A 72089-nucleotide genomic window follows, 5' to 3' on the forward strand; every position below is an offset into this window, starting at 1 on the left:
CAGATAAATTACTTCACAAATCTGGAAGAAGGAGATGGATTTTTACATTTAATGTCAGAACAAGGGCTATTATAGACGTATCTAGTCCACATTTTATTTATTTATGTTTTGGCTTGAATATTTTGGGAAAATTTGATTTTAAACCTAGTATCCCATCTAAATTTTAATCCTATGTATATTCAAAACAGAATGTGTTCTATAACACAATTATGTGTGATCTGTTTGCTGAACAATATTGGGCCTTTCAGAATGAAAACATCCATTTATTATTTACCTACGTTAAATCATAAGAAATTGGATAGAATTCCTGTTTTTGACCCCCAAGTGGATTTCCTTGCCAAAAAAGTAGTAATAAATACAAAAAGACAGGAAGAAAATTTAGTTTCTTAGTACTGAGTGCTGTACTAGTCACCAGTATTCAATAAGGCTCATTGATTTGATTTAAATCAAAAAGAGAAATGAATAATTGACATTTCTTATATTGGCGACTGCTGTGAACACCAAAATGAAATTTCTGATGAAGTTGAATAAAGGTCAACCTTTAGAAGACAATTGAATATATTTTGAAGTAATGAGACCAGCAATGTTCCACATAAGACACAGGAAGGACACATATATAATACAGACACCCAATCTCTTTAATAATAACAAACACTTAAACAGGCACTAGAATAAAATGAGATTCCAGGTGGAGCTTAGGTATTTCTTTTCTTAGAAAGCTAAGTCAACCTAACTAATATGCCTGTGCTTCTAAAAATGATGGTTTCTACTTGTGAATAATGGACTAGTTCGAAGAATAACTTTGAAATCCACACCTTTAAACACTGATGTTCTTTAAAAATAAATTATAATTAAGCCTTGGCCAGCATGGTTAAGTGGTTAGAGCACTGGCCCATGCACCAAAAGGTCACAGGTTTGATTCTTGGTCAAGGGCACAGACCTAGGTTGGGGCTTGTGTGGGAGGCAACCAATCAATGTGTCTCACATTGATGTTTCTCTCTCTCCCACCCCTTCCTTCCACTCTCTCTAAACAAACAGACAAACAAAATCAATAGAAAAAATATCCTCAGGTAAGGCTTAACCACAACAAAAAATTAAGAATCTTTCTTTAAACACACACACCACACACACACACACACACACACACACACACACACACCACACAACTTTACTCCAATTCCTGATGCCTGGGATCCATGAGCTCAGTCACCTTTTGCTCACATGGTAAATGACAGAAATGTGCAGCATGTGTTCAGAGGCGGCCTTAGTATCGGATAATGTTTGTTCAAAAGAGGGTGGCAAGCAACAGTCTTGATCTTTTCTCTCAAATTTCTTCCTCCCTCCCTACCTCCCCGCTTCTTTTCTTCCATTTCTGGACAAAGGAAGCCATGCTAGGATTTGTCTACCGAGGAAAGGGTACAGGGGGCTCCTGGGGTTTCTGTACACCTTCCCACTCCCTTCTTCTCTGATCTTCCCGAAGTTCTCACACCTCTTACAAAGCCTTGACTTTGCTCATTCTCATACCATCTCTCTTCTCGGAGCACATTGCCGCACTCTCTTCTGGCTCAGTCCCACTTGAACTTCAAAGCGCAGTTCAAGCAACTGGTAATCAGGTACCCCAGGCTGAGTGAGGTGCCCCCTGCCTTGGCTTTCTCATTGCCCCCTGGAAAGATATTTGTGGTAACATGTTGGTAATTATTATTCTACCAATGCATCTCCCCACCTAATCTGTGTTTGTTTGAAGGGCAGGGAATTTATCTTTTATCTCGTTATCCCTGGCTTCCAGCAGAGTCTAGAACAGGGTGAGGCTCAATTAGATATTCCAGTCAGTGTAATAAATTATCTTCAAATGTTTCTATTTTTTTTGAGGGGGGGGGGCGCGGTGGTTTCTGGAGGTAGGCACACCAATATACTGTGTGTGTGTGTGTGTGGGGGGTGGCGGGGGGGGGGTGGCGATTGGCTGTGATGTTTTCCCAACAGGATGGTGTTTTATTTCATTGCTTTGGTTTATTTTCCACAATGATATTTAATTTATTTTGAATACCAAATAACATATTTGGAGGGAATACACCTTTTTTTTTGTTAAAGGGAGGAGGCCCATATTTTAAAAAAATATATCTTTATCATTGAAAATATTACTGATATCCCCTTTTATTTCCATTGACTCCTCTCCTCCCTCCCCCACCCCCTGCCTTCACCACACTATTGTTTATGTCCATGGGTTATGCATATGTGCATATAAATCCTTTCTTAATCTCTCCCCACTCCCACCCCACCCCTGCCTTCCCTCTGAGATTTGTCAGTCTGTTCCATGCTTTTATGTGTCTGGATCTATTTTATTCACCAGTTTATTTTGTTCATTAGATTCCACATATGAGTGAGATCATGTGATACTTACCTTTTTCTGACTAGCTTATTCACTTAGCATAATACCCTCCATGCTGTCTCAAAGGGTAAGAGAGCCTTCTTTTTACAGCTGCATGATATTCCATGGTATAAATGCACCACAGCTCTTTTATCCACTCATCTCCTGATGGGCACTTGGGCTGTTTCCAGATCTTAGCTATTATAAACTGTGCTGCTGTGACATAGGGGAGTATATATTCTTTCTGATTGGTGTTTCGGGTTTCTTAGGATATATTCCCAGAAGTGGGATCACTGGGTAAACTTTCTAACCTTACAACTTAAAGAATGAGAAAGAGAACAACAAGAAAAGCCCAGAGGAAGTAGAAAGGAGGAAATAATAAAGACCAGAGCAGAAATAAATGACATAGAGACTAAAAAAAAAAAAAATACAAAAGATCAATGAAACCAAGAGCTGGTTCTTTGAAAAGATAAATAAGATTGATGAACTCATCAAGAAACAAAGAGAGAGAGGACACAAATAAATAAAATAAAAAGTGAAAGAGGTGACATAACAACTGACCCCACAGAAAACAAAGAATTGTAAGCAAATGCTATGAACAACTATATGCCAGCAAGCTGGACAATCTGGATGAAATGGACAAATTCTTAGAAAAATATAATATTTCAAAAATGAATCAGAAAACCTGAATAGGCCTATAACAATGGATAAAATTGAAGCAGTAGTAAAAAAAGAACAACAAAAAATCTCCAAACAAACGAAAGCCCTGGTCTGGACAGCTTCACAGGTGCTTTACCAAACATTCAAAAATGAACTGACACCTATCCTCCTCAAACTTTTCCAAAAAATCTAAGAGGAAAGAACACTTTCAAACTCTTTTATGGGGTCAGCATTATCCTAATTCCAAAACCAGATAAAGACACTACAAAGAGAATTACAGGCCAATATCCCTGATGAACATAGTTGCTAAAATCCTTAATAAAATATTAGCCCATCAGATCTAGCAATATATTAAAAAGATCATACACCTTGCCCAAGTGGGGTTTATCTCAGGGATGCAAGGTTGGTTAAATATTTACAAATCAATAATTGTGATACATCATAAACAAATTGAAAGATAAAAATCACATGATCATATCAATAGATGCAGAAAAAGCATTCAACAAAATCCAACACCCATTTTTGATAAAAACTCTCATCAAAGTGGGAATAGAGAGATCATACCTCAACATAAGAAAGACCATATATGACCAACCTATAGCCAACATCATACTCAATGGGCAAAAACTAAAACCATTTTCCCTAAGAGCAAGAACAACACAGGGATGTCTGCTTTCACCACTCTTATTCAACATAGTACTGGAAGTGCTAGCCATAGCGATCAGGCAAGAAGAAGAAATAAAAGGCATCCAAATTTGAAAGGAGGATGTGAAACTCCTATTATTTGCACAGGACATCATTTGTACATAGAAAACCCCGAAGACTCCACCAAAGACTACTAGGGGTCCCATATCCTATATAATAAAAGCCTAATATGCTAAGTGTCTGGTCGTCTGTTCAACCAATCAAACTGTAATATGCTAATGATATGCTAAGGCCACTCAACCACTCACTATGACATGCACTGACCACCAGGGGTTAGCTTGCTGCTGGGGTCCAGCCAATAGGGACTGAGTGAGATGAGCCAGACACACCGTGGAGCCCTCCCGAGGTACCTCCCCAGCTGCGCAACCTCCTGCGTCCCTCCCCAGCCCCGATCATGCACTGGTGGGGGTCCCTTGACCTGGCCTGCACCCTCTCACAATTTGGGACCCCTCGGGGGATGTCGAAGAGCCAGTTTCAGCCCGATCCTGCAGCCAGGCTGAGGGACCCCACAGGTACATGAATTCATGAACCAGGCCTCTAGTTTTAAATATAAAAAAATATCTGGAAGTATCCCTCTTAATCATAACAGCTAGCAGTTGTTGAATACTAACTTATGACACAGACAGCCGTGCGAGAATAGATTCCTGCTACTGAGTGCCTAAAGTTCACTCTTTAAATCTGGCTTGGGTGCATTTGATTGGCTGGAGATGGGTCAAGTGCCTGCACCCTAACTGCAAGGGAGGCGTAAAGTGTGAAAATATGGGTTTTAGCCTTTTTACTTGCAGGTGATCACTAGTTTTCATCAAGATGCATTAGTAGGAGTTCATTCAAATGTATGAAAGAAAGTTCATATTTGGGTCAGGCAAAGAAGCATGGCAAATGGCCACTAAGTCTGAGAAGCTGTAGCAGGTGCTCTCAGCGTCCCAGCCCCGCCCCTGTGCACTCACCATTTTACTGCAATTTGGCCCAAATCCCAACAGTCAGGGCTGCATTTCTTTGCTGAAGGTCTTTCTCTTGCGGGCGGACCTGCTTTATACTGAGTGCCAGAGTTGCTGAGAAGGATCCTCTCCACGTACCCCACCATGGTAACTGCATTGATAACGCACTCTGTATAGGCTGCCTCCCCTTTTCTGTCTCAGGTCCCCACTCACCTACTGGGGTTTCCTGGGATCACATATGAAAAATCAAAAACTACCACATACTCATCCTTGAACCACTCAAGGCCAGGGGAATGGAACACTCTGATTGGGCCAGCCAGGATCTTGCCCCGCCTCTGTAACCTGGACCTGGGGCAAACTCCACCCAAAACACATGGAACACAGTTGGTGGAAATTTTCCAAAAGATATCTTGGGGGAAATTACCAAAATAAGAATAGATTCTGAACAGAACAAAAGATGAATAATCTATGCAACATATGTTGGTCAGCAGAATGGATGACTCCATTGGGAGGAGAAAAAGGGTTGCCAGAAAGGACTAGAGTCACATGTCACTGAGAAAACCAGAAGGGAACTAGCAAGGTCAGTGATGAGGGGTGGGCAGTCAGGTAGGATACTGGCTCAAGGAAGTGGCCCAAGGTCTGAATTGAATGCAATTGCACTTTCCCAATCCAGCCCTTATGCGATTATCACACTCTGATAACCTAGACCTAAATGTAAGCTTTTGACAGTCACTGTTCTCTAAAACAGGAATTGCTAAGTAAAAAATACCTCTTACACTAAGAGCTGTGAAGTTACAGGAAGTGATGGAAACGTGCTTAACTCTTGATTCCCACAACCAAGAATTTTAAAAATGCTTAAACTGTTTTATCATACTTTTGACTTCTCCTCAACAAAGTATTTTGAGATAATTTCTATGGAAGATGCCATATGAAAATAAATTGGTTTGAAATGGCAGAGGTTTTATTATGTATTACTTTTTAAAAAATATATTTTTATTGATTTCAGAGAGGAAGGGAGAGGGAGAGATAGGAACATCAATGATATGAGAGAATCATTGATCAGCTGCCCCTGCACACCTCACTCTGGGGATCCAGCCGACAACCCAGGTATGTGCCCTGACTGGGAATCGAACTGTGACCTCCTGGTTCATACGTTGATATTCAACCACTGAGCCATGCCAGCTGGGCTGGCAGAGGCTTTAAAAGAATATAATAGATTGATAAAGTGGGTCATCTTCTTACATGTTTGGCATGACTCCCAGAGAAAAAAGTAAGAAAGAGACAAAAGTGGAGATAGGGCAGAAAAGCATTTTAGCTGAGAAAGACGACCACACTAAAATGCAGTGAAAATAGTGACCCTTCAACTTTCAAAGAGTGACTTTTGTCCTCATGCTCAAAATATATTCTGGTTGGAAACATTCCCAAATCAGGTAAGAATAGCATGTGGGAGAGCATGTGTGAGTGTGTGTGTGTGTGTGTGTGTGTGTGTGTGTGTGTGTGTGTGTGTGTGTTTATGTTGATGTCGAAATAAAAAGCACATTATAAGCATACTAGAGGCTCAGTGCACGAATTCGTGCACAGATGGGGTCTGGAGGAGGGTGGGGGAAGGCTGGGATGGATCAGCCTGCTGGGCGGGTGGTGGGACACCCTTCCAGCTCAGGATCTGGATCCATCCTGTTGACATTTGCACCGGTTGTCGGGAGCCACCTGGTGGCTGCTTTTATATTATTTCTTTCTTGCAGAGCATCTAAGGAGGGGAAGCAGCTGTGGTGCCCAAGGCTGACTTCCAGGAGGCTGGCAGTGCTGTTGGATCGTGCAGGTGGCACTGGTCCATCAGTGCCTGGCCCCTTCTCCGGAGATTGGACCTGCAGGACTACTGAGGGAGTGAGTGGCTGCTGCTGGGCTGGTAGCCCGTAGGGACAGGTCAGTCAGTTGAGTGGCACTCCTGCTGTGGGAGCTCACTGACCACCAGGGGGCAGCTCTTGTGTTGAGAATATGCCCCCTGGTGGTCAATGCACATCATAACGACCGGTCTTTCCACTCATTCTGGTCGGTTGGTTGCTTAGGCTTTTATATATATATACACTAGAGGCCCGGTGCACAAAAATTTGTGCACTCAGCGGGGAGGGGGGACCCTCAGCCTGGCCTGTGCCCTCTCGCAGTCTGGGACCCCTCGGGAGATAACGACCTGCTGGCTTAGGCCTGCTCCTGGGTGGCAGAGGGCAGGCCCAATCCCTAAGTGCAGCCCCTGGTCGGGCTCAGAGCAGGGCCGATTGGGGAGTTGGGGCGCCGCCCCCTGTCATACACAGAGCAGAGTGATCGGGAGGTTGTGATTCCACCCTCAGCCACGCTCAGGGTAGGGCTGATTGGGGGGTTGGGGCACCATCCCCTGTCACACTCAAGGCAGGGTTGATGGGCAGGTTGTGGCACCACCCCCTGTCATGCACAGAGCAGGGCCAATCAGGGGGTTGGGGCACCACCCTCTATCACCCACAGAGCAGGGCCAATCAGGGGGTTGGGGTGCCGCTACTCTCACACTCAGGGCAGGGCCGATGGGGAGGTTATGGCTCTACCCCGTCACACACAGAGCAGTCACACACAGAGCAGGGCCCGTGTGGGGGGGGGGGTGGTTGGGGCACCGCACCCTGTCACACACAGAGCCGCAGGGCGATCAGGGGGTTTGGGTGCTGGCCCCTGTCACGCTGATCCCGGTGCCAGGAGGCATATTACCCTTTTACTATATAGGCTAGAGGCCTGGTGCATGGGTGGGTGCCGGCTGGTTTGCCCTGAAGGGTGTTCTGGATCAGGGTGGGGGTCCCCACTGGGGTGCCTGGCCAGCCTGGGTGAGGGGATGATGGCTGTTTGCAGCTGGTCACACATCCTTCAGGGTGGGGGTCCCCACTGGGGTGCCTGGCCAGCCTGGTTGAGGGGATGATGGCTGTTTGCAGCTGGTCACACACCCTTCAGGGTGGGGGTCCCCACTGGGGTGCCTGGCCAGTCTGGGTGAGGAGCTGAGGGCTGTTTTCAGGCTGGGGGTGACTGAAGCTCCCAACCACTCCTTTTTTTCTTTTTCTTTTTTTCATTCTGGGCCAGCTTTAGCTTTGAGGCTTGGCTCCAGCTCTTAGGCCTCCGCTGCTGAAAGTAGGTTTCTGGCCTTTGCTTACAATGTTGCGATCCTGCTGGCTGAAGCCCGGCAGGTTTCTGGGGTTTTGTTTAGCTTCTATGTTTGTTACATAGTTGCTTGCAGCTCAGAGGCCTGCAGCAGCAGGCGGGGAATGTTGGAGTCCTCCGTCACTGAAGCAAGCAAGCCTCATGTTAGTTTCAAGCTGCCTGGCTGCTGGTCGCCATCTTGGCTGACAGTTAATTTGCATATTGCCCTGATTAGCCAATGGGAAGGGTAGCGGTCGTATGCCAATTACCATGTTTCTCTTTTATTAGATAGGACTAGAGGCCCAGTGCACAAAAATTTGTGCACTGGTGGGGGGGGGGCGTGTCCCTCAGCCCCACTTGTGCCCTCTTGCAGTCTGGGACCCCTCAGGAGATAACGACCTGCTGGCTTAGGCCCGTTCCCGGGTGGCAGAGGGCAGGCCCAATCCCTAAGTGCAGCCCCTGGTCGGGCTCAGAGCAGGGCCGATTGGGGAGTTGGGGCGCCGCCCCCTGTTATGCACAGAGCAGGGCGGATCGGGAGGTTGCGATGCCACCCTCAGTCACGCTCAGGGTAGGGCCGATTGGGGGGTTGGGGCACCGCCCCCTGTCACACTCAAGGCAGGGTCGATGGGGAGGTTGTGGCACCACCCCCTGTCACGCACAGAGCAGGGCCCATCAGGGGGTTTGGGCGCCACCCCCTGTCACCCACAGAGCAGGGCCGATCAGGGGGTTGGGGAGCTCCCCCTGTCACACTCAGGGCAGGGCCGATGGGGAGGTTGCGGCTCCACTCCGACACACAGAGCAGGGCCCATGGGGGGGTTGGGGCACTGTACCCTGTCACATACAGAGCAGGGCCGATCAGGAGGTGAGGGAGCTCCCCGCTATCAGGCACAGAGCAGGGCCGATCAGGGGGTGGGGGAGCTCCCCGCTATCAGGCACAGAGCAGGGCCGATCAGGGGGTGGGGGAGCTCCCCGCTATCAGGCACAGAGCAGGGCCGATCAGGGGGTTGAGGCGCCGCAACCTGTCACACACAGAGCTGCAGGGTGATCAGAGGTTGGGGAGCTCCCCCGTATCAGGCACAGAGCAGGGCCGATCAGGGGGTTGGGGTGCCTTCCCCTGTCACAAACAGAGCAGGGTGGATAGGGAGGTTGTGGCCCCACCCCCTGTCACACACAGAGCCGCAGGGCGATCAGGGGGTTTGGGCGCTGCCCCCTGTCACGCTGCTCCAGCCACCAGGAGGCCTCGCGGCTCCACTGGTGCCAGTGCTGGGCGGCCTCGTGGCTCTGCTTGACACAGGGGCAGTGAGGCCTCACTGCTCTGCTGATCCCGGTTCTAGGAGGCCTCGCTGCTCCGCTGATCCTGGTGCTGGGAGGCCTTGCTGCTCTGCTGATCCCGGTGCTGGGAGGCTCCACTGATCCTGGTGCCAGGAGGCCTCGCGGGTCTGCTGATCCCAGTGCCAGGAGGCCTCGCGGCTCCGCTGATACCAGTGCTGGGAGGCCTCGGGGCTCCGCTGATCCCGGTACTGGGAGGCATATTACCCTTTTACTATATAGGATAGAGGCCTGGTGCATGGGTGGGGGCCAGCTGGTTTGCCATGAAGGGTGTCTTGGATCAGGGTCAGGGTCTCCACTGGGTGCCTGGCCAGTCTGGGTGAGGGGCTGAGGGTTGTTTTCAGGCTGGCGGGTGACTGAAGCTCCCAACCTCTCCTTTTTTTCTTTTTTTTTAATTCTGGGATTTATTTACCTTCTATGGCTGTCACTGGAACTGAGAGCCGGCTTTAGCTCTGAGGCTCGGCTCCAGCTCTGAGGCCTTGGCTGCTGAAAGCAGGAATCTGGGTTTGTTTGGGTTCTATAATTGAAACACTGTTGCAACTCCAGCTCATCCGGCTGGCTGAAAGCATGAGGTTTGTTTAGCTTCTATAATTGCAACACTGTTTCTTAGACTGCAGCTCAGAGGCTGGCAGTGGCAGGCAGGGAACCTTGGCTTCCTCCTTCACTGGAGCAAGCAAGCCTCCTGTTCGCTTCAGCTGCCTGGCTGCCGGCCGCCATCTTGGTTGGCAGTTAATTTGCATATTGCCCTGATTAGCCAATGGGAAGCGTGTTGGAGGTATGGTTAATTACCATGTTTGTCTATTATTAGATAGGATAGATGATCGTCTCCACTTAATATTCTAGGACAGATCGGGAAGGGAGTAAAATGAAGGACCTTTGCTGGGCAGTTGGTACTGGTTTAAGAAACTCTGCTGGTTGTCACTGTATTGATGCTTCCCTTTGCACACAGGAAATCTTTGGATGCCAATGAATGTGCTTCATCTCAGCATAAACTCTTCTAAAAAACACTGACTTACACAAACAGGTACAATATTAACTTGGGCTCGGTGCAGAGATTTGGACAATCAGGAGCAGAACATGGCACAATTCACTTCTGATCCCTGAGAATGGAAGCCTGGGTTTCAGAAGCCCTGGTGACAGCCACTTGAGCTGTTTCCTGAAAATGCAGTCTTTGGTCTTGCTTTAGACCAACTGTGTCAGGGCCTCGGAATCTGTATTTTTCTTCTTCAAATGGCTACATTCATTTACACAATTTAAATGGTATTTATTTTTGCATAGATGATATATGTTCATAATTGTAAACTCAAAAGATTTAAAAGGACATATAGGGAAATGTAAGAGTTGGTCCCATACCTTATTTTTAGGATCCTTGTTCCCCTGTTACCAGACCCTTCTACAGACAGTTAATACTTGTACAAGCATATAGGACACATAAGACACACACACACACACACACACACACACACACACAAATACATATATAACACATACATATGTCAATATATGACTATACATACACACATATTTACCTATTTAAAACAAAGAATAACAAATGACATGCATGACTCTGATTTTTAAAAACTTAATCCTCCAATAATTTCGTATACATACAGTCAGAGCTAGCCTGTCAGCTTTTAGCCGTTGACTTGCTGTTCCATCACTGACCAGTCTCCTACTGATGGATATTTAGGTTGTCTCCAATATTTTCCCTGAAAGACAATGTCATAATGAACACCCCTGTTATTTTATATAAAGGGTGTCCCAAAATTCACGCAAGATTTGAATTTTGTGTGAGCATTAACAACAGCAACAACAAAAAATAAAAGCCTAATTTTACTTGGTTTATTGAATCAGATGCTAATATCCGTTGCCCTTTGATTTCAGTCCCTTCAATTTGATAAGGATTACCAAGTACCAATTATGGCCCAGGAGCAGGGACAATGAAGGCCCATGAAGACCACGTCTTTGCATATGTGCCAGCAAAGCTGTGGAGGCCATTTACCTGATGTGCTATTCCATACATAACCCTATACTATATACTTTATGAATCAATAAAAAATTTGCAATTTTTAATTATAAACCTGTGTTTTCTATCAAAATTACTTCTTGCGTGAATTTTGGGACACCCTTTATAAGCAGAACAGAGCCCATATCGGTTGGTCTTTTCAGTGTGGAGCCATAGAAAATGAACTCTAGCTTTATTGAAAAGGAATTTATTGGAGTGTCTGCAGATGGCCAGGGGACCAGAGAAACCAGGAAAAGGGCCAAAATTGGGGTGTGGAGGACCTTGTGTCCTGAAGATGCTGCTGCCAGCACTCCTGGGCCCAGACGTGGCTGCTGCCTCACCCAAAACGGGAGTTTCAGCTGGAATCGCTACAGCTGGAATCGCAGCCACGGTCACTTCTGGGGCCGGATGTAGCCCTGCTGCTGCTGCCAGAATAGACTATGCTCGTCTGTGTCATAACCTCGAAAAGACTCACCGATTGCTATGCATCCGAACTGCAAAGGAGTTCAGGAAGGTGAGAACGAATCTCCACTCTGGGAATTTGCTTCTGACCTCCACCGAGTTTCATCAGAGGGTCAAGTCCTTAAACAAAACGGGGTGCATTGACAGGGTTCCTCCCTGAAGCAGACCCTTTTCCAAAGGCCTGGATGCAAGGAGTGTATTGGGAAGATGATCCTGGGAAGCACCAGGGAGGAAGTTGGGAAATGAGACAGGCAAGGGAGGAGAGTCAATGAAAGATGCATTGGAAGGTAGCGAACCCTGTGGGCTTCCGGGCCGCAGTCCGTTGGGGACCCTCTAGGAACTTCAGAATTGCCCCCCAAGGGGTGGGAAAGCTGGAATACAATTCCTCCAACCCCCGTTTTTCATTGGTTGAGGGTTATCCTTAAATCCCTAGATGAGTATGCTATGGGGTGCCAGTGTGGACTCCCAGAGAGAGGGAGAGCCATGGGTGTTGGAGGTGGGACGTTGTCGGTGTGGACAGAGTTTGTTCACTTTGGCTCCGGGTAGACATGGAGGTGGGCCATGGGTGTTGGTGGCCTCCGGCAGCGTCTTCTTCAGTGGATTCGTGTGCTGGCTGACCAAAAGTGAGAGGCTGAGAAGATCTCAAAAGAAGAACAAAAATAACGTTATCAACAGAAGAGGAAATAGCAGTATGGTTTATTCATTGACTGCGGAGCAATCGCCCACTTGATATATCCGACCTCTGGTGAAGAATGCAAAACAATACCAGCAGTGGGGTCAATGTTGCTAGAAACTTCTAACAACGAATAGTAATTCGTTGTTAATAGTAATTCGTTTACTATTGATAGACATCAGCTAACGGGAGGACATTAGACACAATGTTTACTTTCTAATGATCAGTTTGTGGGACTATATTTCTATATGCCAATTTTTCTCCCTCCTGAGCAGTACTGATGAGTACACACGGAATTCTGACTGCACCATTAGGTTTGATGAATCCATATAATTGCTGCACAAATATTTTGAATTTAATTGCATGTAATGTAGTTAACACTCTGTTATCAGTGCCCATAAGGGGAGCGGTGGCGTGGATAATTCAAAACGGTCGAAAACCCAAAGTCATTCATGTGAGACTTGGAAGGTCCGTATTGGACTTGAGGCGGCAGACTCACCCTTCGCACTGCATTTTGTTTAGGCCAGCAGGAACATTTATTTTCATTTGATAAAACATGGACCAATGGGAAGGGAAGGTTGTGGAAAAGTATTCTGAGTGTCGGCGAAGTTGGCTGGCATTAGAAGTTTTCAAAAGATAGCCGTATTTTAGTGATTGAGAGTTCACTGGCTCAAGTCTCATTAAAGTGAGTCAGAGTATTCCTCTTCATTGCTTATGCATATTAAGTACCGGGCATCGTATTAAGTCCTTTGTAGAGATGATCTCATTCCTATAATTGGGGACGTTGAGTGGCACAGAAGAATGAAACTTCTAGAATCAACCCGTCACGGGAGTGGTTCACATCTTAGTTTCTGCCAAGCTACTAGTTGTGTAGAATTGGTTCAAGTTACTAAATTCAGATGAATTTTCTCATCTGTCAATAATAACAGCGTTTAACCCAAAGTGTTGTCGATGGCCTATGGTGACTGGTTTATAACTATTATGACCAGTTTATTTTACAGACAGTTAAGTTTCTTTCTTTCTTTTTTTTTAAATCTTCACCTAAGGACATGCTTGGATGGAGAGGGGGGAAGGGAGAGAGAGAGAGAGAAACATTGATCTGTTTCTTTCTGTATGCGCCCTGACCAGAGATAGAACCTGTAACCCGGATATGTGCGCTGACTGGGAATCGAACTGGCAACCTTTTGGTGCAAACAACCAATTGAGTCACTCCAGTCAGGCAAGACAGTTTTAGAGTCAGCAGTCAGGGCTTCTTCTGCTCATTCCCTAGTCAGAGCTCTCGAACCCTCTAGAACAGTGCTCCTCAAACTTGTCAGTCTGTGAAATACCTGGGGACCTTGTTGAAATGCAGATTCTTAGTAGGTCTGGGGTAGGGCCTGAGATGTTTGCATTTCTAAGAAGCTCCTGGTTGACACGTAGGCTGCTGAGTGATGGGCCACGCATTGCGTAGCAAGGTACTAGCCAGTTGGGGTGGAACATTTTAATTTCAGCTGAATGTTCTCTTTCGCATCCATAGCAGGTTCAGAGAGGAAACGGTGCTTTCTGTCTTCTCGGCTACGTGTGTGGTCCCGCCTAGGCCCCGGACTTCCGTGAGGCCGTCCTAGTCCCTCTGGTCCCTTGGGCATGTCCCTTTTCCATGCCATGGACTGAGATGGGAGGGCAGGTTTGGGAAGGGGTTGGGGGTCAGGAGTTCCATTCTGGATGTTCTGTGTTTCAGATTCCGTTAGGCTCATCCGATTCCTGGAACTGCTGGGGACAAAGACAGAAGCAGGCGGGAAGCACGTGAGCATACATGTGGGCCTTCAGACCCAGCCATCCTGCTTTAAGAAAACTGTAGGTCTCCCTGCAGGGAAGAGGGAGTGGGTGGGGAATTCTCAAGGGTCTGTCTGGCTTGCAGGGTCTCTGTAGGTCTGCAAACCTTGGCTGTGAAGGGCTAGGAAATATTTTAGGTTTTGTGAGCTGCATTAGCTAGAGCTGCTATACATTACAAAATACCACTGACTGGGTGACTTAACAGAAATTAACGTTCGGAGTTTGGAGGCTGGAAGTCTGAGATCAGGGTGCCAGGGTGGCCGGGTTCTGATGAGCACTCGTCCTGTCTAGCAGATGGCCACCGTGCTACTGTGTCCTCACGTGGTGGTGTGTGTGGGAGAGAGAGAGAGAGAGAGAGAGAGAGAGAGAGAGAGAGAGAGAGAGAATCATACCTTCCTCTTCTTATAGGGCCACAGCCCCACCCTGCTGGCCTCACTCAACCTTAGTTACCAGCTAAAGACCCTCTCTCCAGATGCAGTCACAGTGAGGGTTAGGACTTCAACATAAGAATCTGGTGGGGGGAGGGAGCACAATTCAGTCCATAGTACGGGCTGTACAGACTCTGTCCCAGCTACTCAACAGCCACAGCCTCTGTGTGGCCAGGGGGTGGCTGCATGCCAGGGCTACTTCTTTACACAGGCGGTGGCTGGATTTGGCCCCCAGGCCCGAGGTCACTTTCTGCCATTCCGTAAAGGTAATAGATTGGTTGGCTCTGAGGAGCCAGGGGATACGGATGTTTGCTAAACAAATTATACACAGAGCCAGGCGTAGAGTAGGGGCTTGACATGCGTTTGCTTTGTTTAATGCTCAAGTTGACGTCTACTTTGTTCTTTAAAAAAGAATGTCGCTCCCCATTTTCCTAAATTGTCACTTCTTGCTCTGCCCCCATCATTCTCGTGCCTCTGGTATTGCTCTCACGGCCCCTTACCTTACAGAGAGATTGCATCTGACACGTGCATTAGGGTCTAAAGTCAGTGGTAAATTGGTGCTTGATGCAAAATCATTGTGTCACTAAATCTTCTCTACCATGGCTGTACCCAATTTTATTCCCATCAGCAGTGCATGCTGTAGAGAGAGGGTCTAGCTACCAGAATTTTGATCACTTATTCATATATATGTCCCTACATTTAGGGCAGGCGGGAAGTCAGTCCATTCATCACTAGGACCCAGGGAAAACGCTCAGGGCCGATCCATGGCTCTGAAACTTCTTTTCCGGAACAATTGATGAGGAGTGTTGTACAGGACGATGGAACCTGGAGTGCGTGGACCGGGTGATAAGATGGTGATTAATTTGGATGTGACTGCGAGGGCTGTAGAGGGATGTTACTACTTTGAGTCTTGATAATACAAAAATATTCAACCCGTTCCTGCTCCCTGTGTGCCTCCGATGGGAAAGATACGACACATAGGAAAACAAGATTCTTTACTAGAAATACTACTTTGCATGCTTATCTCTCACTGTTTTGTGTGGCTGGGAGAAATCAGAAGAAAAGAAACCAGGCAGTGAATGGCGGGAATTGTGGGGCAAGATGGCGTGTTTGGGGTCTGCAAATGGGTACTGAAAGTGCAGGATAGCGTACTGGTTTGCGGTTGTATTAGGGCAGGTGCTAGAACTGGTGGTGTTAGTAATGGGACTTTGAGCTTCTCAGTGGATGTGATCCTGTGGGCATGTGGTCATCTGAACAGCACTGCCCTCAGCCCCTATCCCTAAACAAAGTCCCCCTCATTACTGGCATCTCCCACCCTGGACTGGAAGGCTAACATTACAACAAAGGTAAGCCTTTGCTTTGTAGAAGGAAGTTTCTCATTGACGCACAAAGAACATGGACTTAGGCTTCTGCCAAAGGCATTTTTGAGCACCGTGTGCTGCATAACAAACTACTCCAGCCCTCCTTGACTTAAAACAACAATAAACATTTATTACATCAGTTTCGATGGGTTAGGAATTCAGAAGTGGCTTGATTCCCCCATGAGCTTGTGACCCAAATCTCAGCTGGGGCTGCACCCATGGAAGGCTGCCCTCTAGGGGACTGGAGGGCCCACTTCCCAGAAAGCCCACGGGCATGGCCAGTAAGCCGGTGTGGCTACCAGTGGGAGGCCTCTGGTCCTGGGATACTGGCCCCTCCAGGGGTCTGTGTCTTCGCAGCAGGATGGGTGGTTTGCCCCAGGGAGAGCCAAGACCCAGGTATAGGTTACAACGAGGTGTAGGACCCAGTTTCAGGAAACATGCAGGCACCCCCCACAGTATCCTACACAGCTCAGCCCTGCTTCATGGGAGAGGGGCGCACACCAGGTGTGAACTCCAGGGCCCCCTGGAGGCTGGTCACGGTAAGAGCTTCCTGGGCAGCAGACACTGCCTCCACGCCCTGGATCTTGGTGGGATCCTCTACTATGAGAAACTGTAACTCACAGTTTCACTCATTCGTCGGAGGTCACATCGCTAGTGAGTGGTGGGGCTGGGGTTGTATTTCACACACACAGCTGAGTTCAGAGGCCGTAGATACACTGCCTCCCATGCCCTCCTCGGAGACCTGTGTTCAGGTCCCAGCTCTGCCCAGGGCTTGCACGTGACCTTAGTAGCAGCCTGGCAGTGCTTCTGCGGCAACAGTTTGGAAAGCACAAGTGCAGGCCTTGGCCTGTGGAGGCATCCGGACAGAAATTCTTTTCTTTTCGCTTCCTCTTGAATTTTCTAAACTGGGATTCATCTGTAATAGGTGATAGGAGAGAGGTATTTTACATAGTGCATGCAGGATGCTTTATGACTAGCAGAGTTTTGTATATACTGTAATGTGCCTTGGGAAAACAACTTAATGAATTGTGATTGTCAAAGCACTTAATGAATTGACTCCGTTTTGATATCTGTAAAATGAGTACAAAAATGCTTGCCGCTTGGAGTTGTATGGATTAAAAAGATAACGCACATTAAGGGCCTAGCAATTTTAAAGCTCGTCACAGCCACGCGGCGATGTTCGCTATTATGAACGTGTGATTGTTGTCACGTCTTCTGGGAAGCACTGAAGAGGTCTTCAAGGTTAGGACCTGGGCTGTCTCCGTCTGCTGTGGTCTAAGGACACTCTCTCAGGGACCGGGTTCCACTGAAGATTACGACCCCGCAGTGGAGGAAGCCAAGGAGGAAATGAGGTTTTCTTCTTACTTATGTTAATGGCATTCGTGAGAGTTCACTTTTACAGTCACAATCTTGATAAGGTAAGATGTTTAAAAAGCAGATGTTTTCATATTTAAGAAAACTAGCTGGCTTCCCTATGTGTATGCGTGTGCCTTGGGGAAATTTCCCTCCCCCCTCTGAGGTGGCTTGTTTGCCACACGGGCAGATGTTGGCCCTGTGTTCCTTCGGGTATGAGTTCCCACCTCGGTGACCTTCACTAGAGGGCCTTACACTCCCTCAGCTTCACTTCCAAGCTCTAATGCAAAGCAGGCTTCTTGGCTTTGACCGGCAACTACGGATAAGCAGAAAGGGGCATGTGCTGGTATATAGTCAGCTCGCTCGCTGCCATTGTGACGAATGTGGCCTCGCAGGGAAGGAAATGAAGAAGAGACCCCAGGCACTGTGAGGTTGCCCCGAAGGACTTACTTCCAATGAACCCTAGAAAATAGAAGCAGGAAAGGCACTTAGAAGGCCAGAAAAAACAAATATGGATTGATTTTTTTCATAATTTATCCCATCTTCCACTAGTAATTTGATGTGGTTTAGAGAAGTCATTGAATCTCTCTCTCTCTCTCTCGCTCTCTCTCTTTCTCTCTCGATATTATTGCCAGAGGCATTCAGATAACTTTGGAATCGATGGCCACATTTCAGGATGTTCAGCCAGTGGTTTGCCTTTCTCTGAATTTGAGATTGTTCAGCTTAGACTGTAATCTTAGTGATGAAAACAATTGGTGCTGGAAGAGGAAATGCGATTTAAAATGTAGTATCTTTCCCCCTTTCATATAATACCAGAGGCAACATGTGCCTTTGGAAAAAATATAACAACTAAAAAGGAAAAGGAAAATGCAGAAATAAGATGCAACACCCGTTATCATGTTGACGCTGTTCATAGTTGTTTTTTTAAAAATATATTTTTATTGATTTCAGAGAGGAAGGGAGAGGGAGAGAAAGATAGAGACATCAATGATGACAGAAATCATTGATTGGCTGCCTCTTGCACGCCCCCTCCTGGGGATTGAGCCTGCAACCTGGGCATGTGCCCTTGACCAGAATTGAACCCGGGACCCTGCAGGCCGCAGGCCGACGCTCTATCCACTGAGCCAAACCAGCCAGGGCTGTTCATAGCTTTGAGGATAGAGTGGCATGTGTAGTTTCTGGTGGTCCTGTGCTTTTCTGGAAACAACAGTTTCCTCTTCTGGAGTCGCTTCCCCCTGATGTGAACCCCGCTTGAGGAGCCTTGGTCCCCCGGATGGTCCCCCGACTGCTTTGTCACAGACCAGATGGGACAGGGAGGGGAGACTCCCTTGCATTGTTCAGCACCCCCGGGTGACGCCCCATGTTGCCATGAGCCCTTCACAGCGAATACGTTTACCTCATGCGTCTCCTGGATGTGAGGTTGGAGGCCAAAGTCAGTGTGGAGGCCCTGACGGCGTGGTCTGACTTGGGCAGCCCTCAGTAGCTGCTCCATAGTTATTTGTTCAAGGAGTCAATGAACCACTGCTGGCTACTCACCCTTCAAGGGGGCAACTGTAACTCTAAGTCTGCGCTCACCAGCAAAGACTGCAGAAATGAGGAGAACGCAGGTCCAGGGTCCGGGTTACAATGTGCTGACACTTTTCCTTTTGACTCCGTCCCTCCCCATCGGCCTGCGATGCCCGCTGGTTCTCTTAGGGGGTAGGGCTCCTCACTGCCTGGCGGCGGGGCAGCATCCCTTCCTCTCCCCGTTTACCCTGGGACCCCGACCCTTTGCTAATGTGCTCTGAGGAGTGGATGACTACTAATAAGTGTCTATTCATCTTTGTAGTTGCATCAGCAGGACCCGTTTGCAACCAACGCTTTAGCTTATGGTGTGCCCCTCACAGAGCTCCTATCTGGGTTCGGGTGGTCACTTCCACCCCAGTTCCTCGTGGTCCAGGCCCCACTGCTCGTGTGCAGGGGAGATCTTCTCCCCCAACGGGAGATGGAAAGGGCAGGGGTCTCAGTCCCAACAGGCTTCGATGTGACGATCTCACCGGCTCACACAACAACTTGCATTTCTCGCTCACGTGAAGTCGGCCACACGCCACTTATCCCAGGCGGCACGCAAGGGCCCTGCTCTGAACGCCCCCCCACCCCCTCGCCAATGGGCGCCCGCCCTCACCGAGGCACGAGAAGGGGACATTGTAGAGTTGAGCGAGGGCATTTGCATTTGCTCAGCTTTCATTGTGGCAATCAGTCCCATGGATACCCCTCGCTGCAGGGAGGCGGGAAAGCATCATCCTGTCAAATGCTCAGAAGGAGACCTGGACACACTGGCGAGCAGAGCCGAGGCTGCCATGCTCCGTCTCCCTTACGGGGGGTTGAAACGGGGCATGAGTGTTAGCGTCTTGGGTACCTTTGAAGCCCAATCGTTGAACTCCACCCGGGGTTCATCAGAGCCAGAGCCCTGAAGGTCTTCCTGTTCACTTTAAGCAGCTGCCTCAGAAGCAAGTGTGTTCAGTTGTCTGAGCAGAAAAGGTTTATTCTCCCAAGTAATGTCAGTTGTAGTCAGCAGTCCACGGCCGCGTTCTGCTGTAGCAACTGCAGGGTTCTTAGATTTTTGAGAGACTGAATTATTGGGGGGGGGGGGGGGAGGAGGGAAACGCTTGGGTTAGCCCTAATTTTAGCTGTTTTATCTTTCGAGAAGTGTGGATCCCTGTGCAAGAAAAAAGTCGGACCTCTGTGTTCATTAAAAAAAAAAGAAAGAAAGAACAAGAAAGAAAGAGCTGCTTTTGTTTTTGGTTTAAGAGTCTTTCTTAATAAGGAATAATGAACATCAACACCCAGTTATTCAGTAAACCAATTAAATTAAATTAGCATAGCCAGGGAAACAAAGGAACCATCCTTCAACAGTGCCACTTCTACCAGAGACTCAGCAGTCACAATATGAGGCGGAATAGTAACAATACCGTCTGCAAAGACAATTAGTATTAATTTTTCATTTTTTATCGAGTTAAAATATTTAAAGCGCCTCCCCCTGCCCAACAGACAGTTCCAGTCTATTATTTCTCTTTTGTTTCCAATCATGCTAACACTGAGAATAAATGAGCTTCCCCGGCCTCTCCGACTATTGGCTTATGTTCACGGCTGCCTCTCGGAAACAATGTTAGCCAATCTCTTTCCCGCCGCAGCAAGGACGGGCCAGCCCGTATGGTATAGAATGCCGGCTTTAGAGAGTGGTCTTAGGTCAAGAATTATTATTGCTTGAGGCCTCCAAGATCCAGTTATGGGTTTCTGCAAACCCCGGGGGCCCTTATGATAATGCTTTTCTCCACTGTTATTGTTATAAGGCATTAAATCAGTCAGATTCATGAGCAACAAGAGGTCAATGTCTGATTGAAATTCATAAGGTCAAAAAGGAAACTAAAAATCAATTTATAAGATATGAAGATTTAGGTTCAAACGATATCCATGAGCAATAAAATTTCACATCCATAAATGTAAGAAAATCAGTTATTAAACTTGAGGGGGGAAAGAAGACTTATTAAGTTTTACACACACATAAGGCAGCTAACACATAATTTTATCAGACATTACTGAAATCCTGTGTGTAATATAAGCGATGATGGGCTAAGATGCTAAATGGTTTAGCACTAAATTATTAAGTGATGTATCCCCAAGGTATTAAACAGAGAGAAAATGCAGAGCAGGTGTCTCTCCTAGCAAGACTTGATCACCAGTTTAAGTGCATATTGATAACAAATGCACTTCGGAGGGAAAATAGTATTAGTAATATTTTTGCTGCGTGAAAGCCTGGTGTCAGGATGACTAAAAGCTTCTACCTGACAAAGAAATGTTCATTTCATTTTTTTTTTAAGAAAAAAATTAATCATGATAAATGTTAGGTCCCTGAGGAGCCAAAGGGGGAATTCTGGAGGGATTCGAGCATTTTGTCTCCTTCCTCTGTCATCTGTGCATGTAAAACACAGCATGGATGGGAAAGATCTATCTACATTAGGCAGCAGAAGTGGAAATTATGAACAAAGTGTGGCAAAATAAAAATATAATGTTGCCACTATGAGGGCAAAGAAAACCTGATGAAAGCAAACACTTGGGTAAGTGATTCCAATACTTTAGAACCACAGCACAATTTATAACCTCATTTTGTGCTTCCAATAAAAGGAAAACAGAACCTTTGGATGGTCTATTTGGTCATCAGCGGCTCTGGTTGAAAATTAAATAGTGAAAATGTGCGTTCGCAAGTGAGTTGGATGGCAGTTTTCTTTTGTCTCCTTAGACGCAATATGAACCCAAATATAGCTTCGGTAGGTTTATGGAAACAAGATGTTAACTGGGTCTCTCCGGCCCTTGAGAAGTTAGATCAGATTCGCTCACACCTCTCCCCATACACTGGAAGTTCAGAGCTATCGCTCCAAATTCAGACATTCCCAGAAGAGCTATGTATTTTGAATCTGCCACCTTGGATCTGAGGGCTGTGTTTGCTGCCTGACTTTGGCTTAAGAATCTTTCCATCATCCTATTGTGCTGTGACTTCAGTTAGCCCACATGGGGAGCAGAACCCCCTTTTTGAATGATGTGCGCACGCACACACCCTGCACTCAGAGAACGCCTGTAGAAATTCCATAGGCATATGAAAGCTTGTGCAGCTACGAAACAGGGCTTACAGAGGTTCAGGAAGTTGCTCAAGGCTAAGCAGCTGGCAGGTGGAGCTGGGACTCCCACCTGGACTGATTCTAAGCCCATGGGATTATCTGTTCCCCTGTTGGTTTAGACATAGGCCAACAAACTATGTCCCACAGGCCAAATCTGGCCTGCCTTCTGTTTTTATAAATAAAGTTTTATTGGAACACAGCCATGCCCATCTGTTTATGTATTGTCTATAGCTGCTTTTACATGACAGTGGCCAAGTTGGACAGTTGTGACAGGCCCTGCAAGGCCTGCAAAGCCCAAACTATTTACTCCTGGGCCCTTTACAGAACAAGTTTGTTGACTCCCATTTTAGATGGTAGACTACTATTTACTCCACGGACAACTGGTTTCCTGAACATTAACATGATTTTAAAAAAGGAGTTCCGTGGTCCAATAAGTCTGTGAAATACTAGGTAGAACAATGTTCAACTGGCTTTTACTGTACTGGTTGCATATAATTTCTCTTTAAGAAGGTGATGAGTACGCGGCATAATTTGAACTCAGAACTCGTGTGTGTGTGTGTGTGTGTGTAACATTCCAAAGGACACCTTTGAGAAAGGCTGGGTGGGGTTGTAATTGGGGGAATAGACTTCTAAGAGGCTTCTGTTAGAATGCCCAGGTGTTCCTTGGGAAGGTGACTGGAGAAGAGCAGAATTTTCCGTGACCTGGGTGGAAGCTAATCTTTTTTTGACTTTGTAGAAAAATGGGACTCACAGAATGAATTTGATTCATTTTTATTTTCTTTCCTATAAATGTTTCTTGAGCCTGTCTCTATGGCCAGCTGTAAGGGACGCAGTGGATAAATAAAAATCAAATGATTGTTAATAATAAATTGGAAATGGTAGAGCTCATTTAGTTTAATAGGATTTTTTAAAGGAAAGATATGTTTATGATTGTAATATTGTAGTTGTATTATGTGGTTATTTTCTGACCAATCAATTGCTCTTTGTCGGTATAGTGGAGTTATATACAGTGTATTTCATGGTGTTCTGCAAATAGTACAGGGATCTGAGACGTTGGGACAGCAATGTTCAATGTGGAAGATTGGGTTACTCACAGCTCGTTTGGTTGTGGATGACAAAAACCCAACTCCAACTTGAAAAGCTATTGATTTATATAATTGAGGATAGGGTGTTAGCTTCCACCCAGGTCATGGAAAATTCTGCTCTTCTCCAGTCACCTTCCCAAGGAACACCTGGGTAGAAGTAGCTTCAGGCATGGGTATTTGCAGGAGCTCAAACGACATTGCCAGGATTCTTTCCTCTTCTTATTTTGCTATGATTTTCTCTTGGTGATTTATTTGCATGGGGGTATCTAAGATCACTGGCTCTGCTAGCTCATATTGTATCTATAGGTAAAGATTCCAGAGTTTAAAAAATAGCTGTGTATCAGTTTCCTGGCTCATTTGCCCAACCCTGGGCCAACCACAGCGTCCAGGGTGAGGTATTCTGATTGGCTGGACTGGATCTCATGATCCAATGTGTGGCAGGAAAGAGAGACCCTGTTTGATAGTCTCCAGGAGGTCGAAGGGGAAGTTACCAAAAGGAAGGAAGAGAGGCTAATGCCTGAAGGAAAAGGAAAGGCTCTCAACGTGGAAACCACAGAGCTCTATTACGGGGTAGGGGAGGCAGAGGGTCAACAAGGATATGGGTTTTGGAAAGGGGACCCCACTAGAACCACTAAAATGCAAGCTACGTGAAGCCAGACTCCCCCTCTCCCCCCACTACTTATAAAACTAGGGCTTGGCACAAAGGAAACACTCATTATTTTTGAGAGAATGGCATGTTCCATGGGCCATGAGAATTCAAGAGCTGAGAGCAAAGATCCTGGCTACTGTGGGCATGATGTGGTAGAGTGTAAAATGCTCACAATTGTCCATTCCTCCCATAAAGGGGCAGTGTGTTCCCCACTCCCCACTGGCATCTGGGTGCGGAATCTGCCCTGCTTTGGACAATGGGACATTGGAGAGCTCCCATGGATGGGGCCTGCCCTCTTGCTGCTTGGAACTCGTGGCCATTTGAACAAGCCCGAGTAGCCTGCGGGGCGGGGAGGGGGGTGAGGGGATAAGACGTCATGTGGACAGGAGCTGAGGTGGCCTGGCCAACAGCCAGCCAGCCCCCCAACTGACTCAGGAACCAACCAAGACCCGCCAGTGAGTCTCAGCTGAGATCAAACAGAACCTCCCAATCCCGACGGCCAATACGCAGGCTTACGGACTAGATAAAAGCTCGTGTTTTACCCACTGAGTTTGGGGGAGGTTTATTCATGCATCACAAGCTCACTGATCTAGTTAATTAGGGTCTCGCCTTTGTTTGGCCTAGCATTTCACAAACTTACTTGACCATGGAACACCTTTTAAGAGAAATACCATCAGAGTCCAAGCCTCTGGGAACCCATTGTTTTCCTTGTATTGGTCTCACTTTATGAAAGTCCCCAAGTTCGTTCCTGGGTTTTTCTCCCTGCTCCGCTGTCCTGTGTGCAAAATATATGTCTAACATTTGCATTTCGATCAGTCTTCCTATAATCCCTGCCCGGTTTTCGATGGAGGAGGAGAGAGTGTTTTATAATTATTAGTAGTATTTTATTGTCACTTATATATCTCAGTTAATACTGACATGATTGTTCTCGCTGTTATAACCTGAATTAGAAATTTTCACAGCCGGGTATTGATCATTCGTGTAATTGGATGACGAAGGGAAACCAATTCCCTCTCTGCCTTTGAGAAATCAAAACAGTGAGGAAAGAGCGTGAGGCAAATAAAACATCCAAACGTATGGGGTCTCTTAACAGGCGCCACTGTCTTTATTATTATTTTTTCCTTAAAAAGAGAAGCTATTATTGTTTAGGGAATTTCTATTATAATAAATATCAATAAAATTGTTTGTTCAGCAGTTTAAAAAAAGTACATGCTTATTTGAAATGATTTCCAGGTAAAGTTTTATAAAATTACTCTTGCTTTACTATACTACGCACACTTTTATTATATTAAAATATAAATTACATTGCATAGCATTATAAATTGTTATTAAAGTGATCTGCAGCATAACTAGCAGCGAACTGAAATATAACTGTAAAAACTGAAATAAAAATCTATTAATGCAATAAGCCTACTTAATAAAAGTTACTCTCATATTCCAAAACAAAATATTAAGGCCTATTTCAGATCTGAAAGTCAAAAAATGAGGGCATAAATTAGTGAAGGTTAAGAAGCTTGTAGCAGCTGACTAACAAAGCTCTAGGGGATTATAAAATTTCATGCTCTTGTAATAAAAAGGATAAAGGATTGGCTAGAAGACCACTAAAAGTTAAAATAAATGGACATAAAGGAGATGAAAAAGTCTGACATGAGTGAGGCCAGTAATGTGTGAAGACTAAAGAGGTAGCATTAAAGTGTTAGAGGCTGGAATTAAATGTACAATGAATTCTGGTAGTAGATTAATAGGAAATTATAAAGGTAAATGAGTTCGGTTTCATGCTTTCAGAAAACTTTATACATCTCATTATTTTTCTTAGCACTTGAGAAGAGGCAGAGGGAGACGAATTAAAATCTGGCATAAACCATATTGGAGGGGATGGAAGTGCCTAGATTACTCCCAAACGCTAGTCTCATCTTATTCCCTCATAATTGACCTTTAATTGGTAAGTGGAAGCCCCAAATAAAGCAAGATTTCCCAGGTTCCCTTGCTCCTACCTGGGACCATGAAGCTGAGTTCTTGTCCAATTAGTTGCAATGAAACCTCTGGGTAATGTATTTAAGAGGAGGGAATGGGCACTTCTTTGCCCATTTGATAAAAATATATTTAAAATCAATAAAAATATACTTAAAAACAAACAAAAAGACCCCCCCCTCCCTCATCTTAACTCAGACAGAGTGGGTTGCTACTATCTCCAGGCAGAAAAGGGAAAATGGATACTGGGTTGCAATCAGCAAACACATAAACTAGTGGTGGAAGTGAACATAAAATAATATCAGCTCCCCTGTTGGAATTGGGCGATGGGTGTCTGAGGATGGGACACTGTACATATCGATGCTGATGCTAAGAATGAATCGTTCTCTAAAACCCAACGTTTGTTCCAAAATCCAGTTTGAGAGCAACCTGGTAGTGATGGTGAGATTTGCCCTAAAGCTGGATTTCTGCAGGAAGACCACTTACTTAGATTTCATTACACATCAAGGTAAGGAACTGCTTTGAAAAGTCATATTTTCTTAAGATTGAGACAATGTTCATTAATGAAAATAAAGATATCTTACTGTGGTTTATTTGGGGTGACTTTTGAGGATTTTAAGTGGTGCGAGGCAGGCTCCAGCCCTCCATGGCCTCCCGCCCCCGCCCCATCGTGGCCCTTCCACTGCTGCGAGCACATTTTCTCTTGTTTCTCTTTGCTTTGACCTTTCCCAACTCAATCTACCGTAACAGTTGAAATGGCACTTGGTTGCTCTTAAAGAAATACCCAGTACCTTTGCTGTAGGTAGCATCTGCCCTTGATCCAGAGTAGATTTTCCGAACCATTAGAACTGCTGACCTATAGAAATCCTTCTTCGGGTCTGAAATTAATGATGGTGGGACGTTCCCAAAACTGTGAGAAGAGTATCTTTTGGCCTTTGTTTTATTATGTTCCCCAAGAAGCATTTACACCCTGTGCGTCTCCACTCTGCAACTCCTGACTCCTCTGGGCACCCCCACCCCTTGCCTCTGTCCTTGCACTTACTGAGCGGTATTGTAGTTCTTCCCTCCCCTCCTCACTCCCTCCCTCGCTCCCTTTATCCCTCCACCTTTCCCTCCCCACTTACTTACCTTTCTCCCTCCCTCCTTTCCTTCCCATCACAGTATTTATTTAGCACCTCCTCAGTGCGACACATGTTGAAGGCACTAGAAAGATGGCAGCAAAAAAATACACAAAAACAGGACATCCTTTCATAGCTTTGCCAACTTGCCTGTCCCTGGAAGGCCCTTAACAAAGATGTATTTATAACCTTTGCTGAGGTCCAGTTTCAATCTGTTGAAGTGGGTGGGGGTGCAGAGGGAGCCACGTAGTCAGTCACAAGCCAGCACTCACAGGGTTCCCTGGTCCTTCTCACACACCCGGGAACTCTTGTGAAATCAACAACAACTACTAAAACTCTGCTTTTGGTGACAAATATGATGTGATTAAGAAAAGCTATAGATGATGAAAGTGGAAGGGCAATTGAAAATAAAACAAGGCGATTCAGGCTAAAAGTGGAATTTTTAAATTGATAAAGGAGTGGAGGAACACATTTAAAGGATGGATTGGATCTATGACTTGGTTTCTATGACTTTGCTTCTTACAAGCAGAAAAATGATTTGGGAAACTCAGGGCATAAATTATATTTTAAAATAGAGAGATATAGCCCTGGCCAGTGTGGCTCAGTTGGTTGGGCATCGTCCTGTGCACGGAAAGGTTCCTGGTTTGATTCCCGGTCAGGGCACATGCCCAGGTTGTGGGTTCGAACCCTGATCAGGGTGCATGCGAGAGGCGACTGATCAATGTTTCTCTCTGACATTGATGTTTCTCTCTCTTTCCCTCTCAAGTCTATATAAACATAAAAAAAATTAAAATAGAGATACTGAAAGCTCCAAGGATGGGGGTGAAGGAGGCATTTTTAACATGGAAGTGCATAAAGGATGTGTCTTTTATCAATATAGAGTTGGTATCAGTTAGGACAGGCTAGATTATGCAGTAATTAACAACCCCCAAATATCAGTGTCTTAACACACCCAAAGTTACTTCCTGTTCATGCCATACATTCAGCAGGTCATCTGGTTGGGGTGGGGAAGGCTATGTCCACAGTCCTGTGGGCCTAGGTTGAAGGAAGTAACACTTCAACAATAATTCTGGTCACTGTCATGTGGCCAGGCTGCTGGGTGGCTTGTAAACAATAGAAATTTATGTCACAGAGTTCTGGAAGCCTGCGATCAGGGGCCAGCATGATTGGGTTCTGGTAAGAGCCAGTCTCTTGGGTTGCAGACTGCGACTTCTCGTCATAGCCTCACACGGCAGAGAGCGAGTAGGTTTCTGACCTCTTCTTATAAGGACATTAATCCAATTCATGAGGCTCCACCCTCGTGACCTAATTACCTCCCAAAGGTCCCACCTCCAGAGACCATCCTGCTAAGGATTAGACTTCAACATATGAATGTGGTGGTGGTGGTGGGGGGGGGGGTGGGGTAGGGGGAGGAGACACAAACATTCAGTCCATAACAACCACAAATCACTCATGGCCTTTCAAAGCTTCCATGTGGAAGTAACATGTAAACTTTTGTCTACATTTCATTGGATGAAGCAAGCCCCATGGTCATGCCTATTCTTGAGGCCAGTGGAGAATTGTCATCCTACTGTGTGCCTGCCAAACAGAGCATCAGAACCCAGGGGTGAGCAGTTCTCACCCTTAGCCCTTCAGAATGGCCTTTCCCCTCCCACACAGGCAGCTCCTTGCAAGCAGAAACTCCGTCCTATGGATTCCTGAGCCGCCCATTGCCGGCCAAGTGCCTGTTGCACTGAATTGATCTCGCTCATGTACTTCCAGAAACCTATCATGATTTATTGGTAAAATTTTCACCCTTAATTAGTGAAAAAAGAAACTATGAGTTTATGAATTATTTACCTTACAAAGTCCTCTGAGCTCTTCAAACGCACTGTAAATAATTTACGTTTGTACTTGTGTGATCTCAAATTTGTTTATTAATGTAGAGATAGAAAGCAACCTAAGTGAAACCACACTATCTTATTTCGCAGATCATTTGGGATAAGAAAAAGAAATGCTTTCCTTCTCATCTGAAAATGCTATTGACCCACCATTAGTAGGGTGTGAAGGCCTAGTTATTTTCCAACTGTAAGCAAATATTTCTGCTGATCTAAACCATGGTGTTCATGCATTTACCATTTATTGAATTATAACTATATAACAGGCCCTGAACTAATAGTCTACACTGCCCCATATTTCCAGTGTAGACACTTCTCCTGAACCTCGTGTCTCCAGTTGCCTTTTTGATGGATGCATCTCATGGACTCTCAGACTTGACATGTCCAAAACGAAACCTTTGATTGCCAGCTCCCACCTAACAGCTCCAGAAATCTTTCCTCATCTCAGTAACTGAAATTCCATCCTTTCTGTTGCTCAAGTCAAAACTTTACATGGAGTCTTGACTTTATTCCTCTCTCACACCCTACATCCAATCTTCTGAAATCCTGTTGGTACTATGTTCAAATATACCCAGAATCCAATCACTTCTTACTATCCCCACTGTGCCACCAGAACCCAAGCTGCCCTTATTGCTTATCTGGCTTATCTACACTAATAAAAGACAGACATGCAAATTGACCACACCTTCACTATGCCTTAAGCCATGCTCAGCAGCCAATCAGAGCAACTATATGAAAATTAACCCAACCAAGATGGTGGCCAGCAGCCATGTGGAGCTGGAGCAAGCAGGAGGCTTGGTTGCCCCAATGATGGAGGAAGCCAAGCTTCCCCGCCTGCTGCAGCGGCTCTGAGCTCCACTCAAAGCAACAAAGTTTCAATTATGGAAGGTAAATAAACCCCAGATACCTGCTTTCAGCCGGCCGTGGCCACGGAGCTGGAGTGAGCAGGAGGCTTTCCCTCCCGCCTGCCCTGGCCGGCTCTGAGCTCCTCTCAAAGTTACAGTTTCAATTATAGAAGGTAAATAAATCCCAGAATAAAAAACAAAAAAGAAAAAAGGAGAGGCTGGGAGCTTCCGTCGCCTGGGGGCTTGGCCAGCCTGAAAACATTCCTCAGCCCCTCACCTAGACTGGCCAGGCACTCCTGTGGGGACCCCCCCACCCTAAAGGGGGTGTTGCCAGCCTGAAAACAGCCATCAGCCCCTCACCCAGGCTGACCAAACCTCCATGGGGTGAGGGTCCCCACTGGTGGGGGGGGGCTTGACCAGCTTGCAAACAGCCATCACCCCCTCACCCAGGCTGGCCAGGCACCCCAGTGGGGACCCTCACCCTCAAGGGGGTGTGACCAGCTGCAAACACCCATCAGCCCCTCACCCAGGCTGGCCAGGCACCCCAGCGGGACCCCCACCCTGGTCCGGGACACCCTTCAGGGCAAACCAGCTGCCCCCACCCCCATCCCATGTACCAGGCTTTTATCCTATATAATAAAAGGGTAATATGCAAACTGAACCTAACGGCAGAACCACTGGGAATGACTGGTCACTATGACACACACTGACCACCAGGGGGCAGACGCTCAATGCAGGAGCTGCCCCCTGGTGGTCAGTGTGCTCCCACAGTGGGAGCTCTACTCAGCCACAAGCCAGGCTGATGGCGGCCAGTACAGCAGTGGTGGCGGGAGCCTCTCCCGCCTCCTCAGCAGTGCTAAGGATGTCCGACTGCAGCTTAGGCTTGCTCCCCGCTGGCAAGTGGACATCCCCCAAGGGCTGCTGGGCTGCCAGAAGGATGTCTGACTGCCAGCTTGGGCCCAATCCCCCAGGGAGCGGGCCTAAGCCAGCAGGTGGATATCCTCCGAGGGGTCCCAGACTGCAAGAGGGCATAGGCTGGGCTGAGGGACCCCCCCCCCCCCGAATGCACAAATTTTGTGCACTGGGCCTCTAGTTTCTAATAATTTAACTGGGCTTTCTACTTTCACCTTTGGCCCCTACACTCTACTCTTTGCAGAGCATCCAAAGGAAGCCTTTTAAAATGAAAATCTGTCCTCTGCTCAAGACTCCCTGTGGCTTCCATCTCAGGACAAGGATATGCCTGAGTCCTTCATAAGGTCCCACGTGACCTGCATCCCATCCCCCAACTGCTTCTCTGGCTCCACTCCTATTTCCCGTCCCCTGACTCACTGTCCCAGCTACAGACAGCTCCTAGCTTTCTCTGAATATATTAAGCACACTCCTGCCTCTGTGCTGGCTGCTCCTTCTGACTCGGATAGTTCCACATGTCACATCTTCCAGTTCCTTCAAGTCTCTGCTCAGATGCTACTTGACCATTGAGTACGTCCCCAAACCTTCCTACTTAATAAAATAACCTTTTACTCAACTCCCACCAGCATGCCCCATCTCCTTTCCTCAGTTCTCCCTTTCTCCATAACTGCTGTCATGGTTGGTTCTACTCTGCATTTACTTGTTTGTTTATATGTTGCTCCTTTTCCAGAATGTAAAAACTATGAAGAAAAAGGACTTTGTTTATTTGGCTGCTATATCCCCAGCCGTCCAACAGGGATAGCATGTAGTGCATACTCAGTAAAGATTTGCTGAACAAAATATGATTTTCATGTAGGTGCAATGTTATTATCCACGGATTGTTTCTTGTCATTAAGTCCTAGCTTCCCCACCAACCCACAGCTCCCTGAGGGCAGAGACATGCAGGTTCTTTGCATGCTCCTTGTTCCCAAATGCAAGGGTGTCAGGGAGTAGGTTGCTGATAATGGGGTTGGTTGATTTCTTCAACTTTTCCAAGGGGTTTCCGGTAGAACACGAATCACCCAAGACAGTCACTTATATCCGTGGCTCTTTCCTGCTTTTCGTGCAGGCAGATCTTTCCTGCGTAGGAGGCCTCCCTCTCATCTTGATTTTTCTGGACATTCTTCAAGTCTCGGCGTGGGTGCCCTCTCTTCCTTCTCCTCCACGAAGCCTGTCCAGCCTTCTAGAATGGACTAAGCAGCCCCTTACTTTCATTCCACACCTCCTGGGGGAGGTGAGTGCTGGTGGACATCTGCACAGACTTACCCTGCTCACTGCTAGGTCTGTTTGGGCTTCTCTCCCTGCCCCCATGCCTTCCCTCTCCCCTCTTCCTGAGGGCTCTTTGAGAGCAGGTTCCCTTCTTTGTATCCCCAGAAGGGAAGACCCTCCACAGTACATTTTGGGTAAGTATCTGCATTGCCCTTTAAAACCAAGTTGAAAACGTGACCCAGACCTGCCCTTAAGAATCCCCAACTAAAGGCAACTGTGGTAAAAACCAGTAAAGACCCGAGCAGGGTTGATTTTTTAAAATGGTCAGTGTGAAGAGCTCAGAGAACCACCAAAAGCCAGTTTCCCAACAATGCACAAGTTTTCAAGTCAGAAGGATTTAATTTTAGGGAGAATAACTCAGGGATGGCTTGAAAACGAAATGGTTTGAACGTAGACTCTTGCAGGGGACAGAGAAACAGAGGACAGAGGCTTCAGAGTGTAGCGTGGCTCGCACTTACTGGAGCAAGGGGTGCATACACTGGAGACTGTACGGCCAGGGAGTGTACCCTGGGCTTTAGGAATATGCATGGATTTGAACCAGTATTGGAAAAACTCCTGATTTTCCTAGTTGAGCTCATACTATCATAAGTATCCGGACTTACGTTTTTACTTAAGAAAAAAAAGTGAGTTAGGTCAAAGAAAAAGTATAAAGAAAAAGTACTGTATGTGGCATTTGGATGGCTGGTATACTAAAGACAGATGCCAGGAACACACCATTTTAAGGTCCTGGCCCAGCCATGGAGAAATCAGCCCCTCCCTTCTTTTATAATATGATTTTATTCAATCAAGTCATTGTGCTTGGTCAGTTTATTGCTATAACAAACCAAGGCCATTAATTTTTTAACACTTCTCATTTCTGACTTTAACTGACTGTCTCCTTCTGTTCGTACAAGTGCAAGCATGAAATATTTACCAACAAATCTAGGAAGAAATCGGTCCTTTGGATGCACATGTCTGCTTTGTGGTACTTGCTTAGGGTAACTCCTCAGCTGACAAGGGTCATCCTTCCTGTTTGAATTATGTTATGTGATGCTGCTCCCTGGTTGTAGCTGATTGGATCAAGGGCAGTGATGGCGAACCTATGACACATTTTTTTGGTTGATTTTTCTTTGTTGAATGGCATAAAATATATAAAATAAATATCAAAAATAAAAGTCTTTGTTTTACTATGGTTGCAAATATAAAAAAATTTCTATATGTGACACGGCACCAGCGTTAAGTTAGGGTTTTTCAAAATGCTGACGCGCTGAGCTCAAAAGGTTTGCCATCATTGATCAAGGGTGTGTCTTGCTTAAGATGAGCCAATCAGATTCTCCTTTCGGGAGTTTAGAACCCAGGGACACCCAGTGAGGTTCTGAGTATCAGCTGTGGACTTGGTTGTTCTGGCCTTGCTATACGCTTGCTGTGTGGCTGAGATAGCTGAGAGAGAGAGAGAGAGAGAGAAAGAGAGAGAGAGAGAGAGAGAGAGAGAGATACAACAGGTGCACTGGGAAAAATAGAAAGGAGAAGTAGAGGCCCTGGTCCCTCTTATGTTCCAGGTTCCAGTCCCTTCCTGGTCTGGCTGCATTTTGGCTCTTGGGTTTTATGAGACACCCTGACATCCGGGTAGCAAATATCCACCTACCTACACATTTTACCTCTAGTCCTGTCCTCTTAGCTTTGTCTGAGTTATTACTGTTCCTTGTAGCAAAGATCCTTTATCAGTGAAGTCACTGGCCTCAGTCACTTCATCTGTAAAATGGGAGAAGCTGGTTAGTATTTCCCAGAGTTCAGGGTATGGAGCACTGGAAAAAGATGAGAAGATTATTTAGATCCAACACCAAATAATATTGAACCACATAGTGACTTCTTTTCTGATTGTCTTCCAATTCTCCTGATGATAAATCAAGGAGAAAGTCAGTTTCAGTCTATAAGTTTTTAACACTTTCCTTAATGCCCGTTAATCCCTCTTTTTAACCAAGAAAAAGGAGACACCAAACTGGGAGCCTTCAAAGGCTGCAGTCCAGCTGGACACTGAAAGACTTTTTTCCATTGAATTTATTTCTTACGGTTATTCTTCGACATTTAAAACGTTTTAATGCTGGGTTTTCATTTATGGTAGTGAGACAGAACTTCATTTGAAAATAACCAAAAGCGGGAGGAAAAGGAACAGCTACTCCATACAGTAGAATTCCAATGATAAATGCAAACGATGGAAATAGAAAATCACCATTTGACATCTCCCCAGTAACGGTTATCTCCGGCAAGAATTGTCAGTGGCCGCCAAAGTTAGTGGGTGAAATTAAGGTAAGAAAAAGATGGCTGCCTAGCTTCAAAGAAATTCCGCACAGACATTACATACAAAGCAAGACAGAGCCCCTTTACAGGGGGACGCTACAGACGCTGCCTCAGGCAAGTGGCTCAAGTTAACAGCATGTTATGCACTGAGGGTATGACCCGCTGGAGAAGACACACACTATGGCTATTCCTGTCAGAAATGCGAGACTTCCATGTAATCATGAGAATACAACAGACAAACTTTGAAGAAGGTTTTTACAAAAGAACTAACTGGTCAGTGCCCTTCATACGTATCAAGGTCATGAGAAAGAAATGAGGAACTGTCACAGATTGGAGGAGACGAAAGAGACCGAGAATTGACGTGCAATGTGTGATCCTCTAGTAGTTCCCCAAACCTCCCTACTAGTTCTTGGACCAGGAAAAGGATGCTACGGGAAGAAGACCTATAAATTACTTAATGGTACCGCATCCATGTTCATTTCCTGCTTTTAGCAATTGGACCGGGACTGTGTAACATGGAAGCATTTAGGGAATAAGGGTAAAGAGACAAATTTGGTTGTGACAATTAGAAAGGATGTTACTGGCATCAAGTGGATAGGGGTCAGGGATGCTGCTAAATATCCTACAATGTGCAGGACAGCTGCTAACAGCAACATTTACCTGGGCTAAAATGGCATTAATGCCCACCTTGATGAACCCTGTTCTAGAACAACTCAGTTAATATATATGTTTATATATATGTTTTATAAATACACATATATTTTATGTGTACATATAGTAGATATTTTTTATATGTACACATATCTCACTAAGGAATGTTAAGAAAAATAACAGCATAAGTTGTGTGAATAATTGTGCCACTGGTACGGCTGTGTAAGTCTCATCAGAATCTGACCTCTGCTTTTCTACCTGGCTCTAACATTTTGGATTCTGTGAGTTCCGGACCAGTGCCATTCAGGGATAGAGGCGCCAGGGGGACGGCTTTGTGACTGCGCACTGCGAGTGGCCATCATTAGTAAACTATTTTCTTTCGTTTCCCTGGTCCAAAGTGAGAACATCAATCTGACCATTTCTAATGAGATAGAGGATGATCCTGCATGGCCGACTTGCTGTCAGCCACTGCCTGGTGGGCTTAGCAAAAGAAACGATCCTTCATTAATTAACCTTCACTTTCTATGTAGATTCACTCATTGAGATGCAGGTAATTAAACCAAGGTCATTCCAAGGACTGACGGGGGGAAAAACCAGCAGTTGGAAGGTGGTAGAGTTTTTGGGCAGAGGACTTGGAATTCTATTTTTATCTTTGTGCAGAACTGCAGAATCATCTTTTCTTGACTTTTAAATTCTCTAACCTTTTCTAGTTGAATATCTCTTAAGTTCACCTCAAAACCATAGCTCTAGAATTTTTAAGGTTTTAGGTTATAAGTACCTCCTGCTGGTTTAAAAATAAACATTCAGGCAAAAATTTAATTTTGGGGGGGAAAACCATGTAAAGAAAAGGAAATAGAATTATATTGGAGAAGGAAAAACAAAGAGAAAAACACACTTTTATGGAGTGCAATTGCTATTATCTTTAGGTTGAGCATCACATTTTCTGAATTTTATTGCTTATAATATTCGTATGATATAGTAGAGTGGTTACGAACATGGATTTAGAGTTAGGTAGGTGGGGGTTCATGTTGTAATTCTTACATTAACTTAGACCTTGGGAAATTCATTCACTTCTTTATTTTTGTTTTTTCTCGTCTGTAAAATGGACCTACTGCTGGTGAGAGCCAGCCTGCGCCCAGCATTGCTGATAGGATTCAGTGAAATGCGGGCAGTGCAATAGCCGGCGCTGCATTCTTAGGGGGTGTTCATGGGGATGATCGCTACCTCATAAGTAGTGCTTGCTACATGCCAGGCTCTGTTCCAGTGAATTTACTTAGACCCACTCATTTAAGCCTCCCATCGGCCCTCTGAGTTAGGTACGGCTATTGTATCTGTTTTATTGGAACTTGAACCTAGGCATCACCGGCCTAGAGTCTGTGCACTTTAGGCCGTCCCACCTCAGTACATTCTTGGCTTGTTATTCATCTCATTCCATGTTGTACCCCCAAAACACATTGCACAAGTGAGCCCACTCAGGAATACTTTACTTTCGGGAAAAGGGGTGGTGCTTGCCCGGTACAGCTAATGAACTCTGCGAGGCCAGCAAGAGCTGTATCACAAATAGCAGGAAGGGCCCATTTTACTTCATAGAAGATACCAGTATTTCATAGCTGCTGAGAAGCATCGCCACCTAGTGGGAGGCTGAGTCATAACAAGACAGTGCTGACTGCTCTTTGGGAATTTGCCGTGTATTCCCTTTTCTATCCTGGTTTCTAAAATTTACTTAAAAAAGAAAAGAAAAGAAAAAAAGAAATAAACCAATGTTTGCCATGTCATAGTCACAAAGTCATTTCTTATTCTGACATGAATGCATTTGGAATTGAGGTGTTATATTTAAAGTTACAGTATTACAACAGAAGCCAATGACATTTGGGCTTATTACTACCTCTTAAAGGAGATTGTATGAATTTCTCAGCTTGCCTCGCTAAGTACTTTACTTTTAGTCATAAAGACGAAATGCTTAATTTGTTAAACATATACAGAATCAGAAGCAGGGCCATTCAGTATATCTAATACCGCTTGCAGTTATTAAAGTCAGTTTTTATCTGTTTAAACAGGCCATAAAAAAGTAAAATCTGAAATAAAGGACTCAATTCTCTTCCTACTCTCATATTTAATACATGCTCAAAATTCTGATTAGGGATCAGTGCAAATCAGGGGAGAGAGAATAACTTAAAAGGCAGAAATAACGGTTCAGCCTGACCGGCATTTACGTTCTGGTCAAGGTTGGTCAACCTTTAAATGATGCAGTGTTTTTCATTAACTCACACCCAAACCGTACCAAATCGGAAGTCTTCCCTACACACACAGATACACAGCTAGACATTTTCTGAAACCGGAGGCTCGGTTCTGTCCCCTGCATTCTCCCAACTCTGTGTAAGCGAGGAAATTGATCTAATTCGTTACACTTTTGTTTCTCTTCTTCATTCTGTTATTCTTACTCTTTTCTCTAATTGTTCCATTGTGTGTTATCACAGGATATAGACAGACCAGCACATTGGAAGCCAACGTGGTGAGCTCCTTGTCTTATGGGAGAAATACTATTTAATTTTTCTAAAAATTAACTTATTTTAAAAATTTAAAAATGAATGAATACTGTTGCATGCTTTTGTACATAGACTGATGCATATGCATCTATACCAGCGATGGCGAACCTTTTGAGCTCGGCATGTCAGCATTTTGAAAAACCCTAACTTAACTCTGGTGCCGTGTCACATATAGAAATTTTTTGATATTTGCAACCATAGTAAAACAAAGACTTATATTTTTGATATTTATTTTATATATTTAAATGCCATTTAACAAAGAAAAATCAACCAAAAAAATGAGTTCGCGTGTCACCTCTGACACACGTGTCATAGGTTCGCCATCACTGATCTATACTGTGTCTCGGCTCAGAGATACACAAACATATAGACACATACTTAACCTCCCAGGCCTTGAGCCATCATCTGTAAAGTGGAGGATGATAGTAGGGATCTCTGATCTTTGTTTCCCTAATTCTGAACCTCAAAAGACTGTGAAAACCAAAACGTTTTCGTCATTTATCTGGAAGCAAACCTGACCTAAAATTGACTGGAGGCTATTTATGGTCAGTACTGAGCCCATTCAGCATGAGTGAGTATTCAAATGTCTTGATGCAGAATATAATTTTTTTTTTCAAATCCCACTGTGGACATTAGGTAATTCATGGTGTGGGCTTCTGGGGGAGGCAGCCTCCAAGGTGACCTCCGGTGACTCCTTCCTCTTGCTATTCTCTCATGCAAAAGCCCCCTAGAATGTGGGCTGGGTTTACTGACTTGCTGCTCACAGATGGAACGTAGCGGAGGTGAAGGAATGCCACTTGCAAGATTCCATTGGATCGGATGCTGGGTGCTCTCACTCATCCTTTCTTGGAAGTTGGCCGCCATGTTGTGAACAACTCTGGAGAGTGGAATAGGTAAACTGAGGCACGCCACCACCTCCCCTACTTCACAGAGTTTTGGGGATAATTAAACGAGATAATACTTGCAAAGTGCTTAGAGTCATGCCTGACACATTGAAATGGTCGATAAATATTAGTTACTGTGATTTTACTAATACTCTTTTCTATTATTCATTAAACGTGATTATACCACTACTTCACAGTTGCTATTATTGGGTTTACCAGCACATTATTCTACAGCTTGCCTGCCCCTATCCCCATTTAACAATGTTTTATACACAGTGTTGCAGGTCAATATATATAGATTTAAGTCATTTTTTTTTAATCAAAGCTTTTACTGATTAACATGTATGTAGTTTCTAGTTATATTTTTCTTTGTTTTGGTCACTACAGGCAATGCTTCAAAAAACATCCTGAGAACATTTTCAACTTAGCTGAGGAGTCACAATCCAACTTTTTAAAAAGTCAGGTTTACAGAGGGGTAATTGATAAACAGTAAAATTAAACTTTTTAAGTGTATAGCTCTGTGTGTCTCTTTTATTTTTTAAAATATATTTTTATTGATTTCAGAGAGGAAGGAAGAGGGAGAGATTGAAACATCAATGATGAAAATCATTGACTGGCTGCCTCCTGCACGCCCCTTATTGGGGATTGAGCCCACAACCTGGGCATGTGCCCTTGACTGAAACTGAACCCAGGACCCTTCAGTCCCCAGGCTGACTCGCTATCCAGTGAGCCAAACTGGCTAGGGCAGTTCTGTGTGTTTTGAGAAGTGTGTACAGTCACGGAATGACCACTGTAACCAAGTTGTGTGAGATTCCATCATTGCCCAAACAAATCCAATTGTGCCAGTATCTTTTGTTTAAAAAAGTAGCCACTGAGAATGAATATCAGTGCAGCATTTTAGGCTAAGACCATGTAAACTATCTCTCTTACTCCAACATTAAAAGAAAATCCAGCCAAGCTGGATGGCTATTTAATTACTCTCAAGTTTTTAAACCCTTGCCAAAAGTGTTTGAGCCTAATTAAGTTAAAACATTTCAAAGAGAGCCCAGTTATAATAATTTGTTTATAATGCAAGCTTCTCTTTGATCATGGATGTTCACTTTTATAGAAACCCTGTTATCATTCTTGGGATAAGGGATAAAGCAAATTAATTTTGTGTTGGAAAAACTACAGGAAATTAAAGAAGTACCTGAGGTGAATTTCCTGATTAATAACATGGAAAAAAAAGTGACTTTATGGAGCCAGTGGGCCAGTGAAGGAGAAACACAGAGGAGCTGTGGGGGAATAGTGCGAATTGCTTAGGCATTACGGATGCTGTTTATTAAAAAGAGAGCTTAAAAAATGCGCTTAATATCCCTCTTTCAGGCCTCAGTGTGAGCCCTCCTGGTTCCTGAAAAGGACAAACATGGCCTCGAGAGAGTGAGTTTAGCAAGCATGGCACAGCACTCTTTCTTCTTTTTTTAAACCAGTGAAAGTCCTTGCTCCCTTTGACGTCCAATTTAAATCTGAACGCCTAGGAGTTCTCTCTCAACTTCTTTCTCTTTCTCTCCTCTTTTCATTCTTTCTTCCTTCTTCCTCTTCCTCTTCCTTCTCCCTCCTCCTCCTCCTCTTTCACCTTCTCCTCCTCTTCTTTTTCTTCTTCTTTCTCCCTCTCCCCTCCCTCCCTCCCTCCTTCCCTCTCTCCTTCCTTTACATGCCTGAAACATTATCTTACACTTATTGTTCTGCTGGTCTTTCCTTTTTAAAATTACATTTACTGGGGTGACATTGGTTAATAAGATGATGGAGGTTTCAAGTATACATTTCTATGACACGTGATGTATATTGCGTTGGGTGGTGGGCACACAGCGGTATACAGCAGCCTTTTTTTATCTAGCTAGAAGCAACAGAGGGAGTGCTGGTGGCACCCAGAGCCTGAGGGAATGAGTACCACGCCTCCAATTCCTCCTTTCAAAAGATTGTTTGCTTCAAAGAATAGGTGTATATTTAATTGTATTTAAAAATCTGACTTTCAGGCTCCTCCAGCCCCTCCTATTATTTCTTTCCTTTTCTGAGTTTAATTGTTTTTTGTTTTGGAGGAATCATCAGCATTAGAAAAAGATAGCTGTAGTAGCATTAGCTAATGAATACCTAGGATGCTCAGAGTATTTTGGGTTGGAGTGAGCTAGGATTTGCATTAACATATCAGCAATGAGCTATTGTAGAAGGAGCCTGAGTTTTGTTTGTTTTTGTTTTGCTAGATACCTAAGTTCCATACCAGTTAAAAGCTTGTGAGTACTTCAGAATTTTACTTACCCTCCCTATAACTCAGTTTTCACATCTGTAAAATGGGACTCATATTTTCCTCATAGGATTATTGGAAATATCAAGAGAATGAGGGTGTGTGAAAGGACTTGGAAAATCATAAAGCCCAGTATAAGTGTTGGAAGAAACATTCGTGGAATTTAAATCATAGGATTTGGGTTGGGTCCTGGGTCTGCCTGTCACTAGGTACTTAACCTCCCCAAGTCTCATAGTCTTTGCAGATGCAATGGGAAGAATACTTCTCATTGGATTGCGGCTTTAGTGGCGTTAATGTGTGTTAATGTGCTTTAATGTGCTCTGCCAATTCTAAAACAGGAGTTGGAAGCTTTCTGGAGGGGGCAGATAGTAAATATTTGAGACTTCACAGGGCTTACGGTCTCTATTACAACTACAATAGCTGCCTGCTTGTCCCGGGTTCACTTTCTGAGGCTTCAGTTACCCATGGTCAACTGTGGTCTGAAAATATTACATGGAAAATTCTAGAAATAAACAATTCATAGGCTTTAAATCGTGTGCTGTTCTGAGCAGGGTGGTGAAATCTCACGATGTTTCACTCTGTCCAGAGTCTCCATCCACGTGGATGCTTCTGCCCACCAGTCTTGGGCAGCCGGCTTGGTTGTGGAGGTGCTGTGTTCAGGTCGTCTCCTTTTTACTAACTGATGGCTCCAAAGCATAAGACGGGTGATGCTGGCAATGCGATGTGCCAAGGGAGGCCGTCAAGTGCTCCTTCAAGTGACAAGGTGACAGTTCGGCACTTAATGAGGTATTTATCATCTTGGCCACGAGAAAGACAGTACAATGATATTGAGAGAGAGAGAGAGAGAGACCACAGTCACATACCTTTTCCTATAGTGTACTCGTGCTTGCTTTATTTCATTATCAATTATTACTGTTAACCTCTTACTGTGCCTAATCTATAAGCTGGATTTTATTCTAGGTCTACATGGATAGAGAACCCACTGAGGACGTGGAAAACATCCCCTGCGGATAAGGGGGGACGGCCAAACGTAATTCTGCCTTTGTAGGGCAAAAACGGCCACGGGAAATAATACATAGGCCAGTGGGTGCGGCTGCGTCCCAGTAAAACTTCACTTGCCTCCCGGGGCAGCCCAATCTGGCCCAGGGCCGCCCTTTGCGGCTCCTGTTCTACAGCACAGACTGGGCTCTGCGGAATTCTCATAGCGCTCTCGGTCACTTCCTCAGCCCCTCAGGCTGCCATAGGGAAACGGGTGATGTTAGGGTTAGTAGAATGTGATCTCAAACTGGGAGTGTGGTGAGGAATATGCACTATCCAGGAAATAAAATGGGGGCTTTGAAGGGAAAACTTAATTGGATCCACACCTTAGATTCCCACACCAAGAGAAATTACAAACGGTTTAAACACTTCAATGTTAAACAAGCAAACAAAAAGGGAGCAGGAAGCACTGCCCGAGAGGTAATTGTTTTGTGACCTTGGCCTGGAAGCAGAGGTTTTAAATCAGAAGCCCTGAAAGACAGTGATGGAGTAAGTGCAAGCATTTCATTAACATATGCGTGAGTGAGAATGCAAACCGGAAGGTCAAAGGACAACCTGGGCAAAGCTGCAACTACAGTACACCAAAAGTTAACCTTTGAATGTATAAATAGTTCCTGGAAATTGGTAAGAAATGACCAAGAGCCTAAGAGGGAATTGGTTAAAAGATAAGAAAGGACAGTTCACAGGAGAAAAGATACCACCCTGGCTGGGTGGTCAGTGGTTTGAGCGTCGTCCCGTAGACCTAAAGGTTGTGGGTTCGATTGTTGGTCAGGGCACATACCTAGGTTTCGGGTTCAATCCTGGTTTGTTTCCCTTGCATTCCCATTGGCTGAGATAAGGGCAGGCTGAGTAACTGATACGTTCTGTGGTTTTTTCTTGGAAGAGGAGTTAGGACAGGGGCTGCTGGAGCTGTTTTCACTCACAGGGCTGTTGGTGAGAGGTCTTAGTTTCTCAAACAGTAAACATCCTGCCACCTGCACACAAACCCATAGGGTGCTTGAGTGTCCTTGAAAACATGGCGTCTGGCTTCCCGCCAGAGCAAGTTACCCAAGGGAGAGCCAAGCAGAAGCTGCAGAGCAGGACCTAGTCTTAGAGGTCGCACACCTTCATTTCTGCAGCATCCTACAGGCTACTCTGTGTAGGAAGAGACCCCCATGAAGGCCAGGACCACTGGAGGCCACTAGTTACCACATGTGACTAGGTCTAGCTTTGCTCTGGGTTAATCTCACCTACAGGAAAATAGGAAAAGTTACATGTATATCTGTGATGGTAAAATCTGTACAATACGTGTCTCTCAACAGGCTTGTGATCGGACCTGGAGAGTTAGTGTATTTTCTGATGAGATTCTATTGTCAAAATTCTAAAAGTCTTTGCTGAGATTGGGTTCAGATGCCTTGCTAGGTCAGCAGGGGTACATTTTGCATCGTTTGTGTATATTTTGCATCGTTTTTACACATTTTTTTGGAGCTTACTTTGTCATTCTGTCTCACTAGCTTACAAACATGGACCTGAGAATCTACAAGCAAAGCTAGACTCCTCTCTTCCTTCTCTCTCACGCTCACTCATAATTTCTGGCACTATCTCTACAAATAAATGGTTGATCAATTAATTACTGAAATTCCCACTTTATAGAGTGGGGCCCAGGTAATTTTATCTTGAAAAATTTTCACCACAGGTGTTGCTGTCACCCAGTGCAGTCGTAGAAAATCTCAATGATGCTTTTGTGAATCATCAAAATTTAAGCAATGAGCATCATGGTGAACTCACTGGAAAGATTTAATTGCAAATTGTGCCCCAAGTAGCTAAGTAAATTAGCTTGTTATATGGCATTATCGGCGTTAAACCAATTACATTTTAGAGAGCATCTGTCAAAAATAATGATTTTTTGTTTTTAGAGCAGTTAATATTGAGACATTTCTAAAAAGTAGTTAAATAGCAGGACCAGTAGTCTAGTTAGATGGGTTCTAAATTGTGTCAAGAAAATTATTATCAAAGGGTTAGAAGACCCTTGCCCTCACTTGTGATGTAGCATCTATTCATTTCTCAAACAAATATCTGAGGACCCACTGTGTGCCAGGCACTGCACACAGGAGTATGCAAATGGACAGCCCTTAAATTGAAGGATGTTCAATTATATAAATTGTTATATAATTAGAACAATTTGCACAAACTTTATTTAAAATAAGAGGGAGAAAGTTTAACCAGCGGTTCTCAACCTGTGGGTCGCGACCCCTTTGGGGGTCGCACGACCCTTTCACAGGGGTCGCCTAAGACCATCGGAAAACACACATATAATTACATATTGTTTTTGTGATTAATCACTATGCTTTAATTATGTTCAATTTATAACAATGAAATTGGGGGCCACCACAACATGAGGAACTGTATTTAAAGGGTTGCAGCATTAGGAAGGTTGAGAACCACTTGTTTAAACAAAGCTGTTTTTTGAAAATAAAATTTCTTAACATTATTTGATTCTCAATAAGACCATTCCAGATAAACCCTTTTATTAGTTTTAGAGGAATACCTATATAAAGAAACACATACAGACATACATACATACATACATACATACATACATGTGTGTGTTCATAGTGTTTTTTTCCAAATTGCCATAGCATGCATTACTTTTATGAAAAATTAAAAAAACAGAAAAAATAGTAGTAATACAATATTTACCCGTAATATCACCATATTTGTATCCAGTTTTTTTCTGAAATGTATACAATTTAAAGAAATTGGCATTGCACTGAATTTGTTATTTTGTAAGCTGTTTTAAAAATTATCCACCATAATTTTTTGATGTCATTCAATAAGCTTAGAATATTTTAAATGATCTTATTTGCCTCAATGGTAAAAAAATACCATCCTTTTCGTTTATGTTTGCCAATTTTATTCACATTCTTTTATTTTGCAATTATTGATTACAGATAAAGTTGAACTTTTTTCATGTTTATTTGCCACATGAAAAAAAATAATTGTCTATTCAGATTCTTTGCTCATTTTCCAAAGGGAGACACTCTTTTTTTGTTACTAAGTAGGAGTGTACTTTTTTATTAAGATCATAACCCGTATCACATATATTGCAATGCTATTTAATACCTGGTAGTTTGTCTTTAAGTTTTACTTATGGTACTTGTGACGTATGACTTTATTTAATTAAATCACATAGTTATAAATTTGGAAATAAATATAAATTAAAAGTTTTTAAAAATCTCAAATTTGTTTTATTGAATGAATTTCACTTGAAATTGCTCCCTCTCTCCAATTTGCCCAGACACATTTATTTGCTAGTTTATAATTTCATACTGATTTCAATGTTGGCTAATTGTGTACTCAATTCTTTCTCAAAATTTTATTTTTCAATTATACTTGACATGAAATATTATATTAGTTTCAGGGGTACAACATTGTGACAAGACATTTATATAACTTACTAGAGGCCCAGTGCATGAAATTTGTGCACTGGTTGGGGGAGGAAGGTTCCCTTACCCTGGCCTGGGCCCTCTCGCAGTCTGGGACCCCTCAGGGGATATAGCAGTGTGCCAAGTGGCAGGCGGCCAGGGAGGAGCCCGAATTGGGGCGGGGTGCCATGCCACTCATGCTTATCCCAGCCCGCTGCTCCCGCTGCCGTGGAGTCCGGAGAGGCTCCTGCTGTGGCAGCTGCGCTCACCAGCTGTGAGCCTGGCTTCTGGCTGAGCCGCACTCCCCCTGTGGGAATGCACTGACCACCACGGGGCAGCTCCTGCGTTGAGCGTCTGCCTCTCCTGGTCAGTGCGCATCATAGCGACCAGTTGTTCAGGTTGTTCCGTATAACGGTCGCTTAGGCTTCTATTATATAGATGATTGTCCCAGGGTTGCCTGTTCAGATCCAATAGTAGCTGTCACCTATTATTAGTCTTTGTGCACACTCATTATCCTTCGATTTAAAAAATGCTCCGTCTTCACTTATTGGCTTATTTTAGAATGTTTTTAGTGGACTCAGAGACCTACTGAAATTAAGCTACTGACTTTCTTGGGTTCAGAGACCTACTGAAAGAGAGAAGTGAGTAGGAGGGTAAATGTGGCTTGAAGCTGGAACGGCATGGGTCTGACTACTCTCATGATGGTGTGGTCCACCTTTTGGCAAAACCGGGGTTGCCCGTTCACCCGGGACTTACGTCCCGTTAGGCTTGCACAACAGCTCTTTTGTTTGTATTGACACGAAGAACTGAATGCAGCGGGAGCGGGAGCGGGAGCGAGGAGATGGACCGGGGAGTGGATTTCAGCTCCCAGTAAGGAGGTGGCTGTGCCTGGGCTAGGGCATGGCCATAGAGAAGAGCGCTGGCGGGTGGGATGTACAGTTTGAAGATTTGAGATGTGAGAGCTATCCCGGCAAGACTTGCTGAGAGGTAAGAAGTGAAGGGTGAGGAAAAGGGAGGAATCAAGATTAAAAAAAAATTCTAAAGGGAATGCCTCTTTCTTGTAGAAAATCTAAAAATAAAAGCATAAAAAACCCCAGCTCTAATCCCATTTTAAATGTTTTAGTGGATTTCCTCTCAAGCTTTGATACATCAATGAAAATAAAATTAACTTTCTGACTCTTGGTCTGGATTGATTTAAACTGGATTTGGAGGGTGGATTTAGGATAACCTCCCATTAAAAATAAAGGCTATGTATCATTTACAAAATACACTTTAAAAAATATATATATTTTTATTTATTTCAGAGAGGAAGGGAGAAGGATGGAAAGACAGAAACATCAATGACCTGCATGGCCCCACACTGGGGACTGAGCCTGCAATCCAGGCATGTGCCCTTGACCAGAATCGAACCCGGGACCCTTCAGTCCGCAGGCTGATGCTCTCTCCACTGAGACAAACTGGCCAGGGCCAACATACACTTTTGAAGGGCAATTCAGCAAAGCGGCATCATTGTTTAGGGGAGTTGAAACTAAGGTAGAATGTGCAGATGAGAGAGCGGGAAGAGGTCCATGTTTAGTAAGATTTGTGGACAGAGGAAGCAAGTGGCCTTGAATGTGGGTCCTTGGCTGCGGGGTCTCAGTTGTCACGGTCCTATGTCCCGTGTTGGTTACTGTGATGATGTTTTCTCACATGGCCAGTCTGTAGAATGCTAAATGGTAATAAATAAATAAATAAATAAATAAATAAAAAATCAGGGATTTTTTAATTTAATACTGTTTGTCTAACACTGGTGAAGTTACATAATTTACTTACATCTATCTATCTCTATACTTTCATTTCCATTTCCACTTTTATTTCAATATTGAGGGAGTTGCGCATGTGTGTAGATGTGTTAAAGCTTGCATTTTTTCATCAACGTTATATCGTAAACACTTTCTGATTATTGCTGGCATGTTTTTAACATTTATTCTGTTGCTGGTCAGCTTACTGAACTTTTTATCTCTAATTGTTATTTTTTAGTTGATTCTCTTGAGTTTTCTAGAGAATAGTCATATAATCAGCTAATATTTTTGTCTTCCCCTTTCCAATAATTGTATTTAGAATTATTTTCTAGTCTAACATTATTAGCCAGGTTTAAAAAATATCATTTAAGAATCTTGGCCAGAAGAGAGGCTTTTTAAAATTTTTTTCTGTCTTGCTTGTAGTCTTAGTGGGATGGCTGTTAGGATTTTTAAAGTGCAATCTTGTGTGTTAATTTAAGATGGATATCCTCATGTTTTAGAAGTTCACTTTCACTTCAAGTTTATTATGAGTTTATCATTATTGTTCAGTCAGAAGTTAATCTTGAACTTTATCACATTTCTCTTCAGATTAAGATGTTTGAGATTAGGATGGTATTCTGTTTTATATTTGTACTAGAGTCCCAGTGCACAAAAATTTGTGCACTTGGGGGGAGGGGGGTGGTCCCTCAGCCCAGCCTATGGCCTCTTGCAGTCTGGGACCCCTCAGAGGATGTCCACCTGCTGGCTTAGGCCCACTCCCTGGGGAATCGGGCCCAAGCTGGCAGTCAGACATCCCTCTGGCAGCCCGGCAGCCCTCAGGGGATGTCCACTTGCCAGCGGGGAGCAGACCTAAGCTGCAGTCTGACATCCTTAGCGCTGCTGAGGAGGCAGGAGAGGCTCCCACCACCACCACTGTACTGGCAGCTGTCAGCATGGCTTGTGGCTGAGCAGAGCTCCCCCTGGTGCGCTGACCACCAGGGGGCAGCTCCTGCATTGAGCGTCTGCCCCCTGGTGGTCAGTGTGTGTCATAGTGACCAGTCATGACCAGTCATTCCCAGTCGTTCTGCTATTAGGGTCAATTTGCATATTACCCTTTTATTATATAGAATAGAGGCCTGGTGCATGGGTGGGGGCTGACTGGTTTGCCCTGAAGGGTGTCCTGGATCAGGGTGGGGAATCCCGCTGGGGTGCCTGGCCAGCCTGGGTGAGGGGCTGATGGCTGTTTTCAGACTGACCAAGCCCCTGAAGACTGAAGCTCCCAGCCTTTCCTTTTTTTGTTGTTTTTTTATTCGCTCCAGCTCCTTGGCCATAGCGACTGGAAGCAGGTATCTGGGATTTATTTACCTTCTATAATTGAAACTTTGTTGCCTTGAGCTGAGGCAGCAGCTGCTGGGAAGCTTGGCTTCTTGTATTGCAGGGGCAAGCAAGTCTCCTGCTCGCTCCAGCTCTGTGGCCATGACCTGCTGAAAGCAGGTATCTGGGGTTTATTTACCTTCTATAATTGAAACTTTGTTGCTTTTGAGTGGAGCTCAGAGCCGGCGGCAGGCTTGCTTCCTCCATCACTGGACCAAGCAAGCCTCCTGCTCGCTCCAGCTCCATGGCTGCCAGCTGCCATCTTGGTTGGGTTAATTTGCATATAGTCGCTCTGATTGGATGGTGGGCGTGGCTTAAGACAGAGTGAAAGTATGGTCAATTTGCATGTTTGTCTATTACTAGGTAAGATTTTAAATTTATTTTGAGCTTTAATAATAACACTTTTATAAAAACAATAATTTTTTATTTTAAATGCATAAGTTTGTTCATAAAATACTTAATGACTATCTCCTATACTTCAGCTCCTGTGGTGAGTGCCTAAATACAGCCATGAACAAAGCAGATGGGGCTCTTTCCCTGATGGGTTTAATAATTCAGTGGGGAATGGTGAGAGGGAGAAAACAAAAGTGTGATTTTGAAGTTTGCTGCTTTCTTCTTATTATTTTTTAAAATATATTTTTATTGAATTTAGACAGAGGAAAGGAAAGGAAAGGGAAAGAAAGATAGAAACATCAGTAATGAGAAAGAATTACTGATCAGCTGCCTCCTTGAATGCTGCACAGTGGGGATTGAGCCCGCAACCTGGGCATGTGCCCTGACGGGGAATTGAACCACGACCTCCCAACCACTGAGCCTTGCCGGCCAGGCTTGTTGTTTTCTTGGATGTGATTTTAGGTGGTCAGCATTTTTTTAAAATCCTCACCTGAGGACATGTTTCCATTGATTTGGGAGAGAGAGAGAAAGAGAGAGAGAGAGAGGTCACCTCCAGTACTCGCTCCACTGGGGACTGAACCCAAATGGTTTTGGGGTATGGGATGATGCTCCAACCGACTGAGCCACCTGGCCAGGGCAATAGAGCTCTAATTTAAAACTGGAAGACAGCAGGTTGATAAGCTATAACACAGAACATCTTGCTTTTAAAGCAAATGGTTTTAGGAATGAATTCACCTTATGAGGGAAAGGGCCTCTTTAAATTTAATATTTTCAGAGTTATATTTATGACCTGAAGTTCATTACTTCACGGATGTTCGAAGCCCATTATTTCCTTCCAGCAAGCACTCCCATTTTGATGCTTTGGCTAGCTTTGCTTATGATCCTGTGGAAAATAGACATGTCTTCAGAAAAAGAGGTTTTAGTGTTGTTAATGAAAGTGATTTTCTATTAAGAGATGACTCGTCTCCCTAGACCATGATATAACAGACACTGCTGTTATCTGGATATTAATTATGTGCCCTTCTTTTGTAGTACTAAAACCCTCACTCTCTTTTGGGAGGAAATATGCCACCTAAAATACAGCCAAGACTTCCAGCCGACCTAGTTTTAACTAGCTACCTGGTATATCTAGATATAGGTAAGCAGCAGGGTTTCTGGAGAGGTTTAGCAAGAAGATTTAGACCCGACTGGCACATTCTTTCCGGCCTTTCTCCCCATTCTTTTTCTAGAGCACAGTCATGATGCCTGGAGATTCAGCAGCCACATTGTGACCATGAGGATAAAGCAGAAAGTCTAAGAATGAAGAAGCAAGGTGTAGAACCCTGATCCTTGCTGATATACACAAGCAGCTGAAGCAGCCCAGATTTGTCTACCTGAATTTCTTTACCTGACAAAAATAGACCTATGTGCCGAGTTCTTTTTATGCATAGCCAAACATTTTTCTAGCAATAAACAGGCATTCTTTAAAAAGAAAAGAAAAAAATCCTGCCACAGGGTGGAGCTAGCTCCATCAGGACAAACTGAACAAAAGTGGCCATAACAAAAGGTGCCGGTCCCTGAACACTCTTTGCAAGGCTTTGGGAGGATCCGGGAAGAGGGCATTGGGAGAGCACACAGAATAGAAGGGACCTGAGCGGGCCACACCGTTATTCTAAACCAAAGCCTCACCTCCAGCACTGAGAGCTGGGCTGCTTTTCAATTACTGGCCCAAGATGAAGTGGCGGTGTTAACATAAGGCCTTATATACCGAGCGTATCATGAATAGATTTCTTTGGTTGGTCCTACAAGCAGTTTACCTGTAAGTCCTCGTAACCCCTTCAAAGGCTCATCCCGTTTACAATGATTTTTTTTTTTTTTGGCAATTCAAATGATATAAATACTCAGTGAACTGTAGACACCTCCTGATGTTTCTGGTTTTCATCTGAAAAATATCAGAAAACTGCGCCATGTATTGTAGCTTTACACACTCACTTATGCAAGGAGAGTCTATCTCTTAAAAGTTGCCTGTTATTAATGGTAGTTTATTATTGATTCTTAAGGAACACATATGACTTTTAAATGTTCTCTTTCTATGCACCTCAATGGGTGGTGTCCTCAGTGGATGGATTGTTTGGGAGACCACAGGTCAAGAAGGCCAAGATGAAACCATCTTTGTGAAGCCAAATTCAACCGTCTATATTAGATAAAGACAAAACAAAACACAATATCATGAGGGATTACTGAGTCAGCTTCATAGAATTCTTAACAATTGCCATTGGTTGTTAGGGTCATGGAAACCAAGTTTCTCAAATTCTACTTTCCCACGAAGAGGAAAGATCTAAGTTTGCACAGTTTCTGGCTACAAGGCCATTCCATATGAATCAATAATATGCTTCTGGGATAGGGTGCGGACCGGCAAAAAACTTCTTAGCTGACCATCTGTTTCAGCCCACTAAAGAAGCTTCTTATAAACACAATGTAACCATGGCCACGAGAATATACTTATCGATTCTTTATCTGTCTACAGGCACAGACAGGATAATTTTTAAGAGAAGGATGAGCGAGATCCAGATGTTCTCTCCCCAGAATAGTAACATGTTTCCAGGCTGTTTAGGTTATTAGCAAATCACAGAGGAGCCAAGGGTCTCTCCACTCATCACGAGGGCCAGACCTGCAAGATGATCCTGGGAATTTCTCAAGGCTGTTGGAAAAGAACCATGAAAGGAAACAAAAAGTTTGCAAAGTAAGGCAGGGAACACCTGTTTATTGGGCATCTGGCTTATTGTGGGCGCTCTGCAAAGTGCTTTCAAATATTGATCCACACAGCAACACGGTGAGGAAGGTACTAGTGTCTCTCTTTTACTGATGGAGAAATGGAGACCCAAGGTCATGACTAGTGAGCAGCTAAGCCCACGCCCATGAGCAGATGGGGGTGGATTGTAGAATCTACATTCTTCCATTGACTCATGTTGGCTCTGACTCATTATAGACATCAGCCTCATTGAGGAAATGCCATGTGAATACATGGAATGTTACACAGCCATTCATGGTCAATGATATGAGAATGCAGTGTTTGATTAATTGACAAGTGAGAGGAATTCTTTGGAAATGCCTGGCCTCCCTGTGGACTTAGATTGGTCCAGATAAATTCTAGACAGATTGTAAGGTGTGAATCTTGTAAGTGATAAGGGCAAGGTGTGCTCATTGCATTGTTAATAGATCCGTTCGCCTATGAAAAGTTTACTGAGGAAGCTTGAGGGTAGACTTCAGTGGTTCCTGAATTTCAGGCTATCCAGACCTTCACTCAGTAGAGCGGTTTTCCTAAGATGGGGTTAGTGGATTGCCCTTCCATTCCCCTCTGCCACTTTGGGGGTCTGAGCATGGTTGTGAAGTTCTGGTTTCTATGAAACTTTACTTTTTATTTTCCCAATTTTCATGATAACCAGAAAACATCATGAACATATCATGGAGAACGAATCAGGGAAGGCTAAATGATGTCAAATAGCTGAATGCATAAGGAGCTCATAGCTGTTTGCAGACAGACGAGTCATGGACATTTAATCTGTCCACAGCACCCAGTAGAGGCATCCCCTCCAGGAGTGTGTCCTACACACGTGAGCAGATCCTGTGATGGAACTGACTACCTTGAAACCCTTCAGTGCTGGACAGTAGAGCTGTGAGCACCCAGCGAGGAAACTGGCCCTCACTGTTCTGGCATGTGCGATAGGTCTGAGTCTGCCCAGGCTTTAATTTAGGGAGCAGCCATCTACCAATAGCGAATGGGAATTGGAGGACAAATACCCGAGCTTTTGCACCCGGTGGTGGGTCAGTTCTGAGGCTTCCAGTGGCCCTGAGTTCCAGCTGCTTGCGCAGGAACCTGCCACCAATGCATGCTTCATCGTCCTCCCTGCCTTCATTGTATCACTTCCCTCATTGCGGAAAGGTGCTTACTAAGATCACGTCCCAAATAAGCCCCTGTTCCAAATCTCTGCTTTTGAGGGAAACTGGCCTGATCCTGACTCCAAAGCATTTGAAATAAAGATTTATTTGTTGAAGATTTTCATAACAACACAATGCTAACCTTATATATTTTTAAAACATATTTTTATTGATTTCAGAGAGGAAGGGAGAGAAAGGTAGAAACATCAATGCTGAGAGAGAATCTTTGATCGGCTGCCTCCTGCACACCCCACACTGGGGATCAAGCCTGCAACCTGGGCATGTGCCCTGACTGAGAATTGAACTGTGACCTCCTGGTTCATAGATCATAGGTCCGTGGTTGGCAAACCGTGGCTCGAGAGCCACATGTGGCTCTTTGGCCCTTTGAATGTGGCTCTTCCACAAAATACCACATGCGGGCACCCACGTACAGTGCGATTGAAACTTTGTGGCCCATGCGCAGAAGTCGGTATTTTGTGGAAGAGCCGGTATTTTGTGGACGAGCCACACTGAAGGGGCCAAAGAACTGCATGTGGCTCGCCAGCCGTGGTTTGACGACCACTGTATAGGTTGATGCTCAACCACTGAGCCATGCTGGTTAGGTGCTAAGGTTATTTTTAAGTGAGAAAGTAGACCTGCAGTTATTAGTATATGCCTCAATACACCTGACAGGCAAGGATTGTTCTTAGGCAGACTTTTAGTTCTGATTATCCTGAATTACAAGTTAAAAACTGCAGCGATTAATACAATGTTAGACAGCATGCTTGTGAGAAGGGTTATTCCTTGCATTAATATTATTGAAGTTGAAATACAGAAACAGATTAAATAAACAAACCTGAGATTACATCTTTCCTCTATTAAACCAAATATCAGCAATTTTGTTCCAGCAAAATAACATCATCTGTCACATTAAATTAATGTTGGGAATTTAAATTTTATTGGTTTTGTAGTTGTGTTTGAATATAATTTGAAAATTTATTCTGGATTTATGGTTATATCAAAGCTGTCAGTATAAGGAGTTTATAACTAGTTTTATATTTATACATATTGAAATTAAATTATAATGAATTTTTAAAATTACATTGAGGGTTCATGAAAAAAAAAGTATATATATTTTCCCTTTAGAAAGGAAAGTATTCAAGCCCAAGGAGAAATCTCTTGAGGTGAGTGGAGCCACTGGAAGGGTTTTGTTTTGTTTTTTAATATTCACCCAAGGATATGTTGAGAGAGAGAGAGAGAGAGAGAGAGAAACATTGATCGGTTTCCTCTAGTATGCACACCAACTGGGGATCGAACCAACAACCTAGGTATGTGCCCTAACCGTGAATTGAACCCACAGCCTTTTGGTGTATGGGATGATTCTCCAATCAACTAAGCCACCTGGCCAGGGCAGCCACTGGAAAGTTTTGATCAACAAGGTGACCTTGTGACAATGGTGTTTGAGGACAAATTAATGAAAGACAAATTTAAGAGATAGCAGCAATACTTGGAATATAGTAGAGACACAAAGCAATGTGCTGGATAAATAAATAAAAGTAAACCAGTTATAACTCTGCTACGGCAAACTATATATTTATATATATATATATATATATATATATATATATATATATATATATATGTTTAACCTAGGTGACTGGAATTAGAAAATGCAGAGTTAAAAGAACTTCCTGACTCTTCGTATGTGGGACATGTATTAGTTCCACTTCTGCCAAAGCAGAACCCTGAGACAAGAGTTCACATGCAAGTGATTTATTTCTTAGGGTTGCGCTCCCAGGAGAAACCAGTAAAGGAGTGATTTCAGGGAGTGCCCCCATTGGGTGGCAGAAACCCTGCCCCACAGGGGAACTCTGGGATCTAAGTTCTACTCCCACATTGATTCTAGTTTATGCCAAGGGAGCTGAGCTTCCACACTCCCACACCAGCCAGTCATTGGCCAGGGGTGCCTGTGGCGTGTAACTTCCGGCTTTCTGATGTCAGAAGCAGTCTTCCAAGAAAGAAGCAGGTGACAGCCTATAGAAGCTAAGAGACCGCAACCAGGAATGAGTGCACAGAAATGGTGAAAGGGCCCAAGGACATCTGGGTGGAGTGATGACAGTGTCCCCACCAATAAGGCATCAAGGTGACTTGAGTGCTCTGACCTGAGATGTGACAAATGGACATCGCATGTAAAGGGACTTTGGAGGGTCCTAGGAAGCGTGAAACATTCTGAATCCAATTCCTCAGCCACTCCACTCCAAGCCACTATCATTGCTCAGCCAGATCACAGCCTCTCCATGTTACTTTCTTTTGCCCAAATATACCACATGTGTGTTTCCACCTCTGTGCCATTTTATTCCCTCCCTGAGAGATGGCCTTTTCACCCTTTTTCATCCTTTTCATCCTTCAACACTCATCCTATAGAATAAAAGCCTAATATGCAAATAGACTGAACAGTGGAACTACTAGTTGCTATGATGCGCACTGACACCAGGGAACAGATACCTAATGCAGAAGCTGCCACCAGCCCGCAAGTCCCAGGCCAGCCAAGGCAGGTGTCAGTGGGTTCCTCCTTCCCAATTGCACCGTGTCACACTGTAGAGGCAGGTGATTGGTGGCGGTGGTGGTGGTGGGGGGTGGGGACAGGACTAGTCGGCTAGCATGCAGAGAGGAGCGGGGCCGGCGGGCAAGCAGGCTGGACCTGGGAGGTGACTGGCAGGGAGATCAGGGGGCAGGGCCAGTGAATGGGCTGTGCCAGGCCAGCAAAGGCAGGTGCCAGTGGGGGCCCCCCCCAATTGCCCTGCCAGTTGCCCCACAGATCGGCCCTGATCACCGGCCAAGCCTAGGGGCCCTACCTGTGCACGAATTTTGTGCACCAGGCCTCTAGTTTCACATATTATCTGTTCTGTGAAGGTCATGCCAGTTAGTCAGCACCTCCTTTGTCTTCCCACAGTGCCAGGATCTCACTGTTGGCTGAGCTCTGAGCATTCCACACTGTCTGTTGTGTCTGCCTCTTCTGGAAAGGGAGGCCCTGTCTCATGCTTCTTGAATCAGCTGTGCCCATCAGTGATCAGGACTCTGCTTTCCACTGTCACCTTCAAACTTCATCAGTTGCAACCCAGGGGAAGAAATACATTGTACACCATGATTTACTACATATGCTCATAACACACACACACACACACACACACACACACACACACACACACAATTGTAACAAAAGTTTCACAGAACAAAATTCACTATGACAGAATGCCACACACGCTGGTATTTTCTGTTCTGTTCTATTCTTCATTAAACAATTTATCTACTAATGAGTCATGATTCTCAGTTTGCAAAACTCTACTTAGCATAAGCTCAAGAATTATTTGTTGATCTGAATTGCAAAACATCAGCTTACTTTGAAGTAAACTTCAGACACCATGTAATTTTATCCATAAATATTTCAGTATGCATTTCTAAACTATAAAAACTATTATTTCACACCTAAAATATGATTTTCACACCTAATATAAATGATAATTTCTTGATATCATCAAGCAACCTGACAAAGTTCAATTCCTTTAATTATCTCAAATGTGTTTTTTTAAAAATTGTATCTGATTAATATTTCTCTTATATTTGTTTTAATCTGTTAGTCATTCCTCCTCCCATCTTTCACCTTAATTCCAACATTTTAGGTATTTTATAATGTGGGTTTGCTGTATTATTTGAATATATTAAAATCTGCTAGACAACAAAACAAATAAATGGGATAGGTGAAACTCATAAGGCATTTTAAGCATGGATGGTAAGTAAGCTAGTTGGCTTATGAGGTATAGGTGATACTCACAGGCAGTGTTAAGAACAAATAATGAGTATGGAAGAGTCTTACAGGGCATAAGTAGAATTCATGAGCTATGCTAAATATAAAGAATACATTGGTAACCTATGAGGTTGATAAAAATAGAGTAGATGGAATGTTTGATGGAACAAACAAGAGCCTTCTTAATAGAAATGCAAAGACATGAAGGACCGTGAAGACACCCATACAGTCCTGTTCTGTCCCTGCCTGTGCTCTTTACTCCCCTGCTGATAGAATCCTAGTTTTGTTCAGATCTCCATGCCTTCTGCTTAATCAGTTGCCTCAAGGGGAGCCCACCCCATGCCACATCTTCAGTGAGCCTGATTGTTAGGTCTTCCCATTCCCCTTGCCAGTGATTGGCTCAGGAATGGCCACCTGATATAATGCTGGCCAATCAGCTGTGAAGGGAAGTTTGCCAAGGTGGTGATGAAGGGGAGTCTCTGGGAAAAGGACACTTCACAGAAAAGGAAGCCTCTCTCTTCCTTTGTATATTGAGCCAGGACGTGACATGTGGGATTGCTAGAGCCATCTTGCCTTAGCCCCATGGTGAGGATGCCTAGAGCCATCTTGTCTTAGCCCCATGGTGAGGATGCCTAGAGCCATCTTGTCTTAGTCCCATGGTGGGGATGCAGATGGAGAGATCCTACCTCACAGGTACAGACATCACCGAGCTCCTGAGTCAGCCCACCCAGAGCCCACTGTACCTCTTCTCCTTCTGTTAAGGTTTCTTCATCCTTGAAACCAGCTGAGTTCAAGTTTTCATTTCCTGTGAGTGACAGACTCTTTAACTGAAGCACCTCCCAAAAGCTATGGATTAAGTTACTTACACTGGTCATTTCTTTCTTTTTAAAAAAATATATTTTATTGATTTTTTACAGAGAGGAAGGGAGAGGGATAGAGAGTTAGAAACATCAATGGGAGAGAAGCATCAATCAGCTGCCTCCTGCACACCCCCTACTGGGGATGTGCCCACAATCAAGGTACATGTCCTTGACCGGAATCAAACCTGGGACCCTAGAGTCCGCAGGCCGATGCTCTATCCACTGAGCCAAACCGGTTAGGGCCACTGGTCATTTCTTAATGTATGATTTTATACTATCAATGCTAGAATCATTTTAGGAGTTTCTGAAAATACACATTGTAGGGCCCCACTGCAAACATCCTTAATTGGAGACACAGCAGTGAATAAATAAGACCAAACTCCTGAACTGGCCAGGTAGCTCAGCTGGTTAGAACATCGGCTCGATATGCCAAGGTTGTGGGCTCCATCCCAGGTCAGAGCACATACAAGAACCAACTAATAAGTGCATGGATAAGTGGAACAACAAATAGATGTCTACCCCTTTTCTCCCTCCTCCCTCTCTAAAAAAAGACCAAACTCCATGCCCTCATGAAGCTCAAACCAAATAAATTTTGTTTGTTTATTTATTTATTTACTTATAAAATGGTATTGAATTTATTGGGGTGACTGGTTAATAAAATTATATGGGTTTAAAGTGTACAAATCTCTAATACATCATCTGTATATTGTAGTGTGTGTTCACTATCCAAAGTCAAGTCTCTTTCCATCACCGTTTATTTTAAATAGACACTTGGTATCACCTGCATCAGTTGAGAACCAATATCACTTGAAAATGATGATGATTTAAAAAATGAAGATAGAAAAGCAAGACAATGTTGGTCTCACAGGGACTTCCTGCCCTTCCTTTGTTTAGAGAAGAGATTTGCAATGGTCTGAGAGGTCCTTCCCTCAGACGAACACCTCACGGAGACGTCCTCCTTCGTGTCATTGGGAACATCGATAGAGAACCAGAAAAGGGCTAACTTTGCTCTGTGTGGGACTCAATGTTGCTTAATTCTGTTGTCCAAGTTAACTTCCTTTCTCACCTCGGGAGTCGCCACAAGGATGCAACAGAACGCACGTAGCTCAGTTCCTGGCACAGAGGGGAACTGTTGGCTAAGGTAACCTTCAGCCTAAAAGAGGACACGTCCTCTGCGCACCGGCATGGAGAGGACAGGTCTGGCGATCCTCTGCAGCACTATTAATTACTCAGAGACGTCACGTAGGTTTTCATGAGGCCGCTACTCCACTGTCCCATCTTAGGGTAAGCCTTCAGAGCTCGGAGAGCTCCTGGGCGTCGCGTCTTTGTATCATTCGGCTCCTAGTACTCCAAGCCACATCCTGTTATGTTTGGTTGCTAGGTGGAGAAATGTTATCATGGGCTTCAGCAATAATTTATCCACAGAGCTCAAGGAGTTGTCATGTTCTCCTGACAGTGAGCTGTAGCACTTTATCAGCTCGCCTGTAAATCAGGCGTGTGTGGGTGCGGATGCCAGCCCTGTTTGATCTCTCTCAGACACTGTAATAATCTGCTTTTGTCTGATTGATTCCTTCACATCGGCACGCACGCTGCAACAGGGAGAGGCGTGCCCTCTGTTTATCTCGGCTGGTCATCTGCGGGAGGCCAGCAGGGCAGAGAATGCTCTTCGTGCCGAGATGTAAGAGTTTTTGGAATTAGGGCCCTTTCCATCATATCCCGGAGCCGGTTTCGTTCAATAAATCAATGATAGCAGAATTGAATGCACCATAAATACCTCAAACCATATCTCTTACAAGAATGTAAGAGTAATTCATAGAAACAGGAAAGGTAACTTTGCGGGGAAGAATTACGACCCCGGCAAGCCACCGACATGCGGGGCTTTTTACGGCTTGTGTTCACATCTCACCCTTTGACCTTTGGGGGAAGGAGAACGCGCTGCTGACTGGCGTTTGCTTCTGGAAAGTGCAGGGGGTAAAATGAGTAGAAACGATCCTGTCCAGCCTGATCATGGCTTTTCCATCTAAAAACGAGTTTTCCTCCATTTCTGTCGGCCCCTGTTACTTATGGGCCCTCCTTATCAGAGGCTGCGTTGCATCACCATAATGGAGTGTCCCTGACTCGGCCATTTGATGGCTTTGAGTCACTCTCCCCACCCCCACGCCAGGCCTGCCCTTGTGCACATTTTGCAAACCTTTCTGATGCTTAAAATGCCTGCCTATCTGGCAAGCCCTACTGCTGTTTCCTGGGCTCCTAATTGCTGACAGGTAGTTGGGGGCGCGTTTTGGCATTCCCAGCCCATAGGACTCAGGCTGAAATCCAGGAGCGGATTTAAACAAGTGTCCTGGGCATGGCAGCAGCTTGCTGTGCTGTGACCCAGGAGCAGCTACAGATGTCCACGCCTGCCCTGGTTGAAGCAGAGGTCAGCTGCAGTGTCGATGTGATTGACTAATCCCACCAGAGAGGAGGGTTTCGGTGGAGCACCCCCCTCTTGGGTGGCGGCAAGATGAAATGACATAAAGAAGCCTTTCAGCTCAGAAAGAAACGTAGCTCTGGGGAAAAAAACGACTGCTGGCGCCGTGTAGAGCAAAGACACACCGTTCTTATTTTTATAATGGTAGTCAATAATATTATTTATTCCACTCCTGTTATGTGGTCAGACATATTTTAGGCTCCTGTTATCCATACTAGAAACAGGGGAACTTAGTGGTTGGAGTGAGAGTGGGTAAACAGCAGCCTATGGGCCAAATCCAGCCAGCCACCTGTTTTTGTCAATAAAGTTTTATTGGGACACAGCCACATCCAATTATTTACATATTGTCTGTGACTGATTTCCCCCATAACAGCAGAGCTGAGTAGTTATGGCAGGTTGTATGGCCTGCAAAGCTGAGAATATTTTCTATCTGATGGCCCTTTTCAGAACACATTCACCAGTCCCTGGATTAGAGGCTGACCCTCGCACAAGACTGCTTGCTCACATCCTGGCTTTGCCAATCCGGTTGTGTGACCTTGGGCATGTTACATAACCAGGCTGACCCTGGACTTCCTCATACGTAAAATGGGGATTAAAATAATATTTATCTTACGGAGTTGGGGTGGTTTGATGAGCATGTTAGCTAGAACAGCTGGGTAAAACCATCCCTCTGCACGGCTGGGTGTCTGTTTCCTGGCCCCCACTCTGAGCGGGTGCCCGACCTTCACCTGGCATTTAGCTGCTGATGTTCGCACGTGCCCTACCTGTGCAGTTGCCTGTAGGAATTTATGGGAGTGGGTATGTGCAGCTCAGAACTTTTGAAAAAGGCCAGGGCAGAGCTACAGCCTTCTCAAACAATGGCGCCTTGACAAGTGCTTCAACTGTTTCCACAGTTCGTCAGACGATTTATTCCAAGGTCTGCACAAAATCGAGTTATGCTGGCTGTTCGCATGAGGACAATGGTGGCCTCCGTGGTGTTACAGGGCGATCTACAGCACAGTGGAGAGTGTGTGTTTCTCTTTACAATTTTAAGAGGACTTAGATGTAATTTAAACAAATTGAAGGTGAAGCCACCTTGTGAAAACCTATGTGAAACCTTGGGTCTTGAAGACAGATCTTGAAAGGCAAGGTTCTATACTCTCCCAAAGCACATTTTTTCCTGTAAAGGGCCAGACAGTAAATGTTTTAGTTCTACATCTATTTAACTCGACACTGCAGCACAAAAACAGCCATAGATGATACATATGCAAGTGGTGTTCCAATAAAACTTTATTGACAAAAAACAGGTGGTGGACTGTGAGCCCATAGTTTGCCAACTTTGCTGCATCATTTCCATCTAAATAAAGCTCATATTTAGTTCTTGTTCTCAGTTCCTTATGGGAATTAATTTATTAATCCTAACAAGCCTCTTATGTGATAGGTATGTTGAGAGCTTCATCATCTACCTTTACCATCAAGAAAGTTGAGGGACAAGGAATTAAGTGATTTGCCCAAGATCACACAGCTAATAAGTGGTAGAAGCAGGACGTGAACCCAGCCTGTCTGGCTCCAGAGCCTGGACGTTTAGCCACTATTCTAGACTGTCTCCTTTGGTCTTAGTGCAAACAGTACTATTCTTTATACAAAAATCATTCCAGCTGACTCCTTTAGAGAAGACAGTATTTTTCATTTCTCAAAGTGTCCTTTGTTGGATCAGTAACCAAAGGAGAGAACACTTTGTCTTCCTGGATGCTGATGGTGTGGGGTGACTTTAGGGGCATGCAACCAATGCAGAGACAGAAGGTTCTGCACTCAGATGGGGATCCCTCACTTGGGGTGCAACGCTCTGTGGTCACCACCTTGAAATCCTTAAATTTGTCTTTAAATTTGCATTTTTTAGTCCTATGGACATCACGTGCTAGAAACTTGACATCCTAGCTCCTCTGCCTGTCCGCCTTCCTGTGGGTTCTTGGCAGCCCATTTCCCAGAACTGCCCGGTGATGGGTGATGGCTGCTGCCCTCTGCTTCAATGGGTGCCTGACCGGGGTGCACTCACCATGCCAGCATCCCGTGCTCAAGAGCATGCAACATGAAAAAACAAATTCAAAAACGTCATGACCAATGGAAAGAGAGACGACTGAAAAAGTACAAGGGTTCCTGCATTTTCCCTTCCACGAGGCCTCACAACTTACGCGAGGGGCCTGGCTGACTCTCAACAGTGGGGTCACCTGGGAGAATCTCAGGGCCCAGCCAGACCTGCTGCCTCGGCATCTACATGTTCACAAGCCCCCCTGTGATTCCTGTGCACTTGGAGTCAGAGATGCACGGCCCCAGTGATGGCTTCCAAATGGGATGATGATGATCCCATCAGGCTTCCAGATGGCCTGATGATCTGCATGCTGCAAAAAGCCTCCCAGGGATTGAGGCTCAGTCAGGTCCACAGGTCCATCGGCATGTCTCCCAGCTTTGCCTGATGAGCAGAATCACCTGGGACTAGTTTTTAACAGCAGAAGCACTAGGGTTCCACCCTCCATTATCTGAGATTCCCCTCAGGAGGGCCTTGGGAATATGTACGTTTATCATACACTGCAGATGACCCTTCTGATCCTTAAGCTTGGGAAACCCTTTATAAATGACCCTAGGACCTAGAAGCATCCCAAACACCTAACTTGTATCTATACCTGTCACTTACCTGGAGGCCCTGGCTTAACCTCCCTTGTAATTTGTAAGCATTTTAACTAGAGCTGCTTCATCTCAAGCGTCCGTGTGTTTGCAGGTAGCAATTAGGAGTCATTTCCATGGATCACACCAAAAGGCAAATGACACGGCGGCCTGGTTATCATAAAGATATCAAGATAAAGCAAGACAGCCCGGCCCCTGAGAGTTACTTTTTGTGAGTAACCTCTGTTGACATTAGGAGGATTGAGGGAAAGAGACAAAGCAGTGTTTCTACCCGGCAGCTCTGTGATCGCTGATGTTCTCAAAGCCTTTGGACCGTTGTACGGTGATGGTAGTCAGGAAGGTCAACAGCCTATTAGAGGGCATGAGGGCTGACCCACGAATTGTAGGGCCTCATCCTGTCCAAAGGCACTTGCATTTGGATCTGGGCTATGGGCATGGTGCTGCTCTTGGACCCCAAACAGACATAGAGGTGGGAAGAAGCTGAGTCCAGGGTTCTTTTTGTAGGAGATGCAGTGGGCAGTCACCACCCTAAGTCAGAGTAAGGTCGCTGCATGATTTCTGTCCCCTGTGTGGACCATAGAAGAGCCTTGGCCAGAAAACAGAGGCATTAACGCAGGGGCTGCAGACTCCAAAGCCTCCAGGGGCCAAGGCAGGACAGCTGGTGACCTGTCCCCTCTGAAGGGGATGAACTCTTGGCTCAAGCCAGTGGTTGCTGTGTGGTGATGTGGGCTCAGCATTCCAGGGGATTCTGGTTTTTTTTTTTTTTTTTTTTTTTTTTTTTTTTTTTGTTTTTTTTTTGAGAGAAGCCTGAAACCTAGATTTTCATGTTAAATTTCCTTTAAAGCAGTGGTTCTCAACCTGTGGGTCGTGACCCCTTTGGGGGTCAAACGATCCTTTCACAGGGGTCGCCTAAGACCATTGGAAAACACATATATAATTACATATTGTTTTTGTGATTAATCACTATGCTTTAATTATGTTCAATTTGTAACAATGAAAATACATCCTGCATATCAGATATTTACATTACAATTCATAACAGTAGCAAAATTACAGTTATGAAGTAGCAACAAAAATAATGTTATGGTTGGGGGTCACCACAACATGAGGAACTGTATTAAAGGGTTGCGGCATTAGGAAGGTTGAGAACCACTGCTTTAAAGCAATGAATCTTCAATTTAAGGAACATTGAAAGCACTGTTCAAGCCAGACTCAACTTATTGGCGGGACAGACCCGGCCTGAAGGAAGAGCGTTGACTGTTTCCGGTGGGCTAGCAAGGAGGACTGCCACCACCTGTTACAATGCCACAGCAGGGTCCTGTTCTGATGTCATTGTCAGAGAAGGAAACTGTGGTACATGCACGGTGTGTGTGTGTGACTCCTTTATCCTAACAAATTAGAGTTTAAGCATGTTTATTCTTGGGTTCTTGTTCTCTCTCTCACAGACACATGTGTGTATGTTTATGTGTATATTGATGCATATGTGCATGCATACATATGCATATAAATGTAATATTTTACATAGTTACTATACATCGTTATGGTCATACCATTCACAGCTTTCATTTGTTTTGATTTGTTAATGACCACCAGTGCCAGTGGTTAAAATATGTCCATGTACAAATTACATATATAAAATTATTTTATACTAGAGGCCTGGTGCATGAAAATTCATGGACTGGAGGGGGGTCCCTCAGCCCGGCCTGCCCCCTCTCACAGTCTTGGAGCCCTCAGGGGTGGGAGGCGACCCGGTGATCAGGGGAAGGCGATGCTCCATCACACCTCTGCTACTGCCACTGCTGGCAGCGCAAGCCTCTGCCCAGCCCTGGTTATCTGAGCCTTGGGTGGCCCTGGCAGTTGGGAAGCCACCATCTGAGGCTTCCTGAGCCTTGGGCTGGCCCTGGGCGGCCTGGGGGCTTAGGGGACTAGGCACTGCCATCTTGTGGCTGTGGGTGCCACCATCTTTGTGATGGCGTGAGGGTCAATTAGTATATTCCCTCTTTATTAGATAGGATTATATAATATTATACATATATTGTCGTATATCGAGTCTTTCCTGCTGTCAGACTCTGGCCAATGGACCTAGCAGCTTGGTCAACATTGGACCATTCACTTTTGATCCTTTTGTGAAGCAGTAAGTAAGTGTCCTTGTTTGACCCTCTGCTCTTCAGTGTGGTCCTTGGAGCAACTGCATTAGCATCCCCCGGGGAGCTTGTTAGAAATGCAGAATCTTAGGCCCCTCCCCAGACCTATAGAGTCAGGATCACCATCTTAACAATTTCCCCAATGATTGTGTACACGTTAAAATTTTAGAAGCACTTGTTTAAGTAGATCAAACCTCATTCTTTCAGCCTCATTCTTGGAGCCTTTCCCCGTGCTGTTCCTTCTTCTTGAAACACCTTTCCCACCATGTTTTGCATTGCTGAGGCCTCAGCCCTGCTCACAAAAGATTTGATATCTGGTGGGCCTCTTGAGTTGCAGGCCGGTGCTTTTAAAGAAATTCTTAGGCTCATTTGATAGACTTTTGCCTAGTTATCTATTACTGTCTAACAGATTATCCCAAAATTTAGGAGCTTAAAACAACACACACTTATCCTCTCACAGTTTCTATGGGTCAGGAGTCTGGACACAGCCTGGTTGGGTCCTCTGGTTTATGGTCTGTCATGAGGCCATAATCAAAGTGTCAGCTTGGGGGCAGCCTCATCCAAAGGCTCAATTGGGCAAGACGACTCCCAGGCTCACTCATGGATGCTGTCAGCATTTAGCTCCTTTAGGGTGGGGCTCTAAGGTCTCATCTTGTTGGCTGGAGGCTGCCCTCAGCTTCTTGCCATGACCTCTTCAACACGGCAGCTTGGTTTATAAAATTCATCAAGGGAGAGAGTCTGTTCTGGAGAGGAAAGTTACAGCCTTTGGAATTGACTCACGGTAGTTAGGCACACCCCTCTGATGCTCCCATGGAGGGCTTACTTAGTCCAGGAATACCAGGAAGCAGCGCCATTGTGGAGGCTGCGTGCCACACTCCATCTCACTTTCCTTATTCAGAAAATGGGAAAAACAATGCGACCCACTTCACAGGGATTGAATTGAATGAGTGGATTAAATGACAATTTCTAAAAAAGCCCATTGAATGGTGCCTGGCACTTGGAAAGTACTCAAAATGTTAGCTGTGCTGCTCTTATTACACACGGTCTTTTTAGCACCCTGGTGATTATTATTTTTGTTGCTAATGACAATAATTATACTCAATAAATAGAGATATGTGCCAGGTATTATTCCGAATATCTTACATGTAATTTCTAATTAAACCCTAATGACAACCATGTAAAGTGGGTGCTAATTTATTAATTTCACAGTTTCTATAATTGACCAAACCACTGTTCAGATAAGACACACTCAGAATATTGCCCAAGACCATACCCTTTATAAATAGCTAAGTTAGCATTCAAATCTTTCTTTTGGTGTCCAGATTCAGGATTTTCTCTACCACTGTGTATCTGCCTCTGTTTAATTTGGATGTTTTTCACCTGTCTCCGAGAGTTTTCATCACCCCACCTAGGAGTTCTTGAATTAGGTAATCAGGTTATAGGAGCAGCTCTGTCAGGTAATGATTATATTGTAGTAATGACTGACCTGCCATATTTAAAGGGGAAAGATATCACATACATTTATTTCTTACAAATGTGTAAATTCATTTATCTGTTTTCTCCCTTGACTCTAGGAGGGTACCTACTCTGCGGGAGACACCCCTAGTGTAAGGCCCCGAGGATGCAGAGATGAATAAAGCATTGTCTTCACCTCTTATGAGCGCCCAGTCTTCTGACCATGCTGTCTACTACCTTCATGCTGCCTGGGCAGAGGCACCTAGTTGTGTCCAATATCAGTTGTTCCCTTGATCCTTTACTAATGGGACCCTTGGTTTTACCTGGGAAACATGATGGCCCGGCTAAGGACTACATTTCCCAGCCTCCTTTGAGCTGAGTGCTGGCCAATAGAATGTGACCAAAGTGTTAATCAGCTCTTTAAAGGGTGGGGGCATTTCCTGTAGCCTTCTCCCTTTTCCCACTGGTTGGAATGCAGATGTGAATGGTGGGAACTGGATCAGCTATCTTAGCCCGTGAGAAGTTGCTTGTAGAGGAAGACAATGAACAAGATAGAACTGCATCCTCAGAGCCTTACACTACGGGTGTCTCTTGTCCTGGCTACCATAGAATGACCCTAAACCAGCCTGGATGCTGGCCCTTGGGCTGTTTCATGGAAAAATATGTCTTTTCTTTAAGCCATTGTTATTTTTGCTTTTGTTGCATCAACCACACCAGCTCCCTCATTTATACAGTGCCTAAATGTCATGCCTAGAAGAGTTGTGTATTTAGCTTTTTGGTCTTTAAATGCATCTTGACAGAATCAAATGTTTGTCCTATGTAATATGCTCAGCATCCTGTTTGGCACATAGTAAGTTCACAGTGAAGAAAGCATTTTTTTTTTAACCATTAATAAGAATACTGTAGAACGATTGTAGTTCAAAGGAGACGTCCATGTCATGTTTAAAGAGCTTTGGGCTAAGGTCCAGATGACCCACAAAATTGTAAACTTCCTAACAGCAAAGATGCTTTACTTACGTTTCTGTCCCTAGCACGTAGCCTTGTGGTGGGAAAATATGGTGTGCAATAAACATTTGATGAATGAATGATTAAAAAAAACCTGCATTCAAGTCTAGATTGCTATGTGTCCTCAAGTTAAGTTACCTAACATCTCTGGGCCTTTATCATCTTTTAAAACCCTAAACCAGGATTACTTTTAACTCTAACATTTGGTGATTCTCTGAGCTTTTCAGCAGTGTTGGAATTTTTTCTTTCTCACGAACCTGCTGGACACAGAGATACCTGAGTAGGCAGGTACATAGAGGATTAAGCATACCATGCCTGGGCTTACGCCTGTGGATTTCCGTATCTGCTTGTTACCTGTGTGACCTTGAGCAAGCTCACTTGTGAAGCAGGAATAGTATGTAGAATGGGCATCTATTGCTTTGATCCGCCCCAGAGTCTCTGTCCCCTTCATCTGGTGACAAAGCCCATTTCTCTCGGAACTGCCCTTCCCTCCTCTCCCTGTGGTTTGTCTGGGAGTGACTTCTCCCGGGACCATCAGCTCCTCCGGGTTACTGTGATGTGCTCACACCCTGTGCACCCAGGCCTGACCAGTCAGGGATCCCAGTTCCCTCATCTCAGTGGCTGGTTCCGGACACAGTGTTCCCAATCTGGCGGAGGTTCTGCATCCACCCTGCCTGCAGCCAGCTGTATGTGGGACTTTGCTGTTGTCTCTTTAAAAGTCATTTTCAAAATGTTTCCTTAAATTGTTGGTTTTTAAAAAGTGATTAAGTTTAAAGTTCAGTTCCTTGAATAAAAAAAAAAAAAATCCTTGCTGCTATAGTAATAGTTCTTACACTTTGGGACTGGGGTTTTTGGGAAAATAAAATGAGATGATTCATGTGAAATCCTTAGCACAGTGCTGAGCTAGTCAGTGTCTGATTAATGCTAGACACTCTAGTTATTATTGGAGAGAGAAAACGTGGACGCATGTTATTTTTCAGGCAATGAAACTTAATAGCGTTTATGGTGGCTACAGGCAGACATATGATATGTAGAACTCCACTGTCAGTTCATACACCTGTCACATCAGCAGGTGCTGGTTTGCCAGGGACTTTGCCGTAGGGGACACACACATGGACAAGGCATAGTTTCCTTCTTGAGGCTGTGAGGAGAGGCCAGAAGCAGCCCTGGCTAACAGCATGAACTGTGGAGCCATATAAACCTAACCCCCAAACCTCTCTCCATCACTCACTAGCTGTGTGGCTTCAGTCTTCACCTCTCTGCCTCCATTTCCTCTTCTGTAAAATGGAGATAATACTGAGATGTGAGTCAAGTTGAAGGGGTGAATATGTGCAACAGTGAGCCCGGGATCTGGTATTTAGTAGGTATTTAATGAATGGAAGCTACCATTATATGTGGTATCAATTCATATCCTGTCATATTATGTCACTAGAGGCCCGGTGCACAAAAATTTGTGTACTCAGGGGGCGGGAGGGTTGGGTCCCTCAGCCCGGCCTGTGCCCTCTCGCAGTCTGGGACCCCTCGGAGGATGTCCACTTGCCAGCGGGGAGCAGACCTAAGCTTCAGTCGGACATCCTTAGCACTGCTGAGGAGGCAGGAGAGGCTCCCACCACCACCGCTGTGCTGGCAGCCAGCAGCCTGGTTTGTGGCTGAGCAGAGCTCCCCCTGTGGGAGCACACTGACCACCAGGGGACATCTCCTGCATTGAGCATTGAGCGTCTGCCCCCTGGTGGTCAGTGTGTGTCATAGTGACCAGTCATTCCCAGTCGTTCTGCTGTTAGGGTCAATTTGCATATTACCCTTTTATTATATAAGATGTTATAAATTCCTACCTTGTAAACTCTGTAGTCACAGGAATCTTATCTGTCCTGTTTTGTTTTATCTCTCGATCCCAGCCCAGTACTTAGCATGGGGTAAAGCATGACTAAATATTTTTTGGTATGAATTGTGTGTTGTTTTTTAAAAAATCAAGTTCTTTTCAACTCAGTCACTATAAATCACCTCCTGAATGGATGGCCTGCACCCAGCCTGGTCCCCCTTTGACCCATTCTCTATTAATTCATTTACTAGGCCAGCGCTTTGGGCACTGGTGTTAAACAGTGAACAAGACAGACAAGGACCCCACCATCATGGGGCTCAGAGTTTAGGGCAGCGGTTCTCAACCTGTGGGTCGCGACCACTTTGGGGGTTGAACGACCCTTTCACAGGGGTCGCCTAAGACCATCGGAAAACACATATATAATTACATATTGTTTTTGTGATTAATCACTACGCTTTAATTATGTTCAATTTGTAACAATGAAAATACATCCTGCATATCAGATATTTACATTACAATTCATAACAGTAGCAAAATTACAGTTATGAAGTAGCAATGAAAATAATTTTATGGTTGGGGGTCACCACAACATGAGGAACTGTATTAAAGGTCACGACGTTAGGAAGGTTGAGAACCACTGGTCTAGGACAAGGGTCCTCAAACTATGGCCCGTGGGCCACATGCAAATACAAATATTGTATTTGTTCCCGTTTTGTTTTTTTTACTTCAAAATAAGATATGTGCAGTGTGCATAGGAATTTGTTCATAGTTTTTTTTTAAACTATAGTCCGGCCCTCCAACGGTCTGAGGGACAGTGAACTGGTCCCCTGTTAAAAAAGTTTGAGGACCCCTGGTCTAGGAGAACGAGCACAACTGATGGAGAAGTGGATATCTATTCTGGTTTCAGGACACAGCAAGGTGAAGGATAGGAAGGGGCAGTGGGTGTTTCTTTGCATCAAACCCTCAGAGAAGACCTCTTTGAAGAGAGGATGTTTGAGCAGAAATGTGAATGGAGTGAGGGAATGAATGAAGCCACATGCTCGGAGGGAAGAGAAAACAGCACGTGCAAAGGCCCTGGTTGTTTAAGGAAGAGTAACTGAGCATAGTGAGTGAGGTTGGAGAGATGAGCTCAGAAAGCTAAGCAGGGGCCAGCTGACCCAGGGCCTAGAAAGACTTTAGAAATGTTCTCTTACATGTGATTTTCATGAAGTAATCCCATCTCATCAGCAGCCAGAACTTTCTGTGATTCCCAACTGCTCTTAAAGAATGTGTCACACGAATATGGAGCCTCTATGAAGCCTCTAACAGCCATTCTCAGCACTTGCTGGTCCTCGAAGTCTCCATGCTGCCCCAGTGCCTTTGCGCATGCTGGCCTCTCTAGCACTGCTTCCTCCCCTTGACCATTGGACACCTGCTCACATGAGACTTCCTCAGAGCTCTGCTGTGACACATCCTTCAGGACTTTGTTCTTCTTTGAAGCCCTCCTTACACCGGCAAACAGCTAACATAGCACGTGTACTTGATTAAATGCCTGTCCCTCTGACAGCCTGTAAGCTTCCCAAGAGCAGGCTTCCTGGATGGCCTATGTACAAGTGTCCTCAACTCTTAGGAAAGTGCTAGAAAATGACTCAAAAATATTCATTCAGTGAGTGAATGAATGGGTCTTCTGAGGCAAGACCCACACCCACTTCCACTCATCCATCCACAGATGAGCAGATAACATACTGGCATATCAGGTGAGCATTCCAGGCAAGTTGGCCATGAGAAATGGCTCTTGGCCTGTAGGGAGGGATGAAGGGAGAATTGGGAAAGTTCTCCGGAGGCGATGTGCTCAGGGACAGATGGTAGGAATGAGCCAGCTGTGCTGTGGGCTTAGATGAGGCTGCATCTCTTGGATTAGGGGCAAGATGGAGTTACCATTCTCTGATATGAAGCACAGGAAACATCTAAACCAGCAGTTCTCAACCTGTGGGTCGTGACCCCTTTGGCAGTCGAATGACCTTTTCACAGGGGTCGCCTAAGACCATCCTGCATATCAGATATTTACATGACGATTCATAACAGCAGCAACATTACAGTGATGAAGTAGCAACGAAAATAATTTTATGGTTGGGTCACAACATGAGGAACTGTATTTAAAGGGCCAGAAGGTTGAGAACCACTGATCTAAACAATGAGAAGAAAAAGCATCTGTCCCAAGAAACTCAACTCCATTGCATGCAGCAGAGAGACAGAAGCTGTGGACCGGCAGGGCGACGGTCCCAACTTGCTTTGGGTGGTGTCATGGCCTTGTTCTCTAACCCTTTACAAAGCCTCTGTGCAGAAGAGCTGACCTTTTAGTCTGTGTCTGAGTGACACTGGCTGCAGCTTTCGTCGTAACGAGAAGGTGAATGGAAAATAGAATGTCTCAGACCCTTCCTATCATGTTTAATGAGACGAGTTTTTCTTTACGGAACTCTTCAAAAATAACTCCAATCCGAAAAGTAAAGCTGATCACTTCACGTTCTTGGAGTTCTGCTCATCTGTGGATGGATGAGTGATTAACATGGGTTAGTACCTTGTAGCATCGTTCGAGAAAATCCAAGGGCATGACATTAATTCAGCAGCTGAGCAGGTTAGGGCCCAGGGGGTGCAACAGGACAGGGCGGCGTTTGTGTGACCCCCCGAGGGATGTGTGTGCTCACTCCTGCCTCTCCCCTCCCCGGCTGGCAGCATTGGCTTTCCTTCCCTCTCTGAACTGTGCTCCCCGCCGCTGACATCACTCCACGCTGTCGTCATCTGCCCGTCTTCGGGGAAATGGCCTAGTGAGGTTTAGAAGGAAGCGTTTCTAAAAGGCTTGCATGCTAAGTGGTCCAGGAAGCACATCATATTTTCAGACTAGCCAAAATCTCGGACTCGCGTGACCTTCTGGATACGAGGTCAGTTGTTTTCATCAAAAAAGAAGCCGTCATAAGAGCATCCAAGGCTTAAGACCACCCCCCCCCCACCTCTTTTTTTTTTTTTACGCAAGATTGTCTGAAGTACCATTTTGATAGAAAAAACTCATTATTCTTTGGATTTTTTTAAAAGTAAGAGTAAAGGTGTTTGTTTTTTTACTTCTTTCCTGTTTCCTCTGGACCTGTTCCCGATTAACCTCATAAGCACATCGTAAATCGTGCATCTGGGTAATATAACACTGCACAGTGCTTTAACCAGGACATTTTGTTTTCTGAGCGATCTGGCCCTGACTCTCGGGAAGGGGCAGAACTGTGGAGGGTGGAAGGCCGCAGCCCGCGGGGCGCAGCTGCCAGAATGCGCTGTGGTCACCAGTACAGAGAGGGGCTTCAAAGTCGCCCAGACTCGCTTCCCATTCTAACTTCCTGCTTTTCTAACGTTTCTGCGTCCTCTCAAGTGAAAGTGGGTGTTTTTAAAGATCTGTTTTTGTCTTTCCCCAAAACAGAGGTGTCTCATTTCCTCCCACATGCCTCCCTGTTTCCCCACATAACAAGACATTCAGTTGAGGAGAATTTATGTTTGTTGGGCTGTATATAATCAATGTTTGATTTTACTTAGGAAAACAGAGAAAGTGTTTATATATTTATACCCTGCTTTGTCCTAAAAGGAATATGAGGTAATACAGCCACACAAAAGTAGTAAACGAAATGAATAAAAGTGTAGACATTTAGGATCAGAGAAAATAGGAAGTAGAATATACACTCAAGAATATA

The sequence above is a fragment of the Myotis myotis genome, unplaced genomic scaffold, assembly GCF_014108235.1.
Source record: "Myotis myotis isolate mMyoMyo1 unplaced genomic scaffold, mMyoMyo1.p scaffold_m19_p_9, whole genome shotgun sequence".
Classification (NCBI taxonomy): Eukaryota; Metazoa; Chordata; class Mammalia; order Chiroptera; family Vespertilionidae; genus Myotis; species Myotis myotis.